The sequence below is a fragment of the Rhyacophila brunnea genome, unplaced genomic scaffold (genome assembly GCF_057557595.1).
Source record: "Rhyacophila brunnea isolate RB1 unplaced genomic scaffold, BYU_Rbru_1.0 scaffold_92, whole genome shotgun sequence".
Classification (NCBI taxonomy): domain Eukaryota; kingdom Metazoa; phylum Arthropoda; class Insecta; order Trichoptera; family Rhyacophilidae; genus Rhyacophila; species Rhyacophila brunnea.
The window spans coordinates 1422207-1494295 of NW_028233364.1; the positions used below are offsets into that span (position 1 = coordinate 1422207).

Below are 72089 nucleotides of genomic sequence, written 5' to 3' on the forward strand. Positions count from 1 at the left end.
ATGTGTTCTTAGGTGAGGTGGCGAAATTCCCAAATTGTAATGAAGCCATGAAAACAATTGATCACCTTGCAACAAGATGCAAGAGAACGTAAGTGCATGATTATACGGGAAGACAAAATGAAATCGTTAGATGGCTGAATTCCTCCTATCAAGACGATACAACCAAAAATATCGGAACTCACCCAGTACAAGAAATCTTCGAACACGGAAATAAAACTTGATGCCATAATATAAACATATTTATTTCTATACATAAAAAAGAAAATATGACTATGTTGATTGAAATATTTATAGCTTAGCTTCATAAATTTACTTAAGTGAGAATGAAAAATATAAAAAGTATGGCATCTCGGCGAATGAACTTGGTTAATTTACACATTTATGACAAGAATATTCTTATATGTAATAATCGGGATGGTGTGGTTACAAAATTACATAAAAATATGTTAAGGGCTTAGAAATCCAGGAGAGGTGTAAGAATACATACAAGCTCTCACATTGCAAAACACTTAACTCATCTAATTTATGAAAAGAAGAGGTGTTGATTCGGATTGATCTGGTGAAGGTGTCAAAAGATGCATTAATGTGTTGTGCAATATTCCCAATTTGCTGAACATGTCTAAGTAGATTTAATTGGAAATAAAAAATATAACAAATAATAAAAGAATAGACAAAAATTCAAATGAAAAAAATATGAGGACTTGAAAGCTACGGATTTCATGATAAATTAAATTGAAGATCATATAATTTCTCGACATTGGGCGTATTCCTATGATTAAAATATATTAAAAATAACAAGCCCTTGATAAATGTTGGATTAAAAAGAACTTAATACAATAAAGAAAAGGATTTGTAGATTTTTATAAATGCATTCGAAATATAGTACATATAATAAAGCTTAAAATTTCGAATATTATGAAAAATTTCAGAAAATGTTTTTTTTAATATTTTTAAAACTATTCTAGTTATAAATCACTATATTTTTATTTTATTATCTATATATTTAGATATCACTAAATTATTTTCTACTTAAGCATAAAACAAGAATATTGCTTCTTTGAAACGATTTTCTTACATAATATTGTTAGTGGAAAGAAAGTTTCATGTAAGTTTATTGATTGGAATTATTAGACATTATCAATAAAAATTTGGGGGCCATATCTAATAAAAATCCAAATGATGCACAGAATATAAATTTATAGTGGTTTTATAGGCATGAAGATATATGATATATACATTGGGTTTGAAAAATCATAAACTAGTTTTTCTTGTATAATATTTATCTTTAACACTATTGAACCAAAAATACTCCATGTGGTCAATTAGAATCGCATAATCTAATTTTTGAAAAGTCTAAGGTCTTATTTTAGTCAATAAATATAGCTATAAACAAAAATATGGCATTTTAACTTAACCATAATAATTTATATCTGTCAATTAAACAAAACAAAAAAATTTTTTAAAGTCATTTTTCATGAATTCTATCATTTTTTGCGTGTCGGTAATTTTACAATATTTATCCAAAGCCTGTGGGGATGGTTATTTGATATTAACTTTAAAAAGCGACATAAAAATTTGAAGTGTCACTACGTTTCTAATTTTTCGAACTATTTATAGTAAAATGGCTTATTAATGTCTATATTTTTATTCTGAAAATTCTTAACCGTTAAATTGCAAACAATCTTGAATTCTGTAGATTTCGAATTTAAAAAAGCCGAAAAACCATCTAAAATAGCTTTATTTACAAATTAAAGTATCGAATATGGTCATAGATAGTTAAATATATTCATTTTTATATTTAGATACAGATAAATATTTTATAACCCTGTTTTTTTTACATAATCATAAACTGTGGAACAATCAATTTCGATTGAACTTTCAGAATTTTAGAAAACTGTATTATTTCAAGTTTTCGGTATTTATGCTTTAATTTTTTCATTTTTTTGAAAAATTGTATATATGAATATAAATTACTTATATTTCAATGTTTTTGATTTTTTTAATTTTCGAAATCAGAAAATAATGATTATAGAGAAATTATAAACCTTTTTTTATGATTTTATTGTTTAAAAGCATAAATAATTGCACAAATGTATTTTGTGTTGTATTTGATGCATAATTTAATGAAAATATTTTAAAAACCATACATTTTTTACCATTTTTATAAAATTTCATTATGTATCTAAAAAATAATTTCGTGTTTGATTCTACTTTTTCTGTTAAAATTTATATTTATTTTTAAAAATGCACGTTTCGGTTTATCTATGATATGCTTTAATCTTCATTAAAATATAAAGATGCAAAACTATGATTGATAATATTAAAATACGATTTAAATGTACAAAATTTTTATAAAGGCGTATTACTAATAAGTACATTTGATTCACCATATATAAATACATAAATAGGGATAGGTAAATGTTACTTTGTCGATGGCACAAAATGGTTGATCAGAAAAAAATTATGATACGATAAAATGTATCATTAGCGATAAAAAAAACATATTTATGAAAAAAAAAATATATGAGTATAAATAAATTTTAATCCTGTTAATCGCTAAAATTTTGATTGTTATTTAAATTATATATTAGCATTCTTTAAAATAACTGTAAATGATGTCTGGAATATTTGGACTATAATTACGAATATATAGGCATTCATCAACTGACCAAGCACCTATTTTTTCATATTCATAGTTTTAACACGGTTCTTAGGGTGATATTATATATCAAATTTTGTATGGTTTGGCCTAATTTAACCATATTTCCCGGTTCAACCGGGCTTATAGATGATGTTTAAATATGAAAAAGTAAAAGATAATATTTTTTATCATTGAATATCTTCTAAATATGAAAAAATTACATATATAATCTTTATATTAGTAAAAATATGCAGGATCCCAAGTAAATCGGCGATGGAAACAAATTACTTTCCATATTTTTATTCTAAAATTTATACAAAAAAACTTTTTTGCACTGTAAAAGCGTTAATCTAAAATTTATAAAAAGAAAGAATTTCCGAGTGTACTTTATTCGTAAAATGAGTAAGGTATAATTTTAAATATAATTTATATATTTTATTGGTGTTAAATTATATATTTCCCCTTTCTCTTTTTTTCCATTATAAAATATAATTAAAATTATCTTTAAAAAAAATTGTTTTCATAAAGATTTATTTACAATATCCGTAATTTTGCGTTGATATTTATCGTTTTATACGCGCATTTATAGATAATAAACGACTCATACATCTTGAAAACAAAAGAAAAAATTCATATTATGATAAACAGCATTATCGTTTATATAATCACGATTTTTACACATACAACCGAAAGATATGCAAATTTTAACCCTCACATAGTTCTAAAAAATATTGGCAGACTAACTTTTGCTTTTTTTCCTATAAAAATATTTAGTTATTTACGAACATATATTAGTTTAGTAGTCAATATATAAAAGACACATTCGTCGCCGCTAAAGCTATTATGGTGAGAAAAGCCAATGAAAAAATATCCTTGATAATAGCTTAGGTTTCTAAAAAAATTGAAACTCTTTGCAACTATCGTATCGATACATAAATTGTAAATTCTAATTTCCTTTTCGACTCAAATATATAATATTTTTGAAACCTTCATTGAAGACAAATTTCATTGTGAAAAATTATATATATTCTATATTTTATTTGAATTTAACTCGATTTTAGGCATTATTTTTTTATGTTTTCACATATAGCCATTTCTTAGAACCTCTATAAATCTAAAGTAAGAAGTTTTTTTAAAAATTAAATATAATTTTTTTGTTTTCTATGAAGTAAATGTATGTTTAGTAACTAAAAAAATCCGCTTCTGAAATATATTTATATAAATATTGCTTTTATTTTTTCAAGTATATTTTCGTAGTTTACTACTTTCAGCCAAAAAAATATAAAACAGTTAACTACAAATGATACATGCAAAAAAAATCATGTATACTTTGAAAATAAAAACGTAAAAAATTTAGATGGTAAATTTGGGATTCGATGGGAATAATTTATAATAGATAATATTTTATTGCTTACCGCTGATTGAAAAAATTAAATAAATATATAACTGTAAAAAAAAAGAATGAAAAAATGAAAAGTATTAAAAGTTAATTGATTCTTATATTTCTATTTCTAGACTTTTAAATTCTGGTAATAGGTTTCCAGTTCAAATTAATATATTTCTAATTTACTTGAAATGTTTACGATCAGAATGAATATTTAGAAACGATTGTAGTCGAATGAAAGAATAATACATAAATTTGTAAAGATAATAAAATTTATAACTGAAATCTCCAACTTTATAAGAGAGGAAAGCCCTTTAACTAATAAGTCTTGAAAAATAAATATATGCATAACATATATGGAAACTGGATATTACCGCCATTATGATAAGACGACCCCACCGGTAAATCATTCTAAAGGAATTCAGAGATGGAAAACATCTAGCTTAAATATCAAAAAATTATTTTATTTTACAAATTATAGCAATTGAAAACGATTTTGCAAATTTTATTAAATAATTTTTATGTGTAAATTTATACCATAAATAATTTTTTTTAAAAAAATATATATGATTACAAAAATCAAAAAAATATATGAAGTAAAAAATTTCACGTTGTGCAGAAGATAACTATGAAATGGCATACGTGGAGTTGTTTTTACTCGCCTAAATTGTATATCGAAAAATTCATTTATATTTATTTATGGTCATATTTGATTTTTAGATATTTAATGTTGTCTCTGCTATCTTTTAAGAATGTTCTTAAGAACAGGTTTAGCCGATTCTTCTTTACACCTCGTCATCCTTATCATCTTGTTTATTGCACCCTCTTATTTCTGGACTTATTCATTCAAGCGTCTATGTCAATCCTATTCATTGTAAGCATTTTTCACTTGATATTTCTAATTTCTGCATATAAAACTTATGGTATTTTGTAACCATCCCATGTTATGACGTTAAGTTGGAAAATGAATATTTATTATGGATTACATATCTTTCCCATAGAAACATATGAAAAAATAATTTTGTTAGGCCGTTATATCATTATTCAGAAAATACACCAACAAGTTTATATATTTTGCCTTAGAGTATAATTATACACTTTATATCTGAAAATTCACAAAAAATAGTTTGCGCTAGAATTGGATGTAATTATTAACAAAATAATAGTCTTTTAATTTTTTATGACATATACAGTCAATTTTTACGCGTAAAAAATATATTTGTTATGTAAATACGGCTTATGGATTATGGGTTATTGAAATCAAATATAGACAGTACCTCTTTTTTCATATCTTTATTTCTATTTATTTTTTCGCATTTTCTTGTGCACTAAAGTGTTATAAAAAGTTGAACCATTGACTTATATGCAGAAATATTAATTTTCTGTATAAAATTGGCAGATATAACTTACAGCCACTACCCTTAACTCTTTAGATGCAAAATATGCCAGAAAAAATGCAGAATAAACTTTCTGTTCCTTACTATAATCTTTTTTATAGACGATTTAAATCAAGAAACATTTTATTCACCATATAGATTTGTCACATTCAAATTATATTGATTTTATAGAGATTACACAAGACAATTATTAAAAATGTGTCTAGTTAACTAAAATATAAACAACTCATATAAAGTTTTAGTTTTTTAAAGAAACTCATAATAAATAAAAAATAATTTATATCAATCGTTCCATATTAATTTATAAACCAGAAGTGCAAAATACACAAAAAAAATAAAATTCTGATCAAGATTATATTTCGGTAATTTAAATATAAATATTCTAACTAAATAAATAAATAAGTGGGGGGGGGGTAATCGGCTAAAAATAGTATACATCGAGATAATTATTTATAATTTTATTATGTTTTCAAGACGTATCGTATAAATGCAGTCAATATATTAGATGATGGTGAGCAAAAATATAAAGGCTTATTAAGTTCGAAAAAATATTATTATTTATTTAGTGAAATGCTTTTTTTTAAAATATATTTACGATAGTTATAGCGAATCGCCAGGTTCTATAAGAATATTCATTCTAGGAAGAATGCGTATTAAATGTTTAACACGAAAGCATGTTTTAAAATAAAATCAATTATTTGGTGGACCTAAACTTATAATTTTATCAACAAAAAAACTTACAATATAAATAATTCTTATTGATTTAAAACTTTTATTATTTATGAAAATGTTTTTTTATGTACGATTCCGAATAATCGTAGCTTATTACCATTATATTTCCGAAAAAAAGCCAAACACATATAATAATAATACACTATAGAATGAATTTTTAAAATATGATTGTAGCATTTAAGAAATTCTTAATTCATTTTTTGTTGTGTAAGAGGGTCCTTCCATAATCTAAATATAAATTTTAAGCAAAATAAGTTTTTCACTTTCCAAATATTTTTTTTACATGGATATTTATTTATATTTTTTTCTTTAGTCAAATAATATCCCGATAAGTAATATTTGCGACATTCCCACGCCTGTTTTTTGTAGTTATACTGATATTTTATTCGATAAAACTGTTTTTTGATGCGTAGTCAGAACGTTTAATCTTATATAGAAAAAACCAACAGAATATTTTATATGAAAATACTGTTCTGAAAATATTTTTTTAAATTCTTTATAAAAAACTTAATAACTGCAGCGAAAAAAAAATTATATAAGTATTACGTGTTTATGGGGTTTAAATCTTTTTTTTTGTGTGGATACTGTTTTGTTTTCTGCATCTGATGATAGTGCGGTATTGGATCATGTAATTAGCTTATAATTTAATATCAATAAAATTTTATTCTGGTTCTTAGAGGTTTAAAGAAAGAAAAGGTAAATCAAACGAGATTTTAAATATAATTTGCAGGGTTTATTTTTTGAAAAATAATACACACCAAAGAAGTTTCTTAGTATATTTGTAAATGATTATAATATTAATTAATGAAAAAAGATATTAATTTAGACAACCATTTATGCAAAATGATAATTCATCTTTTTTTACATTGGAAATTATAAATCTATCAAAAAATATATATGAATTTAGAAAAACATGTAATAAATTTTATAATTAATCCTTGTTTACATAAAAACACATAAAAATTTAAATGTTAAAAAAAGATATTATATTTAAAAATATTGGTAGTTTGACAATTATTCTTCTTACATTGAAATTATAATTGATAAAAAAATATATAATTTAGATGAACATAGAATAAATTAGATAAAAATGTTTTTTAGCGATGAAAATTAAAAATTGATAAAAGAAAAAGGTAAATAAAGTTACACAACTATTTAATAAATTGTATATTTCATTTTTAAAATTTTTATGCGTCATCGAATAAAAGTTTTAAATTTAGAAGTTCTTTTTTAGAAGGACCCCTTTCCCTTTCCTTCTCCACTTTTGCGGGAATATTTACTATTTCATTGGATTCCAAATTTAGTTCACCTTTTTTAAATATTAACCAAGGCATAATTTTGTATTTTTCATGTGCGGTTAAATTTTGTCTAATTTCAGAATTCTTAAATCCTATTAAATAATGATCCTTTGCTTTTCGGAGGGGAAAACTAAGCAAACAATTCTCTTCACTTATTATTTTATCTTCTATAGACTCACAATTGCATTTCCTTACTTCACAATATCTTATAAAATCATTGACGAATCTATTATTTTTCCAATCTTTTTTTTCTCGATTATTTTTGAATACTTTACTGGTAGATAAATTTGATTTCTCAGATATACATTCTTTCGCTTCAGTTTGGTCTTCAATCGGAGACTTCTCTTTGTCTATATTTTGATCTTCATCATCTTTATTGCTAGAACTGGCAGTGGTCTTGTCACTTCTAAGTTTGAGATACTTGTGTTTTGATTTATATTGTTTGTATGTGCATGTAGTTATAACAAGAATCGGTTCACATGAGAGCAGACTTTTAAATAGTGATATCTTGACGTTTTCTTTATTAAGTATTATGAGCATGGATGAATCGAGAAGTATTTGGTATGGTTTTCTAAAGCCTAGTTTTCTTTCTAATTTCGTTAGTGTTTTGCGGATGTTTTTTTGCTTTTTAATTTTCATGATATGTGGGTAATAAATTTAATTTATGTTCTCATTGTAATTTGTAGATTTTATATGGGAAGATAAAATTTGCTAGCCCTAATTTATTTGTACAATAAAATCATGTTTCATAAAAAAAATTACATAGATTACTCGATATTCATAATTTTTATAACAGTCATAATTTATCTTTTGAAGTTAACGGTATATTGCCCATTATTTATTTTATATCATACTCACATGTATTTCTTAAAAGCGCATCGAAAATTCAATTTAGAATATTAAAGATTAAATTTTCCTGTTTTAAATTCCTTACTCTATGTTTTTTATTTAATTCACTCCGAACCGATACTTTGTGCTGAAATATTACGTATACAAAGATTGAGCCTTCCTAATCTATTTTTTTATTATATTGTGGTTTGTATTTATTTAACCCAAAAAAATTATTATGGATTCAAGTATGTTATATATAATTTTAGTTTTCATGTTCCATGGTTCTTAAGTTATGTTGAAAATTTAACATAAGTGAAGAAAATACATTATGGACTCAAAAGTGTAATATAAAGATTTGAATTTCCTATTATATCTTTACAATTTTGTGCTTTACATTGGTTTGACACAAGAAAAACGATTTATATAGTATATAAGACTTGAAATGGCCTGTTTAATGTTTCTCACATATTTATGGGGATTTATTTGGCTTTGAAAACATATGTTATGCATCGAATATGACTTTAAAAGTTTCTTTTAAAACTGATAAACCAACTAGAATCAATATAAAAAACACAATATAAATTCGCAGAATCTGCCACGTTCACGTATTTTGGAATATAAGATAGACAGAAGGACCATTAAACGCTTTTGTACTGTGGTATTCATGTTTGAATATGATGGTAAAGGTTTCTTTTAAAAAGAGAGAATCAACAAAATTAATATAAAAAATTGCAGAAAAATAATTACATAGAGTGTGCCCAGCATTTAGTGATAAAATATAGAAAATATGCTTTTGCATGCTTTTTTCTCGAAAGAACAAATTGGAATATTAAAATTTAAATGAGAGATGTTTTTATCTTTTAACATCAACCGCGATTTCATTACAGGTATATGCTCGGCATATTTTATTTCAACTTATTTTAATAGTTACTATTCAAAAAAAAATATTTTAACAAAGTTCTGGATATAAGATCGTATATTTGTGAGGCATAATATAAATCGTATGGGTGTGATGGAATGATTTATGATGGTATTCGTTTGTATGTTTAACTTCATATCAGCAGGGATTATGTAATTTACTACACCATATTTTAATACTTTAAAAATAAAATCAAACTGTCTATAAATTCTATTTATTTATTGATGAAGGTGATAATTTTCTGCAGTTTATCATATTTTTCTTCGGTAAAAACGACAATTTCAGTTTTTTCACTATCTTGTATATTTTATCTGGTGCTTCATAAACTCTCCCTATCCGGCCTTCGTCACTTGCAAGATATTACCTTCTGAAGTCCAAGGAGATACTCTCCTGTATGGGCTTCAAAATATCGAGGTTATGTAAGCTAGCGTGTTACGCTCGGTTCCAAGTCGCCTGCAGTATCCTTTGTGAACCTGTTTGGAATAATATTATATTAATTGGAGTAGTTTAAGATTTTCAACAACAACTTACGACTATTTGGTTCTAAATCACCATAAATTGCTGAAAAAAATGGTAATTGTGCCTAATAAACAGCGACATCTTTTTTTTCTTGATAAAATAGAAAACGGTGCAATATTTTCATTTCACAAAGACTCTATGGGATTATATACGATATTTATTGGTGCCTTGTAATTGATAAATATCATCAAAGAACTTTATTATGAAAATAATTTCATAAAAAAATATCTAAACATATTTATTTGCGTCAATTCAATTTTTATTTTCTTTTTTTGTATCAATATATATAATTTAAATTTTTTCCATGTTAATCGCAAAAAATTGACGACATCTGCTGGGTAATAAAGATGGTTATCCTTATGGTACAACTAATTTTAAATTCTAGCCTAAAATTTTTAATATTTTCATAATATCGGTATATTCTAAATTAAGTATCTTGATTTTTTTTGTCGCTATCAATTTTCACCATAAAAAAATAATCATAGCATATTGTTATAAATTAGTAGTTTTATATTTTTCAATTATGAAATAAATTAAATAATATTTCTCGAGCTATATAATATACACACTGTCTGATTTAAAATTATTCTTTACAATTTAAACGGGTTTAATAATAATCCACACCACAGTCTGTTATCAAAAAAAAACATATTTTTTTATAGCTCATTAATTAACCCATAGTCTGATATTTTAGTTAAAAATTAGCTATAAAACATATATTTAAGCCCATTAGCACTCTATTTAAACTAAATCAAGTTCAGAGTCATTAAAAATCTTTTATTAATATAACTATAAACATATTTTATGTTTTGTTCACATATTATATAAATCATTTATTATATTCATAAATTTATAATATAAAATTATTTGCAAAATATTTTTTTTTGTGTTAATCATTATATAAACAATTCATATTAAAATTATCCACAATTTTTTATATTTTATAGATTAATTACTTAAATATTTACCACCATGTAAATTAGAGTGGGAATCTAGCATATATTTACATGATAATATAAAAATAAGAACGTTTTAATTTATTTTTTTTATAACATGTGTTTGTGGGATATACCCACTGTTTGATCATCCAATATTCATTGAAATACATTAAACGTATATTGCGAGATAAAATAAAACTGTACACAATTAATAACAATATAAATACATTTAGTAAATTTTCTTATATTTAAAGTATATTTAATATTCAAAATTTTTCTTTTACGCTATTAATAAATGTAGAAATGCATTTGGTTGATAAAATTAAATATCAAGCATATTTAATAATGAAAATGTCATAAGATATTTTTAAGAAAACTATATTGGATATTTTAACTCTTTGCATATATTATATTTTAAATATAATAGTTTTAAAAATATGGGAGAATTTTAATATCCCACGTACTTTTAATGGTAGAAATAAAACGGATACATCTTTTAATAGATTTAAAAATTATACTGTGTAAATATTACACATATCGAGAATATATTTACCGAATAAAATATGTGGAAATCTCTAACATTGCTCTAAAATTTTATTCAGTGTTTATACACAAGATTTCGAATTTATTTAGAATCAAAATAAGAAAAAAAACATCAATGAACATAAAAAACATTCTTTAAACATATTATATATTATAAGTAAATTTAAAGATGAAAAAAATAAGAATTTTTATTAATATATTAAATTATTTCTAAACTTTTTATTTATTATTTAAAGGTATAAACCTATTTAAAATATATTTAAGAGCCTATCCTAAAAAAATTGCCCGGATGTAAGGTTGTAGTATGAATGAAGTTTTAAAAAAATAAAGTTATAAAAACGCCTGATTTTCCTGGAAGATGATGCGAATTAATATTCAATGAATTAATAAAATTTCTTTTTAATGGAAACTGAAGCCGTTTTTGAATCTAATAGAATATTTTATTGAAAAAAGAAGTTTCTAAACCACAATATAAAAACTTATTATTTTTTATTATCTTATTTTGCAACTGTATCTATAAGTTTAATTACATTATGTATTTAAATTTATTTCCAACATAAACAAATTTCCTTTGTATTTTTTAATACACTTCTTGCATAAAAAAATATATATAGTTTCTTTCATATATATAAAGTTTAAAAAAATGCTAAAAATGTTAAAAATTATCTTTTATCAATTTGCTTAAGCTTTAGCAAATAATTCAAATTTATGTGGTTCGTAAGCTATTTTATTCAAAAAAGGCTACCAAAACAAAATTAAATTTATGTGTTGTAATATGGCTAGGAATCGATTTAAAGAGCCAGCTTACCCAATATATTGAAACATATTGTTATGTGATATAATCCAGATCTATATAAAAAATAATCAGATGAAAATCCTAAAGATACCATAAGATGTATTCTATCATTCTCATATAATATCGGAATATATTATGCTACACGAAAATTCAGATACTATATAATTTAAAAAATTATTTTTACTTATTACTATTGCATTGGATGATGTAATGGTAACACAATATAATAAAATTTACCAGAACGAACTAGAGGTCTTAAAAATATCAAGACATATATTTAAAATATAGGAAGGAGGCAAACTCTCGAACTAATATGTGTTTAAGAAAGCAGAGATATCAAAGGAAATGTAAGTGAAGAGAACAGTGCCAAAATATAGATATGATGGGCCTAAGAAATCATTTAAATGCTGCTTGAAGAAAGAATGTATAATTAAATTTTTATAATAAAGCCATAAAAATTATCATGCTCCAATAGATTTAGTTTTTATCCCCTGATAATAAATATATATTTAAGGGCTTATTTTTAAACATTTAATGTTTCCATGCGAAAAAAACTTTAGATGGCTATATATTACATAGTTACTGTATATATTTTGAAGCACATCATCCTTAAAGCCTTCATCAATATATATTATGAGTTCAAGACTTATATATTAAAGTGTATTTATCAATAGTATTATTCGTGTATTTTCTTCCGCTTCCGTTGACATCTCAATTCTTGCCAAACAACTTATGATTTTTTGCGAAAACACAATTTCATGTTATGACATTTAGTATACACCCTAGCAAGTATTGATATTCATATTAAAATTTTGTAATTATTGTAAAAATTAAAAAGATATAAATTATATAAAAATATGGTTTTAGCGAAAAAAATGCCACAGGTCATATGATAATGTGTTATGAATGACAAAAGAAGCGGAAGCGTATTCACAAGAAATGCAATTTGAGCAAAGCACTTGAATTGATACGTTTGAATTAGAAAAATGTAATGGGGAAAATTTTGGTGATAAGTAAGCTGAAATAAATATTATAAAAATTAATTTTTTGTGTGAACTAATGAAGATAGCCCGAAATCAAATATAACCATATTTAATTGAAGAATGGTTCTGTTAAAATAAATTAAAATATTTATTTATTAAACATAAAAGGTAATTATTAGCATAAAATATATGATTTAGCAGCCGAACATAAAGTAAAGAGCCTTATCGCATATGATACAAATAAATTCAGGCAAAAAAAAATTTAATTCTAATCTAATTTACCTTATTTATTTATGTTTTACATATATTACTTTTTAGGAAGTTCGCTTTATATTAATAGGAACTTTTGCTTAACTGCAGCTTCTCTTTGTGGGACTCCCCCAGCACTTCTTGTCACCCGTAATCACCATGGATGGGGTCCTTTCTCATAGGCGGCCGTCATTATGTGTAGGGAATGTGATTCTATCTACTGTTCATCGCAAAGCTATAAAAGCTACAACCACACACTACACTTACCTATATCCTTGCTGAACGGTGTCGGATCTTTTCCATACTGGAGGCACAGTTCAACGGCTAACACAGCAACCACTATTTAGAATGGCTTGCCAATGCTTTTTTGGTTTATCTTTTATTATTCACTGGCCGCCCCATTATGTATTTTTCTTTAAAGTAAATTCGTTTCGGAAATTAGTGGGTTGGTGGAAGTGGAACCCCTCACTGGGGTCCGACTTGTAAACTACACAACCATACCTCCCTAATTCAGGTAATATAAATGTTTTTTATTGTAATAAAGATGCATAAAACTGTATGGTATATGATTATTATATCTGTTGATATATCTAACTGTTTAAATTTTTCTTCTTCTTTGAGCGTAACTTGATTATTACCCACGAGCACATCCTATCCATGCTTTTAGAATTTTATATTTTCGACCATACTTTCCCTCTAGACCAATCTGTTGAATTGTTAATGTATGTTTTATAGTTTTGATTTGTGTCTGTATTAGGTTTTTAAATTTGATTTCTTTTGGATAATATGACATAATGTATTTGTTTCGGAATATTAATTCAGTGATTTATTTTAAAATATTATCAGAATAGTTTTTATAAAAAAAAAGTCAGCAGAATATTAGTTTTAATAAATGCATCATATTTCTGAAATATATTATAAGCGATTTGGCCTACCCATTAATTCTATTATCACAATATTTTTTTAAAAACAATTTATCGGAGATCCTTTAAATGTACAGATCATATTTAAATAATATTAAATTTTGTTATTTAGTTAAACTATTAATTTTATTATCACAATAATATTTAAAACAAACTTAATCGATTACCCTTAAAATGTTTAGTACAGTTCAAACAGGAAGCAAATATTCAATATCTTATTCCGTCTATATTAAGGAAGACGGAAGAATAATTTCACCTTTCCATGACATTTCACCAAACATTCAAGATGACTCAAACGTTATCCGAGTCTTTAATGAAATACCACGTTTTGAAAATGCAAAGTTCGAAATGTCAAAAGACAAACCGATGAATCCAATAGCTCAAGATGTCAAAAAAAATAAACCACGTTTTGTGGCCAATCTTTTTCCATGCAAGGGATATATTTGGAACTATGGAGCTATTCCACAGACATGGGAAAATCCTGGCGTAGAAGATGAATATACAAATGCAATTGGAGATAATGATCCGATAGACATCATTGAAATTGGAAGTAAGCAAAAGATGATAGGTGAAGTTTATGAGGCTAAAGTTCTTGGATGTCTTGCACTTCTTGACGATAATGAGTGTGATTGGAAAATATTGGTCATTGATATTAATGATTCATATTCCTCTAAAATCAATGGAATAGAAGATGTGGAAAATGTTTTTCCGGGTTTACTTGAGAAATCCCATAATTGGTTTAGAGATTACAAAAAAGCGGATGGAAAAAACGAAAATCAATTTGCTTTGGACGGCAAATTTATGGATGCTGAGTTTGCTATGAAAATTATTAGGGATGGTCATAAGCAATGGAAGAAAATGTTTGATTTGGAAAATACTGAAGGAATATCAAAGTTAAATGGAAATATCGTTGATTCAAAAGAATATTCTCATAACTTTTCAATCGAATTTACTGAAGAGAAAGATTCAGAACTTCCAGAAAGCATCGAAAACTTTTTCTATTGCTAATTTGGTGATTAAATCTAATGATAATAAAGGTGTGAAGGTATTTTTTCTATCGTGTAACTGTAATTCAACCCAATACTATCTAACTATTTTATTTTATTTCACAAAGTAACAGCCTTATAGTTTATTTAAAAAATTCATTTAGCAATAAAACGGACGTAACAATGGTTTAAAGGGCAAATATTTCGACTAAAATCTTAAATAATAATGATCCTTGTTCGATTCTCCTCAAACAATGGCATATTAAATTACCTGTTTGTTAATTGATATCGTCTATCTGCAAGGGATACAGCAGACACTATAAGGCAGACCCATTATAATAATAGCAATTGGTTTTAAACATATAGTAAATTGTGGCGTTAAACAACTTGACTCGATTCTCGAAAAAAGGTTTAAATAATCAAAACCATTATCGGCTTGATTTAGGTGCTATCCAGAAACGGTGACCTAATTGATGTGGTTTATTTTCCAACGTTTAAACCCTTTCATAAGGTTAAAATAGCGATATCGAAATAAATATTTTTACTTATTTATGGGTTAATTCAATTTTTAGGCTTTTATAGGTTGTGTTAGCAACATTGTAGATTGGTCTATAAAACATATTTGACTGATACTTCTTTCCACTTCATCATCAGTAAATATTATTCTCAAGACTTATTGGTCTACCGACTTCCATAATTCTATTGTTTGTGCGTATCGCTTTCGTTTCGGTTGTTAATTCTAACACCCTATTAACGGCTTTGAGTATTTTATGACACCCAATTCCAAGTTATGACGTATATCAATATTTGAGTTATAAATTGGTTTATAAGGGAGCATTCACTTGCCAATAGATCTTATTTTATTAGCTTCTGATTTTCAACATTTTTCAGATTATATATACTCGTTATTCCTATTACTATACACGTGATCAAGTTTTTATTCTTATCATACACTAAAATCTTTGTTCGGCCATGAGAAGTTTTATATGTATTTCTATTCTTCTATCTACCATTATTATTGCCAGTTCGTTTTCAATTGATTCTCGAATAGTGTATTTAATTTTCTATGATTTTTAAAAGTTGAATTTGCTTTTGACCATAAGTGTATGCATCTTATAACCTCTTTATGTCTATGTGTATAAAATAGCAAAACATTATATTACATAGGCTTGAAAGGTGTGCTACTGTTTTATATTCGGATACACAGCGCTGACGACTTTTTCCTTAGAAGATATTTTTATCTTGCATAAAACGATATATTGCATCTTCTTTTAGCTTGAAGTTGTTTATTTATAGCCTCAAAAAAAAGATATGCAAATCATTGTGTTGTTGTAGATAATCGAAGGCTTTTGGTGTCAAAAAAAATATAATAATTCTTTCCATGTGAGTTTAAGAGGCAAAACTATCAATTCGAATGAACAAAAAGACAGCTTTTTTGCACATTTAATAAAAAGGAAAAAATTGAAATAAAAGCTTAAGAAAAAAAATTGCACGATTTTGGGTAAATGTAACAAATAAATGATGAAAGATGGCTGTTTTTAATCTATCTTCATGATTTTATTGGAGAATGAAACATGGAGGTCAGTGTTTTACATTTCAAGAATTTGAAAAAATGTGTAACTACATGCCTAATTGGAAACTTGCTGGGTCTGATGGTATCTATAACTCTATATAAAAAATCAATGGTTCTATGAAAACAAAACATAATACATTTCACAATATATTATTTTTAATATTAGAGAATTGAGGCCTATGACCTGCATAAATTATCTCTATAAATTGACAGCTAAGATGATGACGGAAATCTTAGTTTAAAGTTTAAAAGCATAACTATTATCGAAAATCAAATTGCACCGTAAAACGGGTACAAGAGCTTGAAGCTAGCGCTAAAAAAACACAGCAACAAACTAAGCACAGAATTGGTCGGTGTTAGAAAGCTTTTGACTCAATATATAACGACTATTATAAGGCGGTATTTTCAGAAATTTATCTTCGAAAGTGAGTATACAGATTTATAGGTATGATAACTTGTAAATGAAAGACTTCTGTAAGATATAAAAACAAAGAAATTTTGCACTAAAGTATCATGAGAGAGATACTGCAAGGTGGTAGTATCTCAATACCTCGTTTTCCCATGTGGATTTATTGTAGAGTAACTAAGAAAAATACCTTTAAAAGAAAATGCCACCTATTAACTCTTCCTATAAAAAAAATAATTTCTTATTTTTGATGATTGTGTGCTTATGATCAGATTTCCAGGAAACATAAAAAAGATAAAAATAAACAGTGAATATTTAAATTGCATAGAATTAGAATAAATCGAGTTAGAAACAAATGATTTTAGGTGTAGTATATATCCAAATCTACTTGAAAATAAGGATGTTTATAAATAACTCTTGATATCTGATGATAGGTAATCAGTAATACACTGTTAATTATGCATAAATTTGTGATAGATATATATAAGAATTTCTAATCTAGTAAAAACCAAAATAGACAGCTAAAACTTATTTAAATCATGTAAAAAACACACTATTTCACTTAAAAAAACTATATAGCTTTTTTAAATTAGAACCAAGAGACTTTGTTTAATAGATGATCAGATAAGTATCCTTCTAGTGGAAAAACATATTCAAATGAAGCCACCGAATTCGGAAAGATTATCTGAGAAAGGTAGTGAACTTGGGAAAAGACTATCTTGCGTAAATTTTTATCGGAGAAATGCTTTTAATGCTAAAAAAAAATGACAATTACCACCGATAAAGAAATAACACTAAGACAAGTAATCATTAAACAAAATATAAGAAGATAATAAATAACATCTTATGTTAAACAAAATATACTAAATGTTTAAAAAAATTAAGGTAATCTTCGACAAAATCTATTTAGTTGAAGCAGAAAGGAAGTTTTATGTGTAAAATAAAGAACCGATAACTTTATTAAAACTTTTCAGTATCTACAACAAATCATGTATTTGCATGTCTTTTTTTAAAGGGCTATAAATAAACAACTTCAAGCTAAAAGAAGATGCAATATATCGTTTCTTGCAAGATAAAAATATCTTCTAAGGAAAAAATCGAAATTTCAACGCTGTGTATCCGAATATAAAACAGTAGCCCACCTTTCAAGCCTATGTAATATAATGCTTGGCTATTTTATACACATAGACATAACGAGGTTATAAGATTCACTCATGCTCACAATAAAATTCAACTTTTAAAATAATAGAAAATTAAATACACTATTCGAGAATCAATTGAAAACGAACTATCAATAATAATGGTAGATACAAGAATAGAAACGGACATAAAATGTCTCATGATAGCCAAACATTTTAGTGCACGATAAGAAGAAAAACTTGATCACGTTAATAGTAATAGGAATAACAAGTATATATAATCTGAAAAATGTTGAAAATCAGAAGCTAATAAAATAAGATCTATTGGCAAGTGAATGCTCCCTTATAAACCAATTTATAACTCAAATGTTGATATACTTCATAACTTGGGATTGGGTGTCATAAAATACTCAAAGCCGTTAATAGGGTGTTAGAATTAACAACTGAAACGAAAACGATACGCACAAAGAATATAATTATGGAAGTCGGTAGACCAATAAGTCTTGAGAATAATATTTACTGATGATGAAGTGGAAAGAAGTATCAGTCAAATATGTTTTATAGACCAATCTAAAGTTTTTCTTACACAGCATATAAAAGACTAAAAATTGAATTATTTATTTTGGGCTAATTTTTTGTGATATTTTAGTTTTATGATCTTAAGCACAACTTTTTTGATCTCTCGTCCGCACAGTGTATCCATTCTTAATGCTGCTTTCTCATCTCTGAAGTCTTCTTCAATCCCTCTCATCTGTTCAAGACATATAGATTCAAGGGATTGTCTTAATCCCAAGGTTTGTATATATGGCACAATCTGGTCAGGTACTTTGTGTTCTTTCGGATACCTTTATGTTATTTCTTTACCACACCGACCCAAGTTATAACATATGAAATAATTTTTTTCTTGCTCTTGTATATTAATTTCAGTTCGGAGGCTTGCAGATCATACTTTCTCGGATTCGGTTTTCATCTATCTTTATATTTATAATACTAGATATAGTTATTTCCTTGAGGGAGATACAGTCATTTTTTTAATATATATAAAAACAACTGGTTTGTCATTTGATAATTTTATATCGGTTTTAATTCTTGTATCTAGTTTGATCTCCGCGAATTGGTTTTTCATACCTTCTTATAATGAGTGTCACCGAGTTTTTTTTGTAAATTATATTTCCTAGGTATTTCAAGGCAAAGAAACCGTACTATTTCGTACTTTTTTCTTGTATAGTCATAGCCAAGCTTTTTTTTGCATCTTCTTGCCAAGCGATCGACAGTTTTTAAGAGTCGTTACAGTGGGGGATCTTAAAAATCGAATTAACCAAATAAAAATTAATTATATATGTTAATTCCAAATTAGAAGCAAAACCACACAATATTGACAGGCTGAAAATAAATATGGTGGTTTCTGTGTAATACGCCGTAAACATGTCTGAAAATTTTATGAAGTCTGCTCCGTTAGGTAAATTTATGGGCAAGTGTAGAGTGGTGATGGTATTATAATTAACCAGCGACGAAAAGTAGATAGAATCTCATCCTTCCTCCATATCGACTACCGTCTGGTAAAACAGATCTAATCAACGGTGAGCAGACTGATAACAGTAATGGTGGAGGACCTCACGCGGGGGTGCATGAGATAAGCAAAGGTAGTATATTAGTTAATGGCCAACTTCCTAAAAAAAGATATATAAGAATAAAGAAATAGAAAAATAAGTAAATTCTATATGTTTAAATATGAAAAGATTTTAATTTGTCTCTAAAGGATTAATATTACAATAAATTAAATTATAAAGAGGTTTTACAAATTTCTAATGTTATTTTGGTGTATTATACATTCATATGCGTATTTTTCTTCGTTTAAATTCAGAAGTCTAATATTTTTCTAATGCTAGGGCTACAGGCTGTATTATTCTAAATCAAATTCCATAATATGTTTTTGTAAATAAGTCTGCTCATAAGTATAATTATAAAAAAAAATTGCAATAAATTGTCTTTTAAATTCAAATAAGGAATTAAATATAATTTTTGACTCATTAATGATTAGAAATTATATATTTTAATCCATTCGTTGAGCACTGGCGAATTTTTACTTCGATTTCATAAAAACTAAAATTTAAACACATAATCCAAAAAATTAGTTGAATTTCTGCACTCTAGAATCAACTTTAATTAGTTTAATATTTTAATTTAATTATGGTGAAAAGTAAAATTTGTAATTCGATTTTAATCTATTAATTTGGAAAAATATAACCAATTAGACATAAATCAATTATCCATATAATTGTAAATGGGTAAACAGGTGTGCTAAAATGCTTTATAATTCAGTTTTGCAATTCCTTCGATTAAAAATAGACAGGTTTTAAATTAATTTAAGATCATAAAGTTAAAAGGCAAGCGTGGTAGCTATGCGTTTATAAAAAACATTACTTGTTATAACTTTCTACTTTTTTAATCATTTAAAATCGTATTTTCGGCCTTAATATATATGTACATATAGATTTTACGTATTGAAAATCACAACATCAACAATTTTTTTGTGATGTAAAACAGGCATATTTCGTGATATAAAAAGCTTAAATTTTTATCTGATTATTTTATTTGAATTTTTGCACTTCCTCAAAAATAACATATTTAGTTCTATACCATAAGTATAATTACCATATGGTATATGTGTTTTCTTCTATCAGAAATATAAAGCATAAATATATTTTTTTAAAAGATATATTACTTAATAAAGACCTAGATCAATATAAGTAACATATTTAACCATTACCTTGAATATAATACACCATCTACCTGTTTTCATTTATATTTAAAAAGAAACCTAAAACTTTTAATGTTAAATCCGTTAATATATACACAAAACTTTTTATGATAATTCATAGTATATCGACTTTAGACAATTAGCCTTTTAAAATTTTTATAATCAGAACTTCTTTTTTTGATATATTATATTTTTTATGGCATATAATCTTGAACTAATATACTATATATATATTAAAATATAGTTTTTGTGATGTATATGTTAAATATGAAGTATTAAATTAAAATATTTGAATTTTTTATATTATAATATGATATCATTCAATGTTTTTATATTAAATTTTATTCTAACTCATATTTCGGCAGCCTTTTTAGCAGACATTGTTCATCCATCAGGTCTAGAAGTTATAAAGAGGCAAGAAAAAAACATTTATGCGAATTTAAATGGTTATTTTTCAACGAATGGGTCATTTATGAATTGGAGCACGCCATTTGCAGATCAACAGCAAAATTTTTGGTATTATGATTATTTCATGAATTATAAAGAGAAATGCATATATCAGAAAGAATTTGAAGGGATTTTAGAACGATTATATTCAGAGGAAAAATTAAATTGTACGTTTTATGCGCAAGGAAACCTTGAATATGCTTTTAGGAAACTTTTTAAACGTTTACAAGGTATTAAAAATGATCATTTTCTTTATGAATTGTGCCTAGGGTTTAATATGTCAATTATATTCCATAATGTGAAACTCACCATTCTTCCCCTTTCTTTCACACGAAAAAAATTACAATTTCACTATGATTTTCTTTTTAATGATGCAAGTGAATGGACAGAAGTAAAACCATCTTATAAAAAAAAGCACATTTTTCTTCAAGATAATGATGATTATGAAGTGAAAAAATCTAAAGATTTTCTGGAATTTTTGTTTTATCGGAAGAAAAGTGACATAAATAAATTGATTGGAATTCATAGTAGTTCCATTATCGGGAAAAATTTTGAATTTCAAAATGGAGCAATTATAATGAAAAATTGTTTTATTGGTGATAATGTGCACATAGGTAGTGGATCAATTATTAACGAGAAATGCGTGATTCATTCATATACGAGTATCGGTAAAAATTGCGTTCTATATGGATGGAACAGCATTGGAAGCTATACAAAAATATGCGATAATAATGTTTTTTTTCCAAATTCAAGAGTTGGGTTGTATTTAAAAGGAGAAAAAGATTTATTCTTTGATTTGGAAATTTCGGAATACAAAAGAAAATATAATTTATATGCTGAAAAATTTATCTCACATACAAAACGTGAAAATGAAAACCTTATTCTTTTTAGGACTTATATTGGTTGTGGAAACATAGTTGAACAGAACGTATGGATATATAAAGATACTATAACAGAAGAAAAAAACTTTTTTGACAAGAAAACAACGATTTGCTCATTTACAAAGATCGGTTCTAACAATTATTTTTCTGAAAACAATATAATATGTTCCTTTGTTCATATAGGGGATAAAAACATTTTCGGAAATGATGTAAGCATTTTAAAACGGGTAATAGTTGAAGATGAAGTAATTTTACAAGATAGAACACTGATGTTGAGCAATCATCACGTACCTAGTGAATTTTACAACTTTAATTAATAAAATTAAACGAAATATAAATGATTAACGCAAATTAGTATCCACCTCTTTTTTTTCGCAATTTTTTTAGTCAAACCCTAATAATTCTTTGAAACCATTGATAATTATAGGTGGCAGATTTAGATTTTGTGTTTTTTGTATTAAAAATTAAAAAAGGAAATGGTGGATAAAATCATTTAAATTGTATTTTTCATTTTTTTTTAATATCCAAATAGACTATTCGTTTTGATTTTACTATACTACGGGAAAAAAATAGTAAACACGAATAATTATATTTTAAAGTATATGATATTTGGTCAAATATGGAATGAAATTAAACAAGTAAATGGCAATAAAATAAATGAACTTATAATTTTATGATTCAAAAAGTATAATTTTACCTAATGTATTTTGAAGCAAATAACTTCAAAACAGTTCATGGGTGATGACAAAAATACAGAGCATGTTCTAAAGAGAATTAAGTAGGACAAAAAAATATAGCTAACAAATATTATAATAAAGGAAAAGAAATGTAAAAAAACTAATCAATTCTAATGACTTTTAATATAAACTCAATTCCCTGCATATTATATCAAATTGTAAAATATAGTAATTATACGTATAAATCATTAAATGATAATTCAATCGCATAAATATATGATATTTTATATAAAAAAATGGGATTTGATGTATAATGTATTCATAAAAATTTTTGAATTTTGGATAATAAAACCAGAGAGTTATTTTTTTGGAATTTCAATTTAAATGTTTTAAGTTTATATCGAAACACTTAAATGCAAAAAACTGATATAGATTGAAGATCTAGAGCATTGAAGTAATTTGAATTTTTAAAACAGTTATTAAACTATTTTTGATTGATTTAAACATATCATATATGAAAAACAATTTTTTCTAATTCAAGATTGTTTGAATATTTGATCTCGCACCAAGCACCTTTTATTATCTTTTTTTGTTCATTAAATAATGTTTTTATTAGATATAAATACATACATAAGTTTCTTGTTTTCACTAGTGATTTAGCATATTGCTTATCATTTGCTTCATTTTTTAAATGTATGTGTGTTTATAATGTAATTAAATTCCTACATTTCATTCCCTTAATCACGATTCGAAATCTATTTTTACCTACGAAGATTGTAAAATCAAACTGTTTATAATCAAAGAATCGGGATTCGTCGAAAAATTTATAAATGGCTTTAACCTGCTTAATTTTTTTATATTTATTTCATTGCATAATAATCAAAAAAATACTAAATGCTAGAAATTTTTTTTAAGACAATAATCACTAAGTTATCCGTGAAAGATTCAATATGTAATTTAAAATTTATTACCTAAATAGTATATTTTGCGGTATCACCATATACAGGTCAAAATATCGAATAGTTTTATAAAAATATCAAGTATTTCTTTTTTTTGTTGTACTTTGTTTTATAAATTTTGTTATATATATTTTTTTCGAATTTTTCACTCAATTAAGATATAGAACGTTCAAATATTGCAGAAATAAGTCAATTAAAATTTTAACTGCACAACTTTATAATGTTTTTCTATAAAAAATTCGCAGAAAATTTTAGAAATATATGCTGGTGGTTCTCTTAGTTAAAATTATAATAAGAAAATTCAAAGCTTGTTTTAAATAGAAATTTATTTCACGTATTTAACAAAAATGGATGAAAGTAATTAGGTTTAAATATTCCCAAAAAAAAAATTTCTGGCAATTATTTATATTGTAAGAGTTTTTGTACAAGATTTTATTTTATAGAAATATCTGTTTGAATTTATTTATGGGTTATTTCGACCCTTTTGTTGTAAAAACTTTGGATTATATCAAAAAGTAATGTTTATTTGCCATTTTTAATCCGATTATCCTTATAATCGTCTTATATACATCTTATACTTCAAAGTGGCATAAATTAAAATTATTAACGTAACTTTTTTTATTTGTGCATGTGCTTCCGGTTATACTGTTATATATGTTTGCGTAATTTATAACCTATGGCATTTTGTAATCACACCACCCCAAATTTGTAGCATAATTTCATTCATTTTATTAACTTTTATATAAGCGAAGATTCATTCTCAAGTATATTATACTAGAATGCTTCAAATATATAACATGCATAAATTTTTAAATGCGGGTTGTCTATATTTTGATAATTTAATCTAATTTTTTTCATCGCATATAAAGATATTTATTGGATCATGCAAAAGTTTTTTTATCCGGTTTTAATTATAGAATATACCTTCATATGTAAATTGTTGTTTTAATGATTCATAAACCAATGTTTACGAATTATGTGCTTATACAACACCGTTTCCTGGGGTGGGTACATATTAACTCCTTCATTATACATACATATGTAATTTTCAATTATATGTTTTTAAATCAATTGGAAGGTTTATTTCTGTTATAAAAAACACCCAAAAAATCATATTGGCACCATGCTATTTTCCTAAATAAATATCTCTATTTTGCTTAAACATAATTCTACGCCCTATTCTGGATTATGAATAAAATAATTGTCATTCAATGTACAAACTTTATCAAAAAGTAGTATTCAATGCATCGTTTTGTATATAATTATGCCAAAATTGTGAAATTCTAAACATATCTATAAAAATTATGCAGCGCAATTTTTTTACTTCCAAGATGGCACATTTGTTCAAATATTCTTTACATAGAGCATATAATCGATAATAATACACTAAAAATATAGTGTGAAGCTACGTATATTCATGGTTGCATATTTTCGTATCACAATATTATTTGTGGGGTTAAACTTTCAAATACCATGATGCCCTGCATACTAAAGATGTCAGAAAAATACCCAATATATTGCAATTTTACAGATTAGTGCATATAATAATAATTTTTTCATGAAAAAAAAAGAATATTTGTTCAGTAAATTTTGTTTTAAAACACATTACTTCTTTTGAAAAATTCAGGAAAATTTAAGAGCATATATTTTTTGGTTGAAATAAAAAAAAAAATTTTTTACTGTCTTGCTGCAATTTGAAATGTTATTAGCACGAAAAATGAATATAAGTCTACTATTATATGCACATATCTAGGGCATAAAATAAGAAATGAAGTTTTATGCTTAAATAAAATATTTGATGGAAAACCAAATGCTGTTTTTTTTTTAATTTTTTTATTCAATACATACTTCTCAATATGCCTAAAAGTATCTAATATGATTAAACCAATATATTTTTCGATTTTTACTCGCATTCAATATATGAATTTTGTGTAAATTCTAGTAAATGTACTATCAATTTAATGATTACTTGAAATCCAATTATAGTTTTACTTATCTTTAAGGCTTAAAACAGTCCAATATTGTAAGATCTTGTGCATTTTTTCTTTTTTTAGACATAAAGAACACAAAAAACACAACTTTTGCGTTTTAAGTGTTTAAATCTTACTTTATACATATAAATAAGAAATAATTATACAAATTAATTAACCTCTGTTTACAGTATATTTTGTGAATTTAAAATTTTAATGATTAAATATTTCAAGAGTCGTAATTCTATGTGGAAATAATGATATTTGGATGTTAATGTTGACCTATGGTTTTTTTTCTTCTATTTTTTACTAAAAAGCTTCTTTTAAACATAATGATTTACGTCTAACAGGATTGGATTAGTTGTAATCTAGCATACAAAAATAAATATATACCTTTATACACAAACAATAGGATTAAGTGAGAATCTTGAACTGATATTTCTTGAGATAAGAAGGGTATCGATGGGGATATAGCAGAGGAATATATAGTAAAAAGCATTGATGAAGTTTGCACCAGTTATCATATTACACAATCTGTTTGAGAAAATACAAAAGTCAAATCAAAAATTTACCAACACATAAAATAATATTCGTACTTGTGTATATATTTATATTCTGAATTACGGCTTCTGATTTTATTTTTACTCGCCTTCGAGCAAAAATAACCTTTAAAACATATAGTAATTTTTTATTAACTTCAAGAATATAAATGATATTGTATATAAAGTAAGCATTTATGCTTTAATTGGTTTTAGAACATCTGATCAATGATATCTATAAATGAGAAAGATTTTTTTTTGATCATTTTGTCATTTATTATATGAAGATATATGTTATTTTTTTGCTCGAAATGTAATAAATGATAAATTTATTGATTATTAGACGATAGGTTAAGATGATCGAAAATATAAAAGCGTGAAAATAATACCAAAGTAATAGTCGATCTATAAAATTAGTGTAAAATATTTTTTTATTATAAATAAATAGTTCAATAATGAATAGAATTTAATAAAAACTTATTTTATACATATCAAAAAGGCGCAAAAGTGATGTTAAATACAAAAAAAAATGTTGAGAAAAATATCATATTACAATAACATCAAGTTATTAATATCATCTCAACATATATCGATCTATGATGACTTAAAAAAATTACCACTATTAATGAGAATTTTACATTTTTTAAACCCTATCATACTTTAAATAAATATTTTTTGAAAAAATTAATTAGTATTCTATTTTTATTTTTTAGCTTTTGAATGTGTTCAAGTCGAAATTTAGATTTCTATATAGAACAAACTTAGTTAATACACTAACCTGATTATATTTAAAATTTATCAATAAGCATCTTTTCTTTGAAGAATTATATATTAAGGTATTTAAATAAATCCTTTCATTTGTGTTTTAATAGAATAACCCACATAAATATTTTATTTCAATATGTTTATATAACAAATCATACAAAAAAACTCCAAATTAGATGCGCAAAATATTTAAACATATATAAATACACTGTTTTTTGAATCCACTACCTTTATATATGATAATATATAAAAAAAACCTACATATAATACACCAACTCATTTAAATCCCAAATTGTCACATTAGAAATTATTTAAAAAAATTTGCCTACAATTCTATATCATAATATGCATGAAAATAGAAAGGCAATTTAATAAGTTGTAGGTGCTAATAAAAGTAAAATTTAATCCTTCTAATTTTATTTTTATTTTTATGAAAGAGTGTAAAATATTATTGTTTTTTTATTTCAGTTTTGCTTATAAAAAAAGCAGAAAAATATATGTCTATAATCCCAGAAAAAATATTACATCGGTGCTTGAAAAAAGTAATAACGGGTTTTCTCTCCCTTTCGTCAAATTTTTACAACATTTACTTAATTTTTTAGTTCCAAAAAAATAAACACACTATATTTTCCATAATTTTAGGTCTAATATAATCTTGTATTATTCTATTTGAAACCATAAAAAAAAATTACGCATAAGATCTACTTTTTGTGCATAGAAATATTGAGAAGATGTATAGCTAATATGATTAAAACAAAAGAAGATTTTTTTTTGCTGATGATAAAAATTTTTAGAGTTTCATACATTATAATCAGCAATCATGGGAAAAAGTGTTCAATGAAAATATAAATAGAATATATGTTTAAAACAAACACCATTATATGTCTGCTATTGGTAATTCTTATAATCAAAAAAAGTAATGTAAAATCAGAACAAATTAAAAATGTATTAGACTTCGGAAAACAATTTAAACGTAATTTATAATCATGTAGGATTAAATTTTTATAAGAAATGGATTTATTTGAAAATTTATATACATTTTTATGTAACAATATTTTCTCATAGGAAAAAAACAATTTTTTTGCAACTGATAATGATAAAAATCTCAAAACTGGAGTTGTCGTCCCAAATAATTTTTCTCTAGTTTTTTTTAGGTGTTTTATATATCTAGATAAATTAAACTAAAATGAAATGCATGGTTGGTATTTTATTGTTTTCAATTTTCCGCATATAAAATACAAGATTTGTTTTTTTTGTTTTTTATTCTTTATGATGCTAGATTTACACCGTTATGGGCATTAAATTAATCCATTTGTCTGTATTGGTATTTATAATTATCCATGATTTTTTTTAGTTGAAAAGCAAGTGTTTATTTTTGATAGGGTATATAAATTTTCTAATTTAGATAGAAAAATTATGATAAATGACCATGCGTAGGCTTATGACTCTTGCAATCTTTTTTTATTTCCTTGCACTAATAGAGCATCAGAAGGCTTAATAATTGCAAATTTAACGTTTTTTATGCAAATAATATAAGAAAAAGATCCCCAAGACGTGCGTCTACTAACATAAAAAAAATCCTTCGGATTTTCAAATCTTCTTTGCTGTGCAAATAATTACCTTCTGCACTATAGGATTTTTAATTTTTATTTTCTAAATAGATGTAAATTTTATATAATGATAGAAGGTTTTCTTATATTATTGTGTGTTTAAAAAATTTCACGTATCTAAAATTAAAATTTTTAAAAGGGGTTTGTGCCTTGAAAACATTACTATTTTGCTTGTAAACCCCAAAATCATTAATTAGTTCAAAAAATAAACTGAGCAGCTGTACGACAGTTTTTAATATTCGAACATGTGTATATAAAATTTTCTCTAAATCAGCGGCATTAAGGCATAGGAAATACAATTTGGATCCAAATATTTTTTTATAAATATCATACAGCTAAAATCAATTTGTTTTAACCTTCTTCGTATTTGTGCAATACTTTAGTAAATTTTCCAGGAAAAATTAAATTTCGGCGTTACAAAGTTTAAATTATATTGTATTATAGTAAATATAAACAATTTCTTTTGAATATATCACTAATAGCATATGGTATAAACGCCGTAAAAAACACAAAAAGTACTATTTAGACAAATAAAGATGATATTAGTATATATTTTTGCACGATTAATTTATATTTTTTTAAATGATAAAAACAGACGTTCGACATGGTTTAAGTAAAGCCCCAAAAAGGTAAATACCACATAATAGTAAGTTGAATTTAGAAGCAAAGCGATTATAAATATAAAATACATAAAATAATTTGAAATATTGGTTTTTATTATTATAGATGAAATATATTAAAAAAATCGCATCAACTTAATATTTATTATTTTATTTGATCTGTAAGATTTCTTGTTGCTTTTTTGTTATAAAGGCCTGATAAAGGTTTGAATAACAATTGCGCTGCAAACATCGACATATTTTTTTATTGGTTTTTTAATTATAGTTCTTTTTTTATAACATAATAAAGGATAGGTGGTTATTAAAATTCCATAATAAATATGTTTAGAAGTAAATAGTTCTAGATGATAGAAGCATAATTTAAGCTCTCATACTTCGCATTACACTTGAAATTATATGATCCGGGAATGGAAAGAGTACTTGATAGGAACAATCAAAGGAAGGTGTCAAAAGTTACATTAAGGAGTTGTGCAATATTCATAATGAGCTGTCTACATCACAGTTGAATTAATTCGTAAAAAGCGAAACTTACCCCATAAATAAAATATTTATCTATTAAAATTTAAAAATAATTATTTTGCATATTTTTTAGATTTTAAGAAATATATTAAATATTAATTGTATTAAATGTTCATAATTAACATGGTATATCATATTCATAATCAAAACTATACAACCATTCTTGCGAATTTAGTTCTAAATATTTTATTTTATACTTAAAAAATAGTCCTGTACTTCTTTTTAAGGTGTATGTTACGCATCATCAAATTTTTTAATTTAAACATTTTATAGGATAACCATAACCCAAGTTAGTTCTAGTTAATTGCTTAAGACCTATGTAATTCATTTTTGGGGTGTTGTATATTGCACCTTCAAATACATATTTCTGGGTATATATAATAGAGTAGATTAGTCAAGAAAATATCTATAGTGGTTTATGGAAATAAAATAATATCAGGCATCGTAAAAAATATATAAAACGTTCGGCAACATAGAAATTACAATAATAAATTTGTATCCACGATAGTATTTAAAATTTTATGTACAAAAACATGTCTTGGAATATGATAAATCTCAAAAATACATGCGAAAAAAACCCGAAGACTATTTTAATTCATTTTGAAAAAAAAATTTGGAATTTGAAGAATATTTATTTATGTTATATTTTAAATTATATGAAATGGGGCAATAAAGCTTTTTTAAGCATTTTTAATACATGTATTTCGTGTTTTTAAGACCCGAACCATCTAGAATCAGTTTCTAATATTTCATTAAAGGCGAAATTTTTCATGGAAGGGTGGTTTTTTTATTTCATTAAATCAAATAAGAAATATTGGTTCAATAAAATGAATAGAAATGTATATGCTATTATATTTAATCAAAAAAATAGTACTCTGTGGATAAACGGGCCAATAATACGAATCATACACCACGGTAATTATAAATAGTTTGAAATTAAACAATCAATAATAAAAATTTAGATGGCGCATAAAAATTTAAAATAGCGTAATTCTTGATTGTAACCTTTCTATTTGAATCACATGATGAAAAAAATCCTTTAACTACAGATTTGTTTGCTATTCTGCGACAAGAAGTGTGATAAGCGTGGAGAAGAATGTAAAATATTTTTATTGAATATACAGAGTGTGACTGTGAATCGAGGTAATATTTTGCGAGCATAAATTCTTTTTATTATAGAATTTAAAGATATGCACATGATACTTCCCACTGCATTATATACAAATATAGAAGAATCTTAAATTCTTTTACTCCTTGTTTTTCGATAATAATTATGATCACAAATGTATTATAATAAAAAAATAAAATGAATATGCAGAAATATTATAATAAACACGAATGACAAAGACAATACATTTTTGCATAATTGATCAGACATTTTTTTCGGGTGATACAAAGACAACCAAATCCTATTAATACAAACAATAATATTGATAATCCATCAACTTGGAAAATAAGAAGCTAATCAAACTACATTTGCTGCTAGATTTATAGCACTAATTTAGTGATAAGAGCACGGATTTGCCTTGTGTCATAACATCGTATGGCCAAAAATTACCTAGCTCTTATATTAAAAAAAAATTAATTAGGACAAGAATACCAACAAACAATTAGATGTGCAAAATACTTTGATTCCACAAGTCTTAGAAAGAGAGATACATTTTAGAGATCTAAAAAGATCGTGTAGATTAAAAATGATCAAATTAAATATGTTCGTTTATGCAATCTTTAAGTTTATAAGAACTAAATATAGTAATACACACCCAAATTGAATCATATAAAAATAATCTAATAAAGTCAAATGTACATTCATTATGGCTTAAAAAAATGAATACATCAGAACCTGAAATTTTTTTCATTATCTTTAAAAAAATCAAATAAATTATAAAAAACCCTTAGTGAAAACTTAAATGAAAATTATTTTGATCTATGATAAAAACTTATATTGAAATTTCTGCTATTTATAAAAATTTTTATCGTAGGAAATAAATGGGAACTTTATGATTCTATATTAAGTGAATCAAATAAGGTTTGGAGTTGATTCAGTGAGACAGTCGGTTATCTTTGTATAAATGTATTTTTCTTTTTTAAAGAATAATGAAGATTATAGCGAAAAAATACTTACATCAAAATAATTTACAATTGAGTGTTTCTTTATCAAAATAAGCAATTTAAAAAAGTGTCTACAAAAAAAGTATAATATATTTACTGAAATTCATGTCTGCGTAAGCAAGTAATACTTATGTGTTGTGATGGGGTCTAATTTCAATTTTTTTTATAAAGGTTTTTTTAAAAAAAAAACTTACCTAGATTCTTAGAGAGGCATGTTTTTGTTTTCTTTCTATTCGAGACAATTTTTCACTTTATAAAGTTATTTTCTAAATTTATTTCTTCTTTCGTTCAAAGTGGCTTAATACTTTTTTAATTGTGGTACATAGAGAAAAAATAATTTATCTATTAACCATTTAGAGCATAAAATTCCAAATTTGTCTCTAATTTATGCTTAATAACACATTAATAGAATCTTGTTTGCAAAAAAAAGTATTTGAACTCAGAAATGATTCTTTTTGTTTCAGTTCATTTTCACACTGTAATCTGAATTTTTTATTGAAGATAAACTAGAATAGTAACATGTGAACACAGCATATACATTCTTTTTATTATTAGTCTATCAAAAATGTCTTTAATACCTCACCTGTTTTCAATAATTATTAGTTAAAGAGTTTTCCCGATCCTAGAGTTTAAATATATTCCTCTATTTATTTTTTGACTTCGATTTCCTTTCAGACTGATAATATTTAAAGATATATTTATATTACAATTAATTTTACAATTTTTCTAATATAATCATGTAATAAAGTCTGGATGAGAACTGTGCGCATCTTATAAATAATTTACTTGTAAAATATTTTTTTGATGATTTAAAACTTTAAGTAGACCATTAATTCAGCTAAATAAATTAGAAGCCACAAACTATCAATTTTAGATATAAAATTTGAAAGTTACTTTTCTTGCGAATGTGCAATGGATAGACATATCATAGTAGATGATTCTATATTTTACTGCATCAACAAAGATAATTTTTGAAACAAATAGTTATTTTAAATTTCTTATGATTATACAGTTAATAAAAATCCTTTGATTATGTTTTATATTTCCTAAGTTTACGAGATAATTCAAATTTCAATGACTTTTTTATTGTGCTGTATATTAAAATTTGCCCCGTAGAACCATAAATTACAATAACATTAAATGAAATTAAAAGAGCTAAAAATTAAACTGTCTATGGTTAATGGTTTTTTAAATCCAAAAATAAACCTTGAACAATATGTAACTCCGCATGAAATAGCATCACATCTAATTTATACATCGCACTTTTCTTATGGAGATATCGAGAATAAACGAGTTCTAGATCTTTGTGCTGGCACGGGGATGTTAGGAATAGCTTCATCATTCTTCAATCCAAAAGAAATTGTATTTATAGAATGTGATGGTGAGGCTATTGATTTGCTAAAAACAAATTTAGAAAATTTTGATTTCAATTATAAATTGCTATTAACACCCGCAGAGAACAACGTAAATCCCATTACAAATAAAATTATTCAGAATGAAAAGAATATTGAGTCTAATAATATGGTTTTATCAAAAAGTAAAAACTCTGGTATAGATAAAATCAAGAATGAACATAACAATCCGGGTCCAAATGAATCAGATCTACATATTGTAGAATTATCAGACCAAAGTTATAGTGCCATGAATAACTTTGTTATAAGCATTATTCATTCAAAATATGAAGACATCAAATTGATTTTTTCTAATGATGATTTAAAGTTTGACACTGTGTTTATGAATCCGCCTTTTGGCACAAGAAAGGAACACGAGGATATGAAAGCTCTCGATTTTGCTCTTTCTGTCGGCGAAGTAGTTTATTCATTGCATAAAAGATCAACCAGGAAACACATTTTACAAAAGTATCCTTATTCCGAGGTTTTAGCTGAAATTAGCTATGAAATACCCAAAACATATAAATTCCATAAAAAGGAAATGGTTCATATTGAAGTTGACCTTCTTAGATTCTGTAAAAATAAATAATAATAGCAATTGTTATAGATAATATGTCACAAAAATAATTAATTTTTTATTAAAATGCATGTTTTTTTGTTTTGGTGTATGAAACAGTAAAAAGTATTCATAAGCACTTTTTTAGTTCAAATTGTTCCTATATTTGTTTATAAATTTGAAAATCGCGAAAAAATATGCACAATTGGGCTTTTATATAATATATACTCCTCTATTCGTTGATGGGACTATAAATTCGTAAAATACGCTTGTTTTTTCCAAATTCTTTCTCTATTTATTCTGTGATGTAAAAATTGTAAAAAAAATATAAGGGCTTACGTAGATCATATTATAAAAATGTTTGAGAATATGCTTTTTGTCCAGATTCTTTCTCTGTTTGTTCTGTGATGTAAAAATTCTAAAAAACGATAAGGGCTTATATATATCATATTATAAAAATGTTTAAGAATATGCTTTTTGTCCAGATTCTTTCTCTGTTTGTTCTGTGATTTAAAAATTGTAAAAAAAACTATAAGGGGTTGTGTAGACCATATTATAAAAATGTTTGAGAATATGCTTTTTGTCCAGATTCTTTCTCTGTTTGTTCTGTGATGCAAAAAATTTTAAAAAACGATAAGGGCTTATATATATCATATTATAAAAATGTTTAAGAATATGCTTTTTGTTAAAATTATTTCTCTGTTTATTCTGTGATATAAAAATTCTAAAAACAAATGATATTACTTACTGGATCGAATTCTTCCTTTATTCCTTCAAGGATAATGAATTTTTTTTAGTATAAATTCTTTGTATATTTGTTTATAAATAAAAAAACAAAAAAAATCATGCAAATTAGAATTCCAACGGAAGCATATGTAAACAATCGAACGAATAAGTCTTGATAGTATTTGGTAGATTGAAGAAAACTATGGGAATAATGTGGCTAAAACCAATATACAGTTTAACTGTAATATAGAGCGATCTAAAGTTTCGCGCGAGTAAACATGAAAAGTTAAAAGACTAGCCCTTACATAAATATATATTTATAAAAATGAGCTTTTAAATCAAATTCATAACATTAAAACGTCCTTTAAATCCTATGTTAAAATCAGACACCTTTATAAATCTACGGCATTGTAGTTTAAAAATTAGGCTGAAAATTTTCATTAATTTCCACGCATTAAACATTTTATAATTCAACTGAAATATTTTTTTATAAATGAGGCAATAAGGACTGTTTTGAACATATCTATTTTAAATAAAAAACTTCACATAATTCTTATTTAATGTTACAATAATTTATATATCATAAAAAGAAAAAAAAATCCAGCGTTCTATATAAATAGGTAGATACCTTATTTAATTGTTTAACAAAAATGTAATTAAATTTTTCTAAAAATAGTAAAATAAGGCATAGTCTTATTCTTTCGTGTGTATTTTTTTGCTGTTCTTCGTGTTACATAAGAGACAAAATCAGAAATAGTTTGACAGCAACTACTTATTTGTGATTTATTAAAAAAATTTGCGAATGGAAACGAGACAAGAGCGGCCTAAAGATTCATAAAATTTTATGGCATAAATTCCACAAATTGATACAATGGTATTGCTTATGTCAAATAAAACAAAAGAAAACAAACAAGAAATGGTATTCAGAAAGATAAATCTGATAATAAGACTTAAAAGTAATATTTTGTCAAAAAAGTTGTGGATTTTATGGGCATTATTATCTAAATAGTGCTAGAAGTCACACCAAAAGTTTATCTAAAAAAATATAATCAATTAACAATTAAATTTACAAAAAATATCCGGTTTTATTTAATATTGACGTTGAATAAAAAATTTAGATGCGAATATTGTTATGAAAAGCCAAGAAATATTTATGGAAGCCTTATATTGATAAAAATGTATCGAAAAACCTTTTTTTATATTATTGCAAAGATAAAAAATTTTGAATGCAGGCGTTGTAAATACATACTTATGCAACCAAACATTTGCAAAAAAATAGCACTAGTTGGTTTATTATAGTATCTCTACATCTTAAAATATAAATTTAAAAAGTTCAGATCATCCAGAAAAATTATAAACGAAAATAATGAAAAATCGAAAAATCAAGATTGTTGGTAGTTAATATGTCATAAATGACCACGATGAAATTTTACTCTAAGTTAATTATAAAATTATTTCTTCCTAAATATAAAGAATTTTACAAGAAATAATTATCTTAGAATAAACACATTATTATTAATTTTCGTTAAAACCCCTTATAAAATATTATTTTTATGAATCTCGTTAATTCTTTATGAATGGGCTTCACTGTTTCAAAAAATATATGTAAAAAATGTTATTGGTTTACCGCATGATTATTTTTTAAATAAAAAAATAGAACAGAAAAGACTGAAAAAAATATTTTAACCTTAACCCAAAGTAAGGACATATTTAAATTATAAAATTTTAGAATTAATAGAAAGATTATACAGCATAAAAAAATATATTGAATAATTTGATTCGAGCAACTTAAATTTGTTCAATCAAAATCTTATGGTTCCGCATAGAACATATGTTTGCTAATTATTTAGGTTTCATACTCATAAACAACCTTCCTTCATGTATCTTTTCCTTCGATATATTATACAAATAATTTTTTTCAGGTGATTTATTCTTAAAGACTTACACTTTATGATAAAAAAACTTTACTATAGATCTAAGTAAATATAATAAACACCTGTTTTGGCTTAGCAAAGATATTTGTGTGTGCTTAGATGCATAATAACAAAGTATAAAAAGGTATTTTTTGTTACTAAAAAAACCTTCCTAAAACATATTTTTCTTCTGTATATATGAAAGTTTGAATATAACAATAGCAGCAGTTATATATGATTATATTTTATTATAAAGCTACATCAAGAAATCAATTAATGATGATTTTACCAATGGATTTACATATGCGATTTTAAATGGGTATAGAAGTGACTTTAAACCTATCGTGATCTCTGAAATTATTAAAAAAGTTGCTGGATGATAAATTCGAAAAACAATATTTATTATAATCGAACTATAAAGTTTCTCTAAAAGCATAGTGTAAAAATATGTGACTAACTTGTGATTTATAAAATTGCGAAAACGTAAGCTTATAAATCACATACTTCGAATTCAAACAAAAGTAAATATTTTTCTTGATCGAAAATTAATATTTAGTCAAAAAGATTCTTTACATTCATTTAATTATTTTGAGACACTATGAAAGATAATATTATAATGCAGAAATTCATGTATAGACGAAAAATATATATTGCCTACATGTTAAAAATAAAATAACACAAAAAATACCATCATATTTTATTTTAATTATTTTAGATACAATATGTGATCGGAATAAAAATCTACTTATAATGATTGATAGATTATCACCTTTATAATTCACGTGGTTGTTTGAGTTAATTTTAGTATTGTAAAGAATATTCTATGGTTATTTCAAATAATAGAATTCGTATTTGCGTATTCATGGTTATTTCAATCTTTGAATGATAATAAATTAAAGTCATCAGAAACCAATCACAAAGAATAATATTTACACAATACGATCCTAGTAAGAACATAATCAATTATCCCGATAAAACTATATTAAAACACACTAAGCTCTAAAAATTTGTATCTTTTAATCTAAAGCAGTTTGACATGATTTTTGTGATTATGAGATATATAAAATTTAAGCGTACTATTTTAAATTTACCCCGAAATAATGAACAATCGAAAGCGAGAAGAAAGTGATAATAATAAAGAATTGAATTTAGATGGAAATATCAAAAATTATAATATTCAGAAAAACACTAATGGCATTTTAGAGAATTTAGATGACAATAGTTTAAGCATCCAGAAAGAAACTTCCATTAAAAAGAAAGATAGTGTATTAAGGAATGGTAGTATATTTGAAGAATTTAAATTTAGTAAACAGAGTGATATGAATAAAAAGCCCAAATATGATTTTTTATCAACAAGTTTTAATGAAGATGCAGAAAACGGTACAAACGAGATAAATATCTCTCAAAAGGAAGAAGATCTTAAAAGTATTGTTGAAAAAGTTAATTATAATATAAATGAAAAATTAAATTCTAAGAATATGGAAGATGGAGAAATAGAGAAAAATGGCAATAATTTATTTTTATTCAACCATAGTAAATCTTTAAACAATATCCAATTATTTAAAAACGATACGAAATTAAAAGATGAAGGGGAAACCCAAACGATTGAACTACCAAAAACTACCAGTTATGCACAAGGATTAAATTTGGAAAAAAGAAGAAGAGTATCATTTTCTACTAAAACACAAGTTAAACATTTTGATGCCGATAGCGGAAGTTTTTCATCAAATAAAGCAGATTCTGGGCACGATTTCCAGCCCTATAATGTGGATGAATCCATGCAATTAACCACTGATTTTACGAATACCGTAAATTTAGGTTCTTTAGGCTATAATAAGAAATATTTTTGCTATGTCGAAAACAACGAAAATGAAAAGAAAAATAATGCTCACACATTAGGCTCTAATACAAGTCAAACTCGCGTTAATAAGAAAGATGAGGAATCTGAAATACACATGGATGATATTCATGGTTTATTTGATAGCGATCACGCTTCAGAAAAGGTTTATACGAATAGCGCTGATACCAATAAAAACAATGACAGATCACAAAATTTAAGATCTGAATTCAAAGGTGAAAATAAAAGTTCTTTAGACCGTAAATTTTCAGTTATTAAATGGGAAGATGAAAAAAAGGCAAAGAAAGAAAACCAGGAGTTAGAAATGTCAAGCTTCAATACTGAAATTCCACAAATAACACCTACAAAAAAAGGCCTGTTTCTTTTCGATCATTTTAAATCAGAGGTTAAACCTAAAGACAAATTTAATTTGACTGGTGATATTGCGAATCTTTTGAATTGTTCACTTCTTGAAAGTAAAAACGAAAATAATTTTTATCCACAAGAAAATAAAATACTGAATCAAGATGAAATAGATAATATTTTCGAAATTATTTCAAGGAAAAATGATGATAATGAGATTACCATTGATACAAAATTGTTTAACCCGATTATAGAAAAAAAATTGGAATTTACAGACGATCAAAATATTTCCACTGAATCTAATTATGAGAAAAAAGAAGAATTTTTGAGCAATGAAATGAATAATAATCATATTTTTCATGACAAAGAAATTATAAACAAAAATAATGACAGAAATATGGATAATTATAAAATTGAAAATACCACAAATTCGTTCTCTGTTCAACCAAAACCTTCAGAAATGGCCATTAAAATCAATGAAAGAACTATAAATGATTGTAAAACTGAAAATTTTTTTTCTGTTAAACCAAAACAAATAGAAATGGTAAGCGAAATTAATGAAAGTATTTTGGATGATTGCAAAACTGAAAATATCAGAAAACTTTTCCCACTTCAACCAAAACTCTCAGAAATTTTAAAGAAACATAAATTACATTATTTGGACAATCAATCATCGTTCTCAAAACGAAAAACAATTTACACTCGTCAAAATAGAGACCCAGAACTCGAGATATACCATAAAAACTATTCCGAGGAAATGGTAAAAAGTCTCAATGAGGCAAACGATGAAATAATAGCATACTTAAAAGATACAGAAACAAATGTAAACATCCTTCTTGACGAAAATATTGCTGAAGATGAAATAAATAACACAATAGATTTCAAAACATTGAAAAGTTTAACGCGTTTACATGGTAAAAACGAATGGTATAAGATGCGGGCGAAATGGGAACATGAATTAATAGGTAAACTTGAAGAAAATTTAGGGGATATCAATAAAACTTCGGGAAAATTGGAAAAAATTTCCGATTTTGAAAATATCAAGAACGAAAACATCGAGTTGCACACAAGACTTAAGGATTTGAAGAGAGAGGTAAGAGATCTAGAATGGAAAAAATATGAAAAGTCAGATTATATTGATGATAAAGAAAATAAACAGATTTCCATACATCAAAAATCTTCAGAAAAGAATCCACAAAATAATACAATAAAATCCGTACCTAAATTAGACCAAGTCAAAAAAATACTACTTTCAAATAATTATGTCTCTAAAGATGATATTGAGAGTATGTTTTCCGAAAAAAAAGTGAATTCAACATTGGCCTATTATACAGAATTTATAAAGCAAGAAATTGTTAAAAATAAAAAAATTTATAAAAATCAGGCTTGTAGATTTGCTGAATCAAAAAAGGAAGTTAATATTTTGAGGGAAAAACTGAAAATTCTTAAGCAAAAAAATCGAGAAATTAGTTACGAAGATTTACAAGAATATAAATTAAAACATGAGTTCAACGAAAATATATTTGATATCAGATTGTGTGAATTGAAAAATGGAAGGTTTCAATTCGAATATATGGATTTTATTGTTTCAACCGAGTTTATCGATGAAAATAGAAAAAATAATGACGAGCAAAATAATTCCACGAAAAAAGAAACTAGCATCAATTCATTAATAGAAAGTAGCTGCAATGATTCTAACTCCAATAACAATATAATTTCGAAAAATGAAAACTTATTAAACAATCACAAAAAAACAAATATTACAGGCACTATGAAAATAATAAACCTTAAAGATCAAACATCAAGAAAATTCAGTATAAGTAATGAATTAAAAACAGGTACAACAGTGTTTTTATTGAAAAATACCTCAATCACGCTAAAAGACAAAGTTGATGAAAAAACAAGGAAATTTTATACATTTCTGGTGGATTCGACTGCTAACACATCTTCAGTCTCAAATTTAATAATATATTTGCATCGATTATATTACCTGTACAGAGAAGTATCTGAATATCCTATTTTATACGACTTTAATTCCAGAAAAATCATTATAGTCGATGGTGATAGAAAGGTAGCTTTCGATAATAATACCATTGAGGTGTACAAAAACAGCCTACTTACAGAAACAAGAGACTTGCAATCTATGTTTATATCAACATATTTCTCTAAAAGTAAATAAAAATTCTCGAATGATGAATTTATTTTGAAACCTTTTTTACGATTTTATTCAAAATAACCGCACCAACTTGAGAATACTACATCTTTTGGTATTAAAAAGGAGCGTTGTTAAATGGTAAATAATATTATAAACACTCAAAGTTTACAGTAATAGCAATTATCATCCTGTTTTTTTGAAAAACTATATGCATAATATCAATAAAAAATTAAAGATCATTGTCCATTCACATACATATTTATCTGATTAAAAAAGACAACAAGATTATTTATATCATTTTTGTAAATCTGATAGTTTCGAACAGGGGAGGGTAACCTTTTTGATCCGGTAGGCCGCTTTCTTGTTTTGGTGATGGTTATGAGGCCACATTTAAAGATTTCTTAATTTTAAAAAATATAAATTAGTTGTAAAATATAAACAATAAAAGACATTTCTTTGAGCGTTTAATTTAATGTGATTTTTGGTATTGCTTTTCTTTTACTAATAGTTAATATTCTGGCACAAATTCACTTACTTTTAATCTTTATTGATCTTCTAAATGGATATCTGTCAATTGTGCCACTATTTTATTTTTATAAAAAGTAAGCTGAGAGAATGTAGACTCACGCCAATATGTACTTATAAAACATAAAAATTTGACGTGCATTCAGTTTTTTATTTTGACTACTTCATATCATTTTTTCATATATATAATGGATCAGTATTATTGTTAAAATGTAATTTAGCAATATCATTCTCTGACAATTCTAATGGATTTTTTTAAAGCATACTAGGGGCTTACAATATGTTTACAGGATGGAGTTCAAAAAAGAGCTGTATACTTTTTTCATATTCTTCAAATCCTTATATATTTCATTAATTCAATGAACAGGTATCCTAATACTTATAGAATATGTTTTGTTTTCGCTATTTACATAATATTCTGAAGTAATAGGATCTTATGCGATTGTGAAAATCCAATTTTTCCATATTTCACACAGAAATAATATCTCTAGAAAATGCCCATTTTTCCAGAAAGACTTTATATTTTCGCATATGAAAAACGCATTTTTATTCTTTCCTTGTAGCGACAAAATATAAACCCTCTGTACATGTATAATATCACGTAAAAAAGAAAGGTTGCGACAAACTGATATATCTTAGTATCGACAGGGCTAATACATTTTACTAAAAAATGCGATATAATGTGTTCTTTAAGCTTAAAGACATTTGTTGAAATACGCCTTTTCAGAGCCAACAAACTTGTGAATGATAGGGAAGATAATACTGCAGGTTTTTTCATCTGAAATCAGCACCTTTGTAAACTGACGATGTCATTTTGCACTTGTGAATGATAGGGAAGATAATACTGCAGGTTTTTCTTATCTGAAATAGCACCTTTGTGAACGCACGAAGTCATTTTGCACTTGTATATGATAGGGAAGATAATACTGTTGGTTTTTTTATCTGAAATCAGCACCTTTGTGAACTGAAGATGTCATTTTGCACTTGTTCTGATATAATTTACGATTTATACTACGTCTTTAATTGCATCATTTAAACTAGTAGTCTATGCTTATGGATTTTGTTGATTTATAATGCAATGGAATTCCAACAGATATTTAGATGGATGTTTCTTTTTTTTGCATTAGAATGAATCCTTCTCGTTTGCCTTTCATTTCAGGTACTCCATAAATACAAAAACTTACTAAATTATTTAAATTAACATGTGATAATCTACAGTTTGTGAAGCCTTTCAATTAATCAATCCTTCGTGTTATTTAATCATATGTTCTTAGGCCAATAAATCATTATAACAGGAAAAGTCTATAGTAATCGAGCGAACCAAATAGAGAACCTGAAAGAATCTGTTTTATCAATCGATTGATCGGCAGTAATGGAAAATAATAATCCTTCATTTCGTAAAACCAGGGCCTATTTTTTTCAAGAATACTAACAATTCATGTTATCTTTTGGTGATGATACCTTTTGATAATGAAAGAGAACCTTATTTCTATATTGAATCTGGATTAATTTTCTTAAATGCTTCTATTATGCATTCCTTGATTAGCAAAATATCGCAAAATGTTCACCTGTTTTTTCGTATAGACAAGCTAGTTTGTAAGCCGCCTCTGTAACATTTTCTTAATATTCAAAAAAAAGTTCATTTATTGCTTGGTTTTCTTCTATTTGTCTTACTTTAATTCTATCAACATCTGTTTACTTGTCTATCCCACTAACATGTAGTATTTTTTTCTCTGCAGGAAGCATAATATATATTTGCATTATACTATATCAATTAGAGAGAATACTACCACAAAACAAACAATATATCTTATCTTTTGCCGCAACGAGGAAATAAGTATGTTCCCAATAAACGTTGAAATTTCTTTTTTTTTAATTCATGCAATGGAGCAATTTAATTATTTTAACTTTCTATAAAATAAATTTATATGAAATAATCAAATATGAATAAGCTCATTAGGCCACAAAAATTGCTTTGAGACAATTTTTTGCCTAAAAGCCCCCTGGTTGCCAACCCGTTTTTTACTATTCAGTTTAACATTTTATCAATGCTTTCTTTTCTATTTTGTTTAAAATTAGTTTAAATATTACTTACAATTTAGATTTTGTCTTTCATCTTTAAAATAACAAAATTATTGCACTTTTTGAATCTATAACTTTCTTATTAATATTTGAACGTATGAAATCGAAATATCAAATTAAAAAAAAAATTATTCGTGGTTTAAGTTTCTTATATAAATTACATCTATTGAGACGTAGTCAGCCCATCGAGAATATTGCACAACTTCTTGATACATCTTTTGACACCTTACCCTGATCAATCTTCATCAACTGCTCTAATTCGCTCAAATGAGAGAGTTCAAGTGTCTAGTCAAATTAAAAATAATAGGTATAAATTACAAAATGATGGAAGTCTTTATATTACCTAAATTAAATTATGAAAAACATGCATATGCTAAATCAACATAGCCCAGACTCTTATGTTAATAGATGATATATAGAGCTTTATATTGATTTTCTCATTTTTTGTCATTGTATATTAATGTACAGATAATTTACGGTATAATTGTATATTTCTAATATATTTAGTGCCTACATATCAATTATTAGCTTGATTGTATTTTACTTCATTTAGAAAATTAGTACGAATATATTTTATACTCGTATTGCTTTATAAATATATTGAGTAGATATTTTAAGTTCATAATAAAAAAACTGGATTTATTTAAATATTTAGAATTGAACCTGCCATATACAAATTTTATCCATCGCACAGCATAATACAAAGTAATATAACGGATTTTTATCTGTAATTTTTTTGCAAATTTTAAAATATTTCGATATTTTCTGTTTATTTAATATGATAACTTACCAGTATTTGACTTTCTTGTATCTTATACATATCTAGGAATCTTTTAGAAAGTAAATCTTCAATAGCTGTATCTAAAATTATTATTGAAATTTAATATGTGAATGTTCTAGTGTCTGTTTATTAAAATTGCTTATGCCGTTTATATATAAAAAATTATATTATCTGTGGATTCGTCATGTTAATTTAAGTTCATATTATAATATTAAAAAACTTATGTTATTTCTAAAGGTTTTTTATAAATTTTTTTTCTGAACTTATAATACATTAGGGCCGTATCAGTAAGACCAAGGTTTTACACATCCGAAGGCCGTCATTCGCGGTATCTATGTTTCCTTTTTTTGTTTTAATAGTTCTTAAATATATCATTTTTTATAAACGAAACGTGTTTGTATTTTTCACTTTAATCTCTATTATACTAATTTATTGTGTTTAAAAGAAAAACACGAAAGATTTACATGTAATTTGTAAGTAAAATCACTACATTTATGTAAAATCTTAATATATTTTATGTTCAATATAATAATACCATGAATCCAATCAAAAAATAATTTGTCAAATAAATCCTCTTAAAAGCTTGATTTCATTTGAAAAGTTATACGCGTAAAAATCTAGGCTAAGTTTACGAAAATAAATTTAATAAATAATATTCAACTGTGCCATAGTTAATTGAACATGCAAGCGATTATAACGGCTAAAATTTACATGGTGAAGCAAAAGATATCTCAAAGTATTGTTCGATTTAATAGTGAAGTACAATTTTATGAATATATTCTAAATATTTTATTTCAATATTTTTATATTATTGACTATTTCAATGTCTTCATCATATTCTATTAAGAAACTTATAAAAAAAATCATGTGATGGAATATTTAAATAATTTAATATTTATTTGGTGTGATTATATATATTTTTTTTTCTCAACGATATTAGTTTTTATAATATAAAATATGTGTATACACAGTTATAAATTGATATTATGAAGCAAATAAATACGATCACAAAATAAAACAATAAATTCTTCAATAAATATCAAAAGAAAGATAAGAGAAATTCGATTTATATAAAGGCTTTAAATTTCAAAATCATTTACATTATGTGAAAAAATATTGCTTATTCTTAAAAAAGATACCTTTATTTTAAGTGTTTTTTAACAATAAAAAATATCAATGTTGTTATATTTTATTTTTATCTTAATTTCTCGCTAATAAAAATTAGACCGCGCTTTCATGTTTTCGTTTACATCCTTTATTCTTCATACTAGTTGATTCTTTGTTTTGGTGGTCTGTCCTTTGAAAGAATATAACTTCCATGCAGTCCTTAGTCTATCCATTATAAGATGTTTTATGTTTTCACTTAATATAATTATTGTTTCAATAATCTCGTCAGTCTCTTTACGTCTTTTTTCTCTGCTATTTCTTTTGTCTTTATATTCTATTTTATGTGGTTCATTAGAATAATTAAAGATTATTCTGAGATAGTGAGCTTTTTGTTTGTTCGTTCCTACCTCATGTAATCGATATAAAACGATACGAGTATCGAAAGATTCTTTAATACTTAAAATTTCTAGATCTAATTTCTGAAAAAACATAAAATTCGAAAACAGACCTTGTTGCATTTCGATAAATTTTTCATCTGGTTTTGTCGCATTATTATGTCCAGATTCTGTTTCAATATTATCATCTAATATTTTTACGGATTCTTTCTCGTTTTTTAAATGAAATCCTATATTCATGATAATATTTTGCCTTTCACATTGTAAAATGAAAGAAGTAATATGCTCAAAATCGTTATTTTTAATCAACTGACGTAGGCGTACTGTATTTCTTTCGCTCAAGCTCTTTTCTTCATATGCACCACAATTTACTAGAACAACATTCAATGATGAATTTTCAACAAAATTAGATCGTGAAACAAAATATTTAATATCATTAATTATCCTATTTAAATTTTCTCTAAACAAGTTACTGCTTATAATAATAAAGTAACATGCCCCGCGGGAAATTTCTGTCATGTCTATTCCTATAAGTTTTTTCATTTCACCAGAAGCTGTCAAATTTTCTGTAAGTAATTCATCTAATGGGATATTTTTGAAATATTCAACACTGACGGTGCAATACTCTGCCTTTTCATGAAAAAAATTAGCATCGTTTTCCTTGTTATTATCGAAATGAGTTCTTAAAAGTGTGTCAAACTCACTTTTAATACTTTTACAGGTTTCTCTACCAATAATTTTGTCATATGTAAGAGGTTCTTTATTTTTTAATGGGTTACTGTCTTCACAAATTCCTTCTTTATTGTTCAAAAAAAAAGATGATATTGCAGGAGAAAAAGATCCATTTTCATCTAAATCGCATGATTCATCGTCCTCATCATTTGAGTTAATCTTCTTTGTCAACATATCGCTAGAAACATAGCATTTCTCAATACATTCTTCGTTTACTCTTAATTTGATGGCCATAAAATCATCATTATCGTTAAAAAACGGCCGGTTCAAAGAAGAAATTTCTTTTATCAAAGATTTTTCGGGCAAATTTATCGTGTATTCTTTGGTTTTGGTATCATACTTCGATTTAAAAATATATGATCGCATATATGTACCTTCGTCTTCGATGGTAACAATTTTGTGGATATTATTTTCTTTATCTAAAATAAGTTTGTCTAATAAATCTTTTCCCTCTAGATTTACGCTGGAATGCGATGAAGACAATAAAAATAAAATTAATGTGTGTAAAGTTTTTTGAACTCGTTCATAGATTGAATATGAGCACCCTTTTCGTTGAAATTTTTTAAATATATATATTTCCAGAATAAAATTCATAAATATAAAACAAATCTGTTTATTTATACATTTAAAATATAGTTTTATCTCTTTTTTATCCAAATATCATGGTTTTGATATATTTTTCACATTCTATAGAAAATTTTTCTGCTTATCAGTTTCAATTTCTTTCCATAGGTGATCTTTTCAATATTTCGAAATTGAAATAAATTAAAATTATTAAAAAAATTTTTTGATCATATTTACATCACAGAAAATCATATGAAATTTTTTTTAGTTGGTGTGGATATTTATAAATTAAGAAAAGGCTTCTATTTTCTCTAGAATATCAAGATAAAGCCTACTATGAGCGATTAATTTTTGTTTAATTTCTTATGATAGCTGCTTATCGCATTAGGAAAACGCCATCAAATTAAAATATATAAAATATATAAAAGATAGAAAAAATATGTGTCACAATAAATTACTCAAAAAATTATAAAAAATAATGATAAATCTAATTTTTCATCGGCATTTCTTTAAAGCAATAATTGGAGTGCCGTTTTTCCAAAAAGTATACACTACCATTAACATTAGTATTTTATGGGTTCAATTCTCAATTAAAGAAGCCAATTATGTTTTTTTTTGTTTTTTTTTCTATTCTTAAGATGGATCCGAGTTACACATGGAATTTCAATTTTCAAAAGTTCATCATGTCAATCAAGTAGACAGAAAGATAAGAAAATGGCCAATTAAGAAAAGAAGAAGAATTATTGAGGCTTGATTTATAAGAATACAATGTTCAATACTCAATATAAATACATAAAATTGCTTTTATATATAGGATTACATAATTCTTATTTTATAAATCGAATTATATATTTTATTTTAACAATAAAAAACAATAATAATAGTACTAGCTTATGATTTAATAACATGTGATTTTCTGGTATACTAAAATCTAGATGACGTGTTTTTAATGAAACCCATTGTCTTAAATCCCATTTAATGTCACTATATCCTATTATTAAAAAAATAACCAATGCAACAAAGCTCTTAGAACTAATATTATCTTAAAGAAAATTAAGTAATGAAAGATGATTTCAGATTATTTTAGTCTAGAATTAAAAACAAGATAAACTTCAATTTTATTTTATAATGGCAGAGGCAATAATTTAAGTTGTAAAAGGTAGTTGCTTTTATGAGAATTTGACGCTAAATTTAAAAATTTTACGATAAAGATGGGACCGCTCTTTTGTTTTTGTATGTCAGGGATTGGTAGAAATGATTGTTATAATATTCTCAAATTTGTATGTGTTTACTTCTAATATATATAATGTTTATATTTTTTTTGAATTCTATAGACGTTCCATAATTCCCAATATTTTTTTTTGTCGTAGAATACACGGCCAAAACACATTTTTAAATAATTTATCATCCAACTTTTCTATTATTTACTCGGGTTAATGGATTGCCACCAAATTAAATTTAAAATAATGCTATATGAAACGTAAATATTTATATTCCAAGAATGAAGATATGTGTTACTGAGCTACGAATTATTTAAATGAAGTAAATATTCTTTCAAAGAGTTAAAATACCATAAATATCCACATCAATATATGAGAAGTGTATAAAAACTACAGTTTTAATTGTCAATGTTTGACTGAAATTATTAAAATAAATAAAAATTAATATATGTTAGTAAATATACCATATTAATGTTTTTAATAAATAGTTAAGTGACTGTTTTATCAAAAATATAATAATTTTTGTTGTCCTTTTTTTATATAAATAAATTTAAAAACGAATCGATATCTCTATAAATGAGATGAGCGGCCCTGCTTATAAGTGTTATTGAGAAGATATATCCATTTAAAATATAAATTTGACGTATAATATGCACTGTAGTTCAATCATCTTGATTTTAATCTTTTATATAATTTAACCGGCTTCTTGATAAAAAAAATTAAGAACTATAAAATGTAAAACAAATAAAAGCATATTTTCATCAATATTTTTGGCTCAAATTTTTATATATGATTTTTAGTTATTTAAGGCTAATATTAATATGGGCACTCAATTTAATTTTTGTATAAATAATTAGATGTTATATGCGTTCAGCAATTTTAATATATAAAAAATAACATTTCTGTGTTTTATTGATCTCATAGTTATCTTTAATTATATAACTTTGGTATTAGTTATATGTACAGATTAAAAGACGAAGATTTTTGTTTATGAAATTATTTTTAATCTTTTGATTGGTATTTATTTCTTTGTGATAATAAATTGGCATTTTACAAAGTATTTTCAATATATAATTGGATTTTTTAATCAATATCTTTAACATTAAATTGATCTTAGAAAAAATTATTTTTGAGTTTTAATCAGTCTTTAATTAAATTTTTTCAATCATTCCGTTATCATGAAAAATACATCATTATGGTTATCAAATGTTTTCAAATTGATAACGGATCTAAATTTAATATTATTTTATCTTTTAAATAAGACAATATAAAGGGTTTTATAAACCACAAGTTACGTCCTAATATAGTCTAATAAACCAAATGACAATGGTAAATCAAAGGGAAACGGCTTATGTGTGAATTTAATGTACCCTATGTGTGCAAATTGCTAAAAAAAATGCGGCTTTAATGGATAGTAAAGGGGTTATATAATTCAATGAATCAATTTTGTAATTTTTTTTTTTTTCAAAATAAAAATAATTTCTTGGTACCATAGAGTAGGCTAGTAATTTCGCAATATCTATCACTCTACGCAATAAAATATTCATCATTTAAAACCTCTAAAATTTTCTTTAGAGATTCAATGGTGTTACTTCAACAGTTCTTTAATAGACTTGATATAAAATTATAGATCATAGTAGGCCATAGAAACAATCCATATATAATAATCAAGAGATCTATATATTTCCTCTATCAATTGCAACTTATTTTCAGTTCATATTTTAATAAATACACTCGTACGGTTTATGACATGTCAAAACTGTTGAGTATAACAAAAATCAAATCGATAAATCATAATGATGTGTAAAAAAATATATTGTCGTTACGAGTTCAAGGTATAATCATTTTTAAGTTCAAAATATAATATAAAGACATATATTGTATCTAGAATCAATGTGTGTTCGAGTCTCGAAGGATATATAATTTTACGAAGAGATTCCAAACAATTTCATAGATTTAAATTTATATAGAAGTGAAATTCGGGAAAATAAGAGTGTTTCTATATAATTAACTTATGTGAAAAAATAAACTGAATTGGTTGTAGAAACAATTAATTTAATAAAAGCCGTAGAATAAAAATTTTTAGTGAAGTTCAGTAAATAGATAAAAATAAACATCGAAACTGTGCTAATGGTATTGCATATATATGTTGTATGTCTTTTTTTCATGCTTGAATCATAATTCTTTTCCTTTTCGATTCTTATTTACAAACTTAGTTCAATCATTAAAATTGATAACATTTTATATTTAGATATTATTCTTAGAATAATAGTAGAAATTGAGGAATTTATTACTTAGAATTAGGGTAATGCTCTCACAAAAAAATCCAATAAAATTAGACACACGAATATGGTATATTATATCTGAACCATGAGAACAAAAATTATAAATTATTTATTTTAGTTAATCCAATAGTATATGTTTATTATAGCATTACCTCCCAACTCACAGGATCCGATATTTAAACCAAGGTATACATACCGGAGTTATTCTGCAGGGCATTTTAATACCTGAAGGTGACGATTTAAACATTAATACCCAGTAATAATGTTTGAAATTTTTAGTTAATGTGGTGTATGACGCATATTTCATAACATATGATGGTGATGCAACATAATATCATAAAAGATATTTGAAAGAACTCGAAGTGGTAAATAAAATCGGAATATATATTCAACCTATTAGATCAGGAGGAAACCGAACTAATGGGTCTTAGAAAGAGAAAGGGTATCTAAGAGGAATAAGAGAAAGAGATATAGCTTGGAGTTTAGGCATAATTTGCCCACGGAGAATCAATCATGTTATTCTTTAAAATAAAATCTAAAATTACAATACCCAAATTAACCCATAAATAAAAAAATTTACGTGATGTAGGATAAAATATAAATGGTATTGTTGTATATACTTAAATTATCATCAAATATATTTAATAAATTGCAAAGGTTAGCCTTTAAATTAGATTACTTTAGTCGGATTACCGTTTCTGGAAACATTAATGATCATTCAAATAATGAATTTGATTATACACTTGTGTTAGGGGATTGGTAGAGTTTTTTTTGCGCTCCGATCAATTTTCTGGTATAAACACGAGTAAAATTATTTACCTTGTTTCGGCATATCGGTTTTTCTCGAATTTCTTGCAGCTAGGCGGCATATATGGTAATATAACAATGCCTATACGTGGGAAGAATTCGAATCCTCAACAACTAGTATTGAAGATTTTAAGTTGAATCTACACCCATCAATCATAAATACTACGAATCGCAACACAATAGAACAATGAGATGTATTATTTTTAAATGAAATGATATAAACATGTATTTTAAATATTTTTTAGAACCATTAATTTTTTATGACTCTTGTAGTCGGATGTATATAAAGGTTTTTAAATTATGCTTTATGTGTGGAAAAACGAGTTCCCATATCAGAATTGATGCCCCGTATCATTTTTGTGCACTGAAATAATAATAATAGCTTTTTGTATTTTTTTAATGGATATATAATTCATTTTATTTTACAATTATTTTCCAATTTATCTAATGAATTTTACAGCGCATAAAGCACATTATGATTTTGTAAATTGTACATGTCACAAAAATTAACACAAAAAACTTATCGGTAAAAAAAGTAGAAATATATTAAGGTACGTAATCACCACATAATTATTTCTTGATATTTGTTTTATAAAAAAACTTCAGCCAGTGAATATGATTTTATATAACATCTCAGAGTATTCTGTGCCTCTCTGTATGTATTTACAAAATCAATGGTCTAAACTGCAATTATCTAAAACACTAACGCTTAAACTATCATACGCTCCTTACATCTATTGGCAAAATAATAACAATAATGGTTGCTCAATCGCAATTCCCCTGTAAGTTGGTTGAATTTGTTTTTATTGTAAATCCAAGAATTTATGTTAGAATAATAAAAGAGAATCATATAATGTTCACAGAAGTGGATATTTTTAAAAAGTGGCTAATTAAATTCGATTAATAAATAAACAAAGGTAATCATAAGTCAAAAGAAATATATTTTTAAAATAAAAAGATAAATATTTAAAAACAACAAGTAAATACCTAAAATATAATGGTGTTCAATATATATTAAATATTTAAATTTACATATAAATAATTGACAAATAGCACAAATGTAAATAAAATTTACAATAAATCACCAAAAAAAAGAAAAACTTGATTATATACCCCAAATCAGCTGTAATAAAATATGTTATAAACATAAAATAAATAAATATTAATACTCGCAATAAAAGGTGTTTTTAAAAGAAATAACATATGTATCAAGTAGATTATGCATTGAAAATCAATAATATCTTACAAAGATTACAAGGCGTAAATCCAATACATTTACTCAATAAATTCAAAAAATTTATAATCGAATTCACTTTATTTATTTATTTATGTTTTACTTCTATTACTTTTAGAAAGTTCGCTTTATATTAATAGGAACTATCGCTTAACTGCTGCGTCTCTCTGAGAGACTCTCCATAGCACTTCTTGTCACCCGAAATCACCGTGGATTGGGCCCTTTCACACGGGCGGTAGTCATTATGTGGAGGGAATGTGATTCTTTCTGCTGTTCATCGCTAAGGTATACAAGATACAACCATACTCTACACTCACCCTTATCCTTGCTGAACGGTGTGGGATCTTTTTCCATACTGGAGGCACAATTCAATGGCTTACACAGCAACCTCCTATTTCTCATGGCTTGTCGAAGCTTTATAGTTTATCTATTATTGTTCACTGATCGTGCTTACTGGGTATTTTTTCTTAGAGTAAATTCGTTTGGAAATTAGCTGGGTGGGTGGAAGTGGAACCCGCGACCCCTCACATGGGTTCGACTTCTTTACCACTCAACCATACCACCCCCTTAATAAATTCATGCAAGTTATTAATTTATATTTTTCATGGATTTATGGTAATTTTAAATGCTTGAAGGGGTTATAAATCTGTGCGTTTCGAAGATAAATTATTCTACTTGATCTCGATTGAGTTTATTTAAATTGTACTATTTTTTAAACCCTCACTGCATCTTAAATAAATACAGAAAATGAATTTTTTAAATTTATTGAAGATACGATGCCTAGAGTGCATTAGCATAAGTTTCAATACCTTTAAAGAGGGTTAAATATTTTTAAAAAAATACTAGCATTAAGCAAAATCTTCAGTGATGATAATATGTTTTAATATAAATAAATCACTTCATAAAATATTACTAGTATGACTCAACTATATCTTCACAGGTACTTTTTGAAAGAAAAATTGGAAGCATGATATATTCACTAATTAAAAATAGAAGCACAAAAAAGGATTCAAATTGTGCGTGGATTGATTGGGTCTTTTAAAGGCCAAGAATAGACATTATTTATAAAATTAAATGGTAAAAAGACTTTGCTGACCTTGAACAGCTAACAATTTCGTTAAAAAATAAAAACGAATATCAGCATAATTCGCAAACAGTATATTTTTTTTATTTCTATATACGTTATTATATTATAAATTATACATGATTTAAGTGTTAAAATATATAATTAAGAACGTTAGAAATGTAAATCTTCTAAGAGGGATTAATGATGTGAAATATATTTAGTGCCACCAGAAAATAATTACCACAAATAGTCCTATGTATAAAGTTGTAATATGGTGTGGTTATATAAATTTAAATTTACGATGATTTTACCTATGATTACATCATCCAAAAAGGATTGGATGAATAATTTTTTTATAGATAGAATACTCAACTGATATAAATCATAATATGTATCATTTCAATCGAAATAAATATCAGGCAAAAAATTCTTTAATCGCTAAAAAACTCTCTTAAAAAAATAATTTATTTACGAATAAAATATGCGCGCCACATATGATCACTTTTGAAGTAATTATAAAATTGTTGGATTAATATCGTAGATTTTTCTATTTATTTTTATGTGATCTGTATAAAGTATATTTTTAGTTTATTTGGTATTTTATATTTTTATTTTTGCACATTGTGTCATCATGATTGCAAGTAATAAAAGAAAGAAAAATAATTTGTTTTATATAAAAATATTTTAAGGACGTATAGAACTCGTGTATTTACACATAATAGTGATATATTAAAACATGAGAAACACAATCAAATACTCAGAAGAAAATGCTTCTATAAAATCCATGTAATTATCAAAATTTGAAAAATAATAAAATTAAAAAAATGAAGAGCACTATATTATGGCACAAAAGAGTTTATTGCCAAAAAGATTTATCGAAAAAATTATCAAGAGTTTTCCGAAGAAATTGAGTTCACAAGCGTATTTAAAGACACATGATTTTGATTTTGATTTTAATTATAAAAATTACAAAATTTTTAATAAATGAAGGTCTTAGGGTATTCAAATAAGAAAACATTGTGAATTATAGATACGACGATGTGATCTGTTCAACAAATTCCGTTCTATTTTTATATAAATATTAAATTCCGTGTTGATTTTTTTATAAATATTGAATTCCTTGTTGATTTTTATATAAATATTGAATTACTCGTTGATTTTTATATAGATATTGAATTTGTGTTCGATTTTTTTGCATTTTGTACAGTTATTTTTAAACTCTCTTACTATCATGGCACCATCTAAAATCGAATAATCTTTTTCTATTGGTTCCTATAATTTACAAGTTATAAATATGCGGGAAAAAATAGAACAGTCAATTGGAAAACGGTTTTATAAGCAGGTTTCGACTTAATGTTTTTTTTGGCCCAAAATATCTATCTAGAAGCCCAATGGACTTTTAATACCGTTTTTATTTATTGCGAGTAAAATAAACAATATGGTTTATTTATATGGACAACTTATCATAAATTTTACGATATCCATTCCATTTTTTCTGCTCTATTCTTTTTTTTCTCATCCTAAATCTTTGTTATTAGTAAATACTTTGTTTTGAAACTAGCCTCATGGCATTAAAGTCTAAAAAAACATTGATCTTTAAGGGAATGTGTCGTGGGTAGATCATAAAAAGGCATTCCATCATATACGATTAGAATTTTGTTCTATAAATATCAATTTCTCACGAAAAAATAAAGAAAATGCCATTAAAAGCATTTAACTTGACTTCTAAACACCATTAATCAAAAACTGCTTATTCTGAAATAATTTTTACCTTATTAAAATAAAATAAACCATATGTATTTCTTGTTTAATGCCCATATTTTCAAATATTTCTTTCCCTTTTTTCATTTATAAATTTTTTGGTTGAATTTGTTACTTTATAAAACATTTTTTTTGGAAGGTTTTTCCAAAAGTTACACGTTAAGTAAACATATTATAATAAAAATATTCTTCAGGAAAAAATATAAAAAAATTTTCTTACTTTTATAAAGTATAATTTTTTTATATTTTAACAATTAAGTTTAACAATGAAATTAATATATATGTTTACACTGTAATTAATTTCTTGCTTTTTTTTATTTAATCTGGATGAAAATCCAAAATTTTTTCATTTTCAATTGTTTTTTAGTTTTTTACATCAACCAAATCGTTCGACAAAAAAGCGACCGCCGAATCCCTATCAATTTCCGTAACACAGCTATTTTTATCTAAGAATGTAACACCGAAAAACTTATTTCCGGCGGCAAGCATTTCTTCCCTAAAAGTAGCAATAAAAAACTGTGTCGTGTTCTGTTTGTTATTTTTCATAGAGTAACCCATACTTATTTCCTTAATGAGTTCACAAACCCTTGTCCTTGCAGCAGTATCGAGGTTAGCATCAATTTCATCGAAAAAATAGAATGGGGATGGGTCTATTTTTTGGATGCTAAAAATGAATGCGAGAGCCAACAAGGTTTTTTGACCACCACTTAAGTTTTTAATATTAGAGTATTTTTCACCATTTATGTCGATTTCAACGCCTTCATTTTTGTGAACGAGATTGGCGGTGTTTCCAGGAGATAATTTCGAAAAAAAGTATTTGAAGTTATTCTGTAGCATTGATAAAGTTAAATTCACCGCTTCGTTTTTCTTATTATCGAGAATATTGATGAACTCGTGTATTTTAGACTTTCCTTGTTTTAGATCAGACATACGGGCGATCATTTTGTCTTTTTTTTCGAGATATTCGTTGAATTGTGAGTCTGCTCGTTTGTTGATATTCCCGAGTTTTTTAATTTTTTCGTTAATTTCCTTTAACTTCTTATAAAGATCTTTTGAATCAGAGTTAGAGTATTCTCTATGTTCATCTTTTTTAATAGATATAGTCCCTATTTTTTTAATGATGTTTGCTCTTTTTTCCATAAGTATTCTTTTGTTTAATTCATTTTTTTCTTTTAAAAAATTTTTCTTGTCATTCATTTTGAATTCCATTCCATTTTCTTTGTTGTTGTATTGTTCTTCTTTCCTTTTAAGATATTCCAATTCATTTTCAAGCTGTTTGTACCTTTGAACTTCTTCTATTTTATTTATATCTTCATTTAACTGCACAATCTTCCTTTCGAATGCGGCTTTATCGAATATAATGGATTCTAGTTCGCTTTCTTCTTTTTGAATTACTTTTTGCAAGTTTAAAATTTTTATATCCAAATTTTTTTTTACGTTTAACAAACTCATAATCTGTTTTTTGCCATTATTTAAAAAAGAATCGATATTATTTTCTTTCAAATCTTTGTCTTTTATCAGCATCTTGAGTTTCCGTTCGAGAAAGATGATTATGTCCTTTAAAGATTCTTTATAGTCCTTTCCAGTACTTTCCTTGCCTTTCATTTCTAGGTTTTTCTTACATATATTTATTTCCTCTTCTAATTTGTTTAATTCATTTTGGATTTCGTTTTTTCTTTTATCAATTTTTTTAATTTGTCTAGTTTTTTTCTTAAAATCTTCTAGCGAATTCGTTTTTTTGATAAAACCACCAGAAATCACCCCTCTTTTAGAAATAAAGTCACCGTCTAAAGTTACGACATTAAGATTGTGTGTTTTTGATATCACAACGCCAGTTTTAACATCGGAAACGAGATATGCACCCTTAGTTATATAATCGAGAATATTTCTGTAAATTGGGTCAGATTTAATTTGTGAAGTTAAAGGAATAGCATCATCGAGTTCCACTATTTTGTTATGTGAAATAATCCTGTTGAGTGGAATAAATGTTATACGGTTATCGATTTTGGATATTAAATCAGTGGCAACGTCTTCGTTATCAACAACAACATTAAAAAGTGATGAACCTGCAACAGTTTCTAATGCTTTACTGAGTTCATCAGAAATGCTTATTAGTTCAAAAACTATGCCATGAACACCTTTATACCCCTTTAATTGTTTGTATGTAGCTGGGTTAAACCCACCCCTAAAAAGTATTTTCCTTTCAATTGCAATATAGTCATCTAAAAGCTCAATTCTAGTCGTTTCAATTTTTTTATTTTCTCTCCACAACTTATTTCTACTTTCAATCAATCTTTCTAGTTTTCTAAAATAATCCACATCTTCTTCGAGCATAGTTTGATTTTTTAAACATAAGTTTTTATGCTCTTTTCTCTTTTCTTCTAATTTTGATGATGTTTCGTGTATTTCTTCATCGAAATTCAACTTATCTCTTTTATTGAGATACAATTTATAGTTTTCTATTTCAATTCTTGTAATTTCAATTTCACTTAATGTCATTTCTTCTTCACGTTTAAGTTTTTTTGATCTTTTTTGATAAAGTTGCAATTTATTGTCACTTTCCTCTCTTTTCTGTTCAGTTTGCTTTAACATTTCAAATAAATATTTCTTTAAAGCATTAAAACTTGTATCTTTATAATTAATATCATCAATTTTTTTAGTTTCGCTTTGTCTTTTAAGTTCGCTCGGTCTTTTCATGTCACTTATTCTTTTCATATTGCTTATCTTCTTCCCCGTTACGGATAGAGAAAGAAATTCTGAGCTTTCTGATAATTCTTCAATATTTTCTAGTATTACAGATTCATTTTGTGTTTTTTCATTGATTAAATTTATGTCGATATCTTTTTCATCACGTATTCCATATTTTTCTTGTATCAATGAAATTACGCTAGAACCATCTTTAAGTCTAGACATCATATTTTCAACCTTTAAAATCTTTTTTCCTATACAAATATCATCACTTTCACAACTTTCTTCAACTAAAGTATCACATAAATTCTCAATATCACGAATCTTCTCGTCAACATCATTTCTTTCAATTTCAAGAAGCGAAACTTCAACAACTCGCTTCTCCCTTTCTAAAAATTCATATTCATTGGCTACCTTTTTTTCCTTTTCAAGAATTTTTATTCTATCCTCTATGCTTTTTAAAATCTCTTTTGTTCTTGTTTGATTATTCTCACTTTCTTCTAAAAGTTCAAGACTTTCCATACGATCTTTTTCATAAACACTCGCCCCTGCAATCTCCTTTATTAAATCTAGCCTTCCTTCATCACTGAGAAGTGCTAGTTCATTTATTTTACCTTGATGTATTATAAAATGGCTGTTGTTTGTAAGATTCGCACTCTCAAATATTCCTAGCATCTCTTCTTTTGTCAAATTCTGTGTATTCTTACCACCATCTTTATTTCTGCTTTTTTTGCTGCTCTCTTCATTTACATTTCTACTAATATCAGCAATATTTAAGTTTTTGGCTATTTCTTCTTCATTGTTTATATTTTTATTTATTTCTCCATCATTGTGTGCATTTTTACTATTTCCTAAATTATTATTTATATTTTCAATATTCTCCTTATTATTATTTACATTTTTAATATCTTCATCATTATTTAAATTTTTTATATTTTCTTTCTCACTTTCAAAAATAACACAATACTCATCATTCTTTAAGCTAACTTCTCTTTTAATCTCAAAACAAGATTCATTAAAAGGAAAACGATCATTTTCACTAACTCCAATAGAAACAAACGCTGAAGAATCACATAGTGCATTACCTTCCGAAATTAATGATTGCCGATCATTAAGATTTAAACGGTGGGCATCAAACATCGTGCTGAAAGCTTTTATTATGTTTGACTTTCCTGAACCGTTACGACCAACTATTATATTTACTTGAGGACTAATACCTTTTAATACTGTTCGATCTTTAAAACTTTTGAAGTTATTTAGTTCAAGTTTAGATATGTGCATTTGGAAGGGTGACATTAATACGTCTATATCACTTTAAAATAGAAAAGTGAATATATTCGGTCACTCTATATTTCAAACTACAATCATAAAGTAAATTATTTTTATTATATCTAAATCACATTAAAATAGAAAAGTTAATATATTCGGTCACTCTATATTTCAAACTACAATCATAAAGTAAATTATTTTTATTATATCTATATCACATTAAAGTAAAAAGTGAATATATTCGGTCACTTTATATTTCAAACTGCAATCATAAAGTAAATCGCCATTATAATAAAACTATAAATCTTCATCAAATCAAGAAACATTATGTGATCATAATTTAAATTGACTTTAGTAACACTGAAAGCAATAGGACACCTAAAAATAAAATAAAAATTTAAAATTTATGACTCCCTACAATATAATTAGCAATAAAACAATTGATTTTTATTTAAGGGCTATATTTATAGTCGTAATTTTAGTTTTTGTTCTCAGGCACAGCTTGCTTGATTCTCTGTACACACAGCGTATTTATACTTTCGGCTATCTTCTCCTCTCCAAAGTCTTCTTCAATACCCCTCCTTCTTTCGAGACCTATTAATTCAAGGGTTTTTCTCAATCCCAATGTTTGAATATATGCCTCAACCAGCAATAAAACAATAATTATACTTAAAAATACGATTTATACCGTTTTTGAAAATTAAAATAAGTATAATAAATAAAATCCCTAATAAATAATGAAATTCCATCAAATTAATAAATTGTTATAAATTAAAAATATGATTTATACCGTTTTTGAAATTAAAAAAGTAAAATGAACAAAATCACCAATCAATAATGAAATTCCATCAAATATATAACAATTGTATTTTCGAGCTAAAAGGCCGCGTAAATATATTTGAAATATAGTTTTATTTGAATGTAATAATAAGATATACAAAATCAGGTGAATTTTTTATTCTAATGTATTGCCTATTACAATTTCATTAATTACACCTACACCGAATTTGAAAATGCCTAATGCATATAAATTCGGCCACTTTTCCTATAAAAATTCTAGATTTTTGTACCCCTTTAATTTAATATAAATCCCTGAAGATATAACATATTAAGCAAAAAGAAGTTGAATGTTTAATATAAATAACAAAAAATGTATATGAAATACCTATAATACTGTGTCTAGTCTGACCGGGTAATTTAAACGATTAAAAGATGATAACGTGAAGTGATAAAGGAAAAAGGAAAAACAGGGGATTATTTTATTCCAAATAAAAATATGTATTTTACTGTGATAATTACTTTTTAAATGTTGTGAAATTTACTAAAAACATCAATCTCACATTTCTATCTAAAAAATAATAAAAGATCACGACCACATGTAAGACACAATGAAAAAAGCCAGCAGAAAAAAATTCGTGCTTCGGGTAATAAAACGATATAAGAACATGGAAAACTGATAGAATTTCTATAAAAAAAAATAAATTTGCGAAGATATAAAATGCAAAAAAATAAAATAGAGAATAAATTGTTGTATACCCGACTATACATCTTTACTTATGCCAAAAGAAAATTTCGATTATCCTAAGAGTATTAGAATTTAAATATTGAAAGATTACCGAAAATTGAAATTAAAAACCAAGAAGGGATAATCCACTGAAAAATGAACTATCGCACATCTATCTGTGTAAAACAAAAACAAACTTAAATTTTAAATCTCAAAATGGACATAAAAATTATAATTCTTATAATAAATAGATAGTTTGGTCGAGAAAAGCAGAAGTATACACACAAATAAATGGCCGAAAAAAACACATAAGCCAATAAGTGTCAAAAGGAGAAATAATTAAAAAGATATATATATCTAAATGAAAAAACGATCACAAAATATATTATACAGATCAAAGTAAAGTTTTCATTGGCAAATATATATATTAAACTACCTATAAATTGAAATCTTGCATTTTTGTATGCATATAAAATTGGCCTTTTCTTAAAACACTGTTTGCGCTCAAACTCAGAGTTTTTTCAGAAATGAACTATATTTTACAGTTTTTATCTTTAAAACAGATAACAGTGAGAGTATTTGGACTATTGGTGCAAACATCAGGCCCAGGATCTTCAATTTAAATAATTAGAGATTCGAAACTAATTCGCGTGAGGCATTTTTAGGCTTCAACACTAATAATAAATGCTGCCTAGCTCCAAGAGATAGATATAATAGAGGAATATATTAAATTAGAAGATTAATGTGTAAAAAATTATGCCGCTTCGTACTTCGTAATTTACATTTAAAAAAATTATTTTTTGTAAATTGTGATATCATATGGTGGTATTCATATTAATATATCTAAAAAGATCATTTTAATCATAAATACGAATAAGAGGGAGAAAAACCATATTGGTACACCATAATAATAATAATAAAGAAAAAAATAATGTTTAAAATGATAAAACTGCTATATAAACGCCCATCACGAATACAATTTCTGCTAAATAATTTTAATGCGCTAAAAATTATAAAAAAAATTCTTTTGTAAGATAACTTATCGATTCACAAGTTCGAAATAAAAAAAATTTATTACAGACCGTAAACTTTTTGCAGAAGTTCTGGAAGTCAGATCTCTCGAAAATGAACGGAATAAACACAAAAAAATCGAGTTACATTATCATAAAAATTTAAATTTACATATTAAATGTCTTTTTAGGCTAATTTGCTGTCTGATTAGAAATTAATGCATCAAAGGCTATAAGATTATCAAAATCTGTCAGGTATATGATCAAACAAAAAACTATAAAAATGAATATTACGTGAAAAATGTAAAGAATACGAAATCGGGCAAAATTAGTCTTTGGAAATATAATTTTTTATTATTTTAATACACACCTTTTTAAGCTTAAACTAATATATTTATATGTGTCAATAAATTTTATACTTTTAGTTTAATCCATAAAAAATTTAAATTTCACATAGCCCAGATTTTCATAATATTTGCTTCAGTTTAATAATTTAGCCAACCTCAATGTATCTTCAATTTATAAGAAATTTTAATTGAAATATTTTATATATTCCTATATTCTGTACGGATGATTTTACTTATTTTAGGATTTGCAGCACCATAATAAACAAAAATAGTTCACCTTAAAATATTTGGAGTGGGTTTATTTCATATTAAAATTATTTAACCGAAGAAAGGTTTATCTGATATTTAAATCCCAAAAATGTTTTTTATTTCATCTTTCGAATAGATTGTACATGAAAAAGTCTGACTAAAACAAACATAGTAATTTCATTTAGCCATATGGAAATTTATTTATCTTCCTTTTCTTTTTTCAACAACAAATTCATTTGCAGTTCTTCACCTTCCTGCAATGTTTCTGGACTAATTTTAATATACTTCCTCATAAAAGTTTCATACCTACAGAACATTGCAAAGTAAATACCATTTTCTTTACTTTGAAGAACATTCTTGGCGGCTGTTCTCACCTTATCTAGTTTATTGATTTGATTGAGTCTATTTTCAAATGATTCTGGTCCATATTGAACAACAGAGGCTTTCTCGAATCCTAAAGATAGATAGAACGCATAGTTAATGTGCATATCGGTACTAAAAGGAGAAATGTGCAAAGATATTAAAAGATTGGTGGTATCGAGATATTTTAATCTCTGATTGTCATGTGGTGGTGTTCTTAAAAAATTACCATCTTTTCTAAATTGACCGAAATGGCTAGCTGTTTTTTGAAAAGATATACCTTGGTCTTCTAAATACTTGTTCCTAAGTATATCCAGCCTTTTAAGATTAAAATAATGATCAACTGCCTGTTTTATCAGTTTTCGAGCATAGCCTTGTTTTCTATACTTTTTCATTGTTGCTATTGAATATAGTGCTAAAACATCTTTCTTAATTCCTTTATCAGTGAATATATAGTGTTTTAAGATAAGATTCGATACTAATTCATTTTTACATTTATACTGATATATTTCAAAAAAAGAAAGGGAGTTTGATATGTGCTTATAATTGTCGTCTTTCATCTGAAATATCGGATGCACTAACTCCATGTACTCTTTTTTTTGATCATTTGATATCATGTATATTGGTGTATGCACGAAGTCAACCTTTGTAGGTTTTTTAATACAAGCAATAACTTTATTGTTATCTCTTGTAGAAATGCTACTTTTATTACTAGCAACAGATAAAAAATAAATCAATCGAAAATCAAAAAAAAAGATGATATTCATTTAATAATTTTTATTTACATTTTTGTTTTCATCGATGAATTATTCTGGGCATAAATTCACCTCTATTTTTCTTTATGCGCATAAATTAAAGCCTAAGTACTTTTTCTCGATTTCTGTATTTTATTGACTGTGTAATGGGAAAAAATTGAAGAAATTTATATGAAGATCGAAATTCTTAAGATAAAATGTTTCTACAGTTCCTCGAATTATTGATACGCATAAAATGTGTTTATACAAGTAAGTTGAAAACATATTTTGATGGAATATTTCTGATTTTTTTGCTTTGTCGAAATTATAAAGACTTATTTACTTAATTTAATTTGATTTTCCATTTTAAATTTATCTGTCATATCTAATATTTTGAGTAAAGTATATGCAATTAAATTAAATTTATTTTGAGCATATCGCCGCTATTTATTCTACCATTTTACTAGGAAAGATTTTTGTTCATTTTATTATTATTTCTCTAGATACAGTTACTATCAACAAGTTTATCAAAATTTTATAATTGATCGATATAATATTGGGGATTTGTATTTCCTCGCTCATCTATTACTATTATCCTCAATTCTAAATAAATTAGAATCGCAAACGACTTCAAACCCCATTATTTGTATTAAAAACTAATTTTTTATGCTGAAAATACCGTATAATGTAATCTGGTATTCTTAAAACCCTTTTATAACAAAGCTTTTTTTGTTAATCTGCAGCACATTTTAATTTACATTCTGCTTATATTATTCAAAAGGGTTTTTAAAACCTTTTTACCTATTCTTAATCGACTATTCTGTTTTAAAAATAATAACATTGCATTAATTTTCATTAGAATAAGATCTACAAAGATAACTCAAAAAAATTATTTGAAAAGGTAAAAATATTATGATATATGTTAGACATCAAACAATCGAATAAATGTCTGTGTATGAATTAATTTGAAATGAACCATTATTCAAGTAAATTTTTTTAGTAAAAAATTTCTTTGTACTATTCTATGTATTTATTTGCGAATATCTTAAAAAAATGCGTTTTTACGGTGAATACTAAGTTTCTATACAAAATAAAATTTAAAAATAGAAATTTTCAATACTTTTTTGCCAGCTATATAAAAGATATAAATACCACTAAATCTAAATATATAAAACTACATTAGTATTGCCCTTATGATACTCGAAATCAAATTGATCCAATAAATTACGGATTTCGCCGATATCTTACTTTTAATTGTATATATACTTAATTTGATTCCAAAATGTATATTATACAGATCTATCATTATAAATTTTTTTTAAAATTGAATTGTATTATTAACAAATAATTTCAAAAAATTATGATTTCGAAAAATTATTATAGCAGCAACTTCTGGTTATAAATACCTTCTTTACATTATAGTGTGAGAAGGGGTTTATAAATGAATCATACTTGTTGATTTTATTTCAAAGTAATTTAAATGCCTATAATTATCGGAAAATAAGGTTAACAATTTGTATAAATATAAAGTATATCGATGCATATTATGGAGGTGAACCCACCGCTATGTCGAATCGGATTCTTTGTTTCTACCGTCACAGGAAGTCATATGTTTATTAAGAATTAAAGATTTTGGAATATTATGTATTCCATTTTATAAAGTATGGCTCATCTGCTAAAGTTTTTTATTTAGTCATATGAATGCATACAGAAAAAAAAGTTGTTTGGTGCATTAGACATAAATTTTTAAGATGATTTAGAGTTTATTTCTCAGGAATATTTTCATGATTTATATTTCTGCTGTATCAAATGTGTCTTAGTGAATAAAAATTTTTTTAAAACCAAAATGTGAAATATGTAAAAATAAGCTTACCAAAAATTGATAATTTATGTTTGCCTTCAGTTTTTTTATATATGCAAAGATACTTAAGTATTCTAAAATATTTTTTTTGCTGCGAATAGAACTTATATTTGTACGGAAAATTATATATAATCGGATTAAACCAATTATAATATCAATTTGCACGAATAATTTTAAAATAAAAGAGAATTAATATGCAGACCCATTGCATATAGGAGGTATAATTAAATTTTTCTGTGTATGAAAAATAAAAAAATCTATTATTAAATAAATTCAAATGGCTTATATTGCTTCAAATAGACATGCAAGTGTTTATAAACTAGTGAATTATAGACTAGAGTATAAAATTAAAATTAGTTTATTTTTTTACTATTTAAGATATTATTTAGTTATTGTAACTTTAAAAACTTATCTACACCATAGCAAAATATGCTTTGCTGTTAAGCTGATTATGTATCCCTTTTTTCGATCTAATATATCGACCATGCCATCGCAAAACAAAAATAGAGGAATTCTCCCCCATAGATAATGGTAATTTTAACAGAAAAATTTTAGGTGTTTAAAACCATCGAGCTTCACTACATTCAGAAGGATATAGTTAGATTACAGTATTTATAGAGAAATGACTGCTATCTTAAAAAAACGATATAGGCTAAAAATTGTGATATTAAAAGAAATATATTGTAAATGTGGTTTACAATTGCATTTGATATATATTCTGATAAAAATTAACATTTACTCCTAATATTATGAATCTAAGGTTTTTATATAATCTGTAACAAAAGAAAAGAGAATTAGAAACAAGTTTGTAGGAAAAAATACAATATATTCATTCATAAAGAAATATAGAGGTTTTTTCATTACGTTTTTATCATAATTAAAGAGCTCATCGTGTTGGTATATTTATAGGGAATAAACAGGCATAAATTTGTGAATCGTTAAAGTTCTATTTTTTTTGTGAACCATTTATTATATATTAAATAATAATGATAATAAAATTATCCATTTTTTTGTATCGTATTTTATTCGCCCTTTTTTTTATATTCGATGCAAATTCAAGATAAATTTTGAGTTAAGGCTGCCATTGTTTAACAGACAAATAATTTGAATATCCAATTTTTTTATTAATGAATAGCCATTTTATCATCTATAATTCATTGCAAGAACACTTGTATATAGACATCTTCCTAGCATTTAAATTAGACATCTAGCGGCTGTCGGTTCAAATCCAACACTCTAAAATGTTAGCTAGGGTGTTATAGTGATTGCGCGGAACAATTTTATATAAATTGAACAGCCATTAAAGGTGATAAAAAAATAGATTTTGAAATTTATATCATAGATACAGTAATTAACTAATCAAAAAAATTCTAAAATAATTTATCATTTTTTATATTGATTTGCATCTATATATATAATTTTTGATCAGCTTCTATATGGATATAGAGACTTTTGCGTACCAGATGTACCCCGCGAATGGTACTGCAAATTTTCAGATACCAGCTTTATCTCCTTGAATTACCCTCTTTTCAGCCGGTAGCCAATATGAAGATGGACATGATTTTACCAACTTTCTGTCGCGAGTATATGATGCTACCATCACTCTACACTTACCCATATCTTTACAGAAAGATTAAGCTTTATTCAATTTTCGGCCACTTTTTCGGCATCTACCAAAAAAACAATGATATAATTCTCGTATTTTTGGTCCTTTTACCGTTTTAATTTCTAGGTTCGAAATACCGCTTTCATGCGGGTACTTTCGTTATGAGTAAATTAATTTGAATTGAAAGTACTTTGGGAATAAGTCTTAGGTCATATATTAAATAATTGCATAATCAACTGCTCTATTGTAACCCAGTATAAAGCAATAGAAAATTTAGACTTTTCAATATTTTTTGGTGTTCCATAAAAATTTTATGGTCTTTCTATCTTTATATAAGTTAAAAAAATGTCAAGATATGTAATTAATATTTAATACATGGATAACACTCTCACTTGAAAGAATTTTAGACATTAAATCCTCTAAATTAACAAACAAGACAAATTATATTTTTTTATCTTTTAATCTTTTCACACGAAAAAACTTAAAATTTATTTATATTACAGGTTTATGTGCATTATTTTACAGCAAATAATACTTAAATTCCCCCTAAATACATCTTCTACATTCAAGACTTTTACATTCAAGTTTTTTCAATTCTATTGTTAGGTATATGCTTTCGCTTCCGTTGATATATCCTATTTCTTAAGTTACGACTTATAGTATTGACCACATCATCCATATTATAAAATATGGTAGTTTTCTGCTTTGAATTTGTAAATTTTACTAAATAAAAATATTCCAAAATAGGTATCGCTGTTAGACTAACCTGTGAAAAAGCTAAAGTTTTTTTTAACACGCATTGTTACATTTTTTTAATTTTTTGCTATATGAAATAGAATACTTAAAATAGTGCTTAAATTTAGATATTCACAATCTAATAAATTATATATAGCATATTTTAGATTTTATTTTTTTGTACCTTTACCTAGATAAAACTACATCTTTGAGTAATATATTATAAACCGTTTCTAAATAATTTTAAATTGAAATAAAACACAAAAATAATGAAAGAGGTTGCCTTCGCCATTATGATATATAGTAATCAATTTAATTACGCCATGCCTATAATTCCCTCTATTGTATCAGATTAATAATTTCTTATGCGTAATTAACATAAATATGTCACGTAAATATCAATTTTTTTTATCTTTTTCTAATACTTTGCGAGCTTTGAATTATGAAATTAGTTTTTACTTTCACTGGTCAACAAAACATGTAAACTTTTATCTTTATGTACAAATTTTGAAAAATAATATTCCGGTAAATTTTCTTTGTAAAATCAACCATTTAATTTTTTAAACTACTTGAGTGAAGTATACAAAAAACGCCTAGTGTTGAAAAAACCGAAAATTTGATTATGTGTCATTTTTTCATCAGAAAATTATTTATTTTGATGGAAGAATGGTTACAGGCATTGCATATTCAAAGAACTTCTTAAATATAATTCTTTTAAAACACGAATTTTATATTTAGACTAGCATAATTAACATTTTATGGATACTAGATAGGGGCAGAATCTATCAAGTAAATAAACAAAAATTGATCAAGATAAGGGATGTGAAATCTGGATTTAAAGATAAGATATATATACCTAATAAAATACATTAATAACTTATACTAGATTTTCATGGACCAAATGAAATTCAGCTATATTAATACGTGTAGCTATATGATAAAAAATAATATATTCTATTTTGCTAGTATATTACATCATTTTCATGAATCTTGAATTTATTTAAAAACCAGACTGTAATTCAACCTTATTTAATAATTTCTAATAAATATATAATATCGAGAAAACATTCAATTTTCGAAACTTTAGAGCAATAAATGTTATAAATGCCAAAATTAGAGAAAAATAATATAAAATTCAGAAACGTAAATTATAAAAAAAGGCATACCAAACTGTGTTAACATACATTAAATATGGAGAAATATGCATTTTAATTATAATAAATGTTATTAAACGTACAGAATTTCTAAATTTTAAATCTATATGCGGGAAATTATATTGTATTTACCTGTATTTTTCACATAAAGCATTCGGGAATGATTTAGAGACAAACCAAATGAAATAAAGTTGAAACTTTATGATAATAGATATATAACTCGATTCAAAATTACTATTAATGCTTATAATATCCCAAACTTACTTTAAAATATACTTAGAAACTATTTTTTGGACATTATAATGATTATTGAAAGAAAAATTCAAAAAATAACAAAATCAAAATTCAACAAGAAATCTAATCTTTGCAACAAATAAAGAGAAGAGATTGGATTTAAAAAAGTTGAATAAAAGAAATTTTAATGCATAGACATTCTTTATTTAATAATAAACTTTAAAGCTATTATTTATATTCAAATAAATGCATAAGGGATAATTTTAAAATATCTAAAAAAATAAGATAAAAAAATAGAAATATTACGATTCTAGAGATTTACTATTAGCACGAAAAAATAGATATAGAATTTAATAAATTTTATTATTATAAATCAGCATATAATATCAGAAAAATGATCATTTTTAAAATTAAACGATCTAAATATCGAAAAAAAAATGGATTTTTAAATATAGCTTCTAAAAAAAAGATTAAGACGCTGTTTCTTAACATAATGTTTGTGTAGGATGCATAAGTGTACGGTTATTTCTTGTCCAATATGTCTAGTGTTCCTTGAGATGTGTAAATTAAAAAAACATTTTTTAATATTTTTATTTTATGTGTGGATTTTAAACAGATAAATTATTTTTGGATTCGATCGACCAATAAAATTCCGAAACAAAGTATTATAATATTTTATTTTATATGATACATGTTTATTTTAAATTTATTTGCTGTAAAACACCAACTATACTCGTATGTAGCTATATTCCGCTTTGTAATGTTATTTCAAACTTTGGATAGGAGAAAATAAAAACAATACATATCGATATGTGTAAAGAAATGGTTTTTTATAGAATTATAAACTATCATGTACTTCTAATTGCGCCATAAACCATAATTAAATATAAAGGCATAATTTTATTAAATATTTAGGTTCATAATTTTTAAACCATCTAATACTTTGTCACTGTTATTTTAATTTGAAAAGAGGGCACATTTAATTATCAATAGAATTTAGAATGATGCCAGACTCAAAAATAATTTGAATAATGTGAATATTTAGATAAGAGAATATAAATAACCCATAATTTCTATTTATGAGATACTTGTTCTATGATGCCATTAAATACAATGAAAGGATTTTTTGTGTCACAATAAACGGCTATAAATTAGTATGTGGTGGAACAGCAAGACGCCTTCATCTGTATGATATGTTGAAAAAGAAAAAAGTTGTATTGTGCAGTAAGACCAAATCAATACGAACTGCAACACAAAATGGTAATATGATAGCATGTGCAAGCTATGACGGTACAGGGGCTGTTTTTATCGATGATAATTTTTTTGATACTATTGAAGGCCCGGATACTGAAGTAAAGGGAATTGCCATAAATGATAATCATAAACACTTCGCGATTGCTTTGCGAGGAAAGCAAGTGTGGGTTCTTGGAATGTTTGAAGAGCATCTCGAGATTGAGTGTGTTTTAGATGATCATACGCAAGATGTTAAAGGTGTTAAATTCAATGATGTACGACTTTTTTCATTCGGATATGATTGTACAATAAAAATGTATGATAGAAATAAAGAGGATGGTAAATATGTTTTAATTCAAAATATCGTTGAGCATAACGATACTGTTTGGGATGTTGTTTTTCATGGTGATTTTCTAATTAGCTGTGATAGTGCAGGATTCATACTTATTCTAAAACTCAACAATGAAGGATTTTATGATCTTTACAGTTGTAAACATGCATCTAACTACCCAATATATTCCATGAAGATAATAATGAACAAATACATCGCATACATAACCACTAGAAGCAAAATAATGGTAATTGACTTTGAATTTAAAGTTATCCTCTATGTCGATAATATGCATTCTGAAGAAATTAATTGTATTGATTGGTGCCCAGAAAATCATTTCCTTGTTTCAGGTGGTGATGATGGAAAAGTCATCATATTGAAACTTCTTGAATGAAGATGAATAAATTATTGTTCCACCACCCATAAAATACTTCTGATCTTTAAAAATTAAAAATTGCTGTTTTTTTAAAATAAAATAGCCTTTTATTTTTTAGATCAAAGTAAAGCCATCTTTCACATTCATTAAAAAATTATCAATATTAGAATAAAATACGTTCCGGTTTTTGTCCAAAATTTGGGCATAAATAAACACTATCTTTTTTTTAAATTTTTTGCTTAATGCTCTTAATATAATACAGTTAATAATAGGCTTATCAATAAATATAAAAATTTAAAAATACCCACTATGCCCGAAGGTTTAAAGTATTCTACCAGTGTGATATCTGAAATATCACACTGGTAGAATTAATACTTTTTGACTAATTTTTTTTTAAAGTGTATTCAATATGAAAATATTTCGATATATTTGCCAAAATTTATGATCATTGATTTTTTTTGTCTTAGAGAAATTATTCTTTTTAGATTTTCCCCATCACTTTTGATCTTCTTTATTCCGCCAATAATTTTATTATGCTTGAGATTTATAATCAAATCATTGCGCACAGAATAAATTATGCTGATTAAAGTTAGCTCGTATCTAAAATAATTTTTTTTTAATCACGTGTGACCCTTGATTTTATGTATTAATTAAATGTGATATAAAAGATTGTAGAATGGTTTTTTGATGTTTTTTATTACAACCATAAAATGATTTTTTTAGAAGCTAAAATGTACCTCGTATATGCACGTTATGAGATAAAAGAATGTTTTCATTAAAG

At 25.5% G+C, this 72089-nt stretch overlaps 1 protein-coding gene and 1 pseudogene across 1 annotated transcript; both read left to right on the forward strand.

Moving 5' to 3' along the window:
- Window positions 1-14327: 14327 nt before the first annotated feature.
- On the forward strand, window positions 14328-15161 carry LOC147063140 (uncharacterized; annotated as a pseudogene).
- An 18129-nt stretch (window positions 15162-33290) lies between these two features.
- On the forward strand, window positions 33291-34083 carry LOC147063141 (rRNA N(6)-adenosine-methyltransferase METTL5-like; the record flags this gene model as incomplete). The annotated part of the gene is made up of 2 exons (XM_085960153.1): window positions 33291-33439; window positions 33959-34083. Coding segments are annotated over exons 1-2 (274 nt in total), but the record flags the coding sequence as incomplete, so codon positions are not given.
- Window positions 34084-72089: the final 38006 nt, after the last annotated feature.